The sequence below is a fragment of the Ambystoma mexicanum genome, chromosome 10 (assembly GCF_040938575.1).
Source record: "Ambystoma mexicanum isolate Mex_15411 chromosome 10, UKY_AmexF1_1, whole genome shotgun sequence".
Lineage (NCBI taxonomy): Eukaryota > Metazoa > Chordata > Amphibia > Caudata > Ambystomatidae > Ambystoma > Ambystoma mexicanum.
In genome coordinates, this window is record NC_090932.1 from 1,392,701,766 (window position 1) to 1,392,773,854 (window position 72,089).

Below are 72,089 nucleotides of genomic sequence, written 5' to 3' on the forward strand. Positions count from 1 at the left end.
TTGCCTCCTGTCCGGTCACCACTAGCATGATCTCATCTAATCACTGAAGAGGAAAACTGATTGTTTTTTTTCCTTTCTTCTTAACCTTCTCTCAGTTGCCTACATGCCCTTCCTACTGACTGACCCAAGTACCATGCTATCTGCATCTCCATCCCACATATGAGCAAATCTTTACAATGGCAACCCAAAACCGACCGCCATTCACTCATTTAAAGGCCCCTTTTGAAGAAAGTCCACACTTGCTTCTATCCCCCTCATTGCAATACTTTGATTCATTTGTAAATTTCACCTGTATGTCATGTTGCTGACCTGAGGATAAAGCCCCTGCCATGAAAGATTTAAACCTGTGAAATGTCACTACGTTACACACAGGATCTAAACACCAACAAAAGGGAAAGCAGTAAGCCATAAAAACAATCCCAATGCCAGCTCTTCTTCCTGAAAGCCGTGAACCTTTTCGACAAATTTCAACATAGAAAAGACACATTTAAAATAAGAAAGGCATCTTCAACTACATCTGAACAACAAAATTAAACACACACTTATATACAAAAGAAAAAAAGAAAAGAGAAGAATGAGAATACAAAATTACATAGTAGGTAATTTGGTTAGGACCCCTTCATTACCAGCATTTAAATCACTAATCAAATATAGGTCTTTCAAAATGTTTAGCACTTCCATTGTTAGAATTGTTTCATGTCCTGCTACCATTCTTTCCCAAAACAAAGATGTTTTTAATTACCGGTCACTATCTGCAAATCTAGACATCTCTTAGCTCTGAGCTCCCAGGTCCCCTTACACTCTAATAATATATGTTTCAGAGAGTGTTCTTCTCCACTTCCATACAGTGGGAAGAGGTTGTCCGTGTACAATTCCCCATGTAAGATGACCCTACTAGGTAAATTAAGGCAAAACCTTAGAAATTCCATTCTCCCGCCTGGTAAAGGACTGAGACATTTTCAAATTTCGCATTGCTGAGATTGTATTTATCCAATCCGCCCTCTTCAGTACTTCTTTTACATTAATTGGGTTTTGAATCAAATCCCCTTTGGTCACGATCGCATGCCTTAAAGACTTCCAACACACTTGATCTTAAACCTTTCAAAAACAGATTGCTGTTCCTTTTCAGTATTACCTCTATCTCTTCATAGAGGGAGTTCTTCGGTTGAACCAATATTAATCTGTGTAGTGATAATACTCTCCAATTTATTCTTGATCACAGGGACACTAGACCCAATTTGTATCTCAGGGCTACTAAGGGCAATGATTGTGGTAGATCTAATAGCTATTTCCACAGTTTGGCTTCCAGCTTTCCCAGTTATTGGATTTACATCCATGCCATAAATCAATGATGGAATTCCTTTAGCGTTATAATACTTCAATAATGGCATTATTGAAAATGTGCAGTATTTATGCAAGATGAACTCCAAAGTGGGCACCCAGTTGCATCAATTTCCTCTCCAATATTGAAGTTAATGATCCCAAAGTCAGGAATCACCTCAATTTGAAACCCAAGTAGGTTATTTCCCGAGCCACCTCTAATACTTGGCCATCTAGGTGCCATATACAAGACTGATCTCACTTCAACTGTTAAAACTTTAAAGTCTCAGTTTTTGCTGGATTGATCTGTGGGTCGTTCCGTCCTGAATAAGCTACAAGTGCTCTCAGTAAACATTGGAGCCCTCTGGGTGTATAATCCGACAATAAAATGTTGTCCGCTTAGGCGATCAAATTGAATCTTTCTTTCCCAATCTTAGGACTTGCCAACCCGGACCCCTCCAAACTCTTTGCCAGATCTGCAAGGTATAGATAAAAGAGCCAGGCTGCTAGCATGCAACCCTGCCTCATCCCCTTTCTATCCTTATTGTGCTAGTTAGTGTGCCCTTCTTATCCAGCCTCACCTGCAATTTTGTACTTGTGTGTAATTCAACAAAAATTGCCAACAGTGAGGGAGGTACTCCCCAGGCTTTTAACTTACTCCACAAAGGATCTCTGTTCACAGCATCAAAGGCTTGTGAAAGTTCAATCCATGCTCCATACAGCGTTGGACCACCCTTCACAAACAAACCACTACTAACCTAGCTAAGCACCAGACCATTAAGGGAAGTGGAGAGCCCTCTCTGAAAACCTATTTGCTGTCTTGACAGAACACCCTTTTTCTCAGCCAAGCTCACCAGCTCCCTCAAAATAATCCCTGCAAAGCTTTTACTGTTCACATCAAGAAGGAAAGATCGGGCAATAGGTTATTGGATCCTCCTGATTCCCCTCCTTGTAAATTGGTTTTATCGTAGAGCCTATCCATGAAGCTGGGAGATTTCCAGTCCTCACCACCTCCCTGTAGAGGGTCACAAGAATTCTCGACCACATGGGGATATTTGATTTAAAGATCTGATTTGTTAGGCCATTTGGCCTGAAGCCCTTGAGACACTGATTTATTTATCAAATCTCCTACTAGGTCTGTTGTGATATTTAGAACTCATTGAGTTCCTTCCAATGCTTCCCTTGCTGAGTTTATTGTTTTTTTTAATAAAGCTCTGTCAAGTATTTATTCCACCCCTCTTCTCCTATAACATTTCTCTGCACATTATTCTGACAATTAGTCAACAAATGTATAAAAGGACCAACAATTCCTTGAGTTGGGGTAGTTAACAACCCTCAACATCATTTCCCCATCTTTCTGAATATGTAGAAACTTACATGATTTTCACCACTTCTTATATTCGTTTTTTCAGATTGTTCAATTTACTTCTATACACATCCCCACTTAGATTCTTGGCCTTCAGTGCTCAAACATCTCTCCTCAATTCTCTTTTTCTTTCCCATGTATTAACCTCAAAAGAGTGTTTGTGCAAAATCTTTGTTTGAACTTCTGTGATACCAGGCTTGTCTAAACCCCACAGGAAGTCTACAAAGTTGTGGGGACTACACACCATTCGTATAGCATTGTTACCAAAGCCATCAAGTACATTTTGAAATTTCCCATTAAGAACTGTCCCACCTCTTCCAATGTTTATATTCTGTTTTCCCATTATTTACAATTCACTCTTCATGTTGACTACTCAAAGAACCTTTGATCTCATGCACCACCACCCCTACAAGCCTGTTGTAATCACTACTCCTCACTTCATTAATAGTTAAATATTCACATTTTTAAAACACATCTTTTGAAAGAAACAGGCAATCTATGGTTGAGCGTGAAAGCCTTCTCTTCCAGGTAGACATTGATGGAACATCCCCACTTACATTCCCATTTACCACGGATAGATTCCATTCACCAATAAACTAGAGCCAGCTCTTACCATTTTCTGATGGCTCTCTCAATTGGCTTCCATTTTGATTTAAAGTTTTAACACACTAGGAATTCAGGTCAGCCATTAAAACTATACCAACTGAGCCAAATATTATCTCTATTCTCACTAAGAGGTCGGCCAAACTCTGTAGAAAATCTTCAAGGGGGGCCCCCACAGGGTTCCAGTATACATTAAAAAAATTTATAATTTAAGTTGACAGACTACTTCTTCCCTCCGTTTTTACTGCCAAAATGCCCTGTTGTCCATTACTCAACAATTCTATATTTTTTTAACCGAATTGTGAAAGGCAATCATGCAACCCGACGAAGGGTGCCCCTCACCCCCACACACAGCATACTGCTCAACAATCACAAATCCATCAACCTTAAAGCCTGAAGTGATCCAGGTTTCCTGGAACATAATTATGTCAGGATGGTTAAAAATCTCATCTCTGGCCAACTTGTTTTTAAACAAACTGGAACCTCTATTGTTCCAAGCAAGGAGTCTAATTTCTTGTTTACTAGAGGGACTCCTCAGGAAGCCACAGTGTCTGAAAGACTTGTGTCAGAATTTCTGGCAGCAAAGCCCATGTATTTGCCCTGGTATTTGGTTGTGGGTTCACCTTAACCAGCTTCTCACTATCATTGAGATCACCATTCTTGATTTCAGACCCAACCCTCAAACCCGTTTCTCTTATCTGCTAATCTTCTTTCCGTTCAATCCTTTCATATAACACTTCAGAAGATATATCATTACCTCTCATTTGCAATTCAACCTTTGCTTCGAAAATTGCATTCTCCCAACCAAGATTTGAATCCCATTTCCACTATACCAGTACAGTTAGAATGAGGAAACCTTATATAATCTATGTCAGCAGATGAAAACAGAAACAGATCTGCAACTTCCTTGAAAATTGAAAGAATCACACCCCGATTCAGAGGCTTTGTTTTTTTCTCATATCTATTAACACATTTCCTTCGAGACCTTGGGATCGCAAAAGGCACATTTTATAATGCTATCTCTCCTTGTGACTTGCAGTCTGTCACATCCTAACCCCCATACAGTTACAGGTCTTTGTTTTCTGTCCCCCCAGTTGATCATAATGAGGGATTAATGATGTTGACTTACAGGGTAATTCATAGAATCCAGCGCACAAGTAGCGCACGCGGCTGGCGCACAGCGTGCGCCTGCGATAGTCTGCGCCAGGCACGTGCGCTAAAACTGATTTCCGCGCACAGCGTATTCATGGATTTCATGCTCCCAAACCAGCCGTGGCGCAGAGAATCGCAGCGAGCCTGCAGCAGCGCCAGTAACGCCCCCAAGAACGCCCTCGCGCAAGGAAAAGCCATCAAAATCGCTAAATCATCGCTAAGGGCTGCGCTAACCCTGGACCACTTCACAGGGCAGGCAAACAAGGAAAGCAAAGCGGGCAATCTTCAAATCAGGAGTACGCGGGAAGTTCTACACGCGACTAGGCAGGGTACGTGTATTACAGGGGTACGCGTGAAGTACAACACGCGATTGCCCAGGGAACGTGTATTACAGGGGTACGCGTGAAGTAGAACACGCGATAGGCCAGGGAACGTGAATTACAGGGGTACGCGGGAATTATCACACGCGAACAGCCAGGGAACATGTATTACAGGGGTACGCGTGAAGTAGAACACGCGATAGGCCAGGGAACGTGTATTACAGGGGTACGCGTGAAGTAGAACACGCGATAGGCCAGGGAACGTGTATTACAGGGGTACGCGGGAATTATCACACGCGAACAGCCAGGGTGCGTGTATTACAGGGGTAGCGGGAAGTTCAACACGCGATTGGCCAGGGTACGTGTATTACAGGGGTGCGTGGGAATTATCACATGCGAATAGGCTGGGTGGGCCCTCACAGGTGTACCCTGTACACCCTCCACGGCCCCTGCAGGCAGCCCACAAAACAGGGGACTACCCTGCACACCTGATCATGTCCCCCTGCACCCCCATCCACCAGGGGCACCCTCCACCAGGCCCCCACCCATGTCTCCCACCACCCCCACCCCCCAGCAGTGCAGGGGCACCTGCCAGCAGGCCCCCACCCATGTCTCCCACCACCCCCACCCCCCATCCACCAGGGGCACCCTCCACCAGGCCCCCACCCATGTCTCCCACCACCCCCACCCCCCAGCAGTGCAGGGGCACCTGCCAGCAGGCCCCCACCCATGTCTCCCACCACCCCCACCCCCCATCCACCAGGGGCACCCTCCACCAGGCCCCCACCCATGTCTCCCACCACCCCCAACCCCCAGCAGTGCAGGGGCACCTGCCAGCAGGCCCCCACCCATGTCTCCCACCACCCCCACCCACCAGCACTGTGGGGCACGTGGCCAGCAGGCAGTCAGGCAGCAGCAGATGGCAGGTGGGAGCGTGCTCAGGGCTCTGGGGGACTGTAATTTGGCCTCCTGGCCAGGAGCGTGGTCTTTCGTGTTTGAACGCGTGGACAGCCTGATAGGGAGTGATTTTGCACGTGAAAATCCCACACTCAGCGAATCGCGCGAAAACCCGTCACCAGCATATGTGCGTCTATAGTTACCTGCACGTGCAGTGTCAAAGCGTGTGATTGGTGAAAATGGATCTACACGCAGGAGTGACAAAGCGTGTGATTGGTGAAAATGGATCTACACGCAGGAGTGACAAAGCGTGTGATTGGTGAAAAGTGAGCTACACGCAGGAGTGTCAAAGCGTGTGATTGGTGAAAAAGGATCCACACGCAGAGTGACAAAGCGTGTGATTGGTGAACATGGGCCAAGCACGTACACGCCGTAAGTGACGCTGTACGTGTGGGCCTGTATATAAGGTAGTGTAGAACACCATTTCCTTGTACGTGCTTTTCGTGGAGAGCGAGTGGGTGAATTCTGTACTTCTTGTCGTTTCACACGCGATTTACTTCACGGCGTTTCCAGTTCGTACTCCCTGTTACCTCTGACAGCTTTTTCTCTTTTTCCTCTTGTACTGGTTTACCTGGGCCTGTTCCCTCAAACAGTGTCCCCTTCTACTGTTGTCCTGTCTCCTCAGACAGCGTACACATCTTCTTTTGGCGGGGGTGTTGCCAACCAAACGCGCTCATTTTTCACGCTCTTTTACCTGGCAGACGGTGAGTCACGCACGTATCTAACTTCTGTGCTTGCCCCGTGTGTAGCCTACCCCTTCAGAGGTCATTCTAGGCTGCGTGTGACACGCATACGTTCATTTTTGTGTTACTGGATGCCACAGCGTAGTGCAGGGTTTTCCATCAGCACACGTGGTCTAGGAGGGGTATTGTGCACGTTCCTTAACTTTTTTGGGGTGCCTGTGCGTTGCGTGACCCGTCATCTTTCCCCAGGGGTGTCATATAGCCTTGCCACTGCACTAGGGTACGAATACCATCTGGTACCCAACCCCTTTGACACCCAATTGCCCAGGACAATTGTGCACACCGACTCCCATACGCACAATAACATCAGTGCCATGGTTGGGAGGCGTGCAAGCCGTAAGGGTGGCAAAGGTGGCCGAGCCACACGTGGTGGCCGTGGAGGATCCACTAGGGGACGTGGTTGTGACTTGCAGGGTGCCCCTGACCCCCCAGTCTGGAGGACCAGTCAGGGACACCCATGCCCCCCCCCAGTTGAGGGTCATGTGGCTGATACCAACCCTGATCAGCCCTTGTCGGACCAGCCCATTGTGGCACCAGACCTGTCCGAGGGTGATCCCATCGCTGACATCCAGGTCAGCAGGTCCACTGCACGTGCACCGGTGCACATTGGTGTCATCAGGGCACGCGCATCTATGCCAGATAGGTCATCTGCTGGCCCCCGTAGCCAGGGTGTGGCTCCATCCACCCCACCTCTCATACACCCTGCCAAGACTGTGTCGGTCCTAGTTCATGCACCTCAGATCAGGCCTGACCCCATCCCTCTACCCCCAATGCCTGCACCTACTCCCATGCTGAGTGTGCAATCCCACACACCCAGTACTGAGTCCACCACGGCTCCTGCCCCTAGTGTCCACAGCGGCGTAGGACACTCTGGATCCCCACCCCCTTCCAAGCGCAAGAGGAAGAGTGCACGTCCGGCACAGGCTGATGCCCCAGGCACGGCTGCACAGTCCGGCCCATCAAGGAAGCCAAGCTTCACAGACGCCGAACTGAATGCACTTGTTCAGTATGTGTCAGATCATGATAGGGAAATGGTCATCGTTGCAGGGTCCAAGACCACACATGCCAGACGCCAGGCACACTGGCAGACCATTGCTGACAGAATAAGTGCCCTTGGAGTAGTGAGGCGCACAGCTAGTGATTGCCAGAAGCGCTGGAATGACCTTAAGCGCAGGGCAAAGGATAAGCTGGCCTCAAGTCATGCCGCAACGTTGGTGACTGGAGGTGGGTCCCCAGCACAGGAAATAGAACTCACACCACACGAGTCCGTAGCTGGATCCTACGTCACCGAGGGACAACTCCAAGGTGTGGGAGATCTCCCTGATTACGAGGCATCATCCGGTGAGTGCACATGCATGTGTGTATTATCCATGTGCATGGTGTGTGTGTGAAGCATTCATGTTGGGTGCCTGTCAAGGGGGTGTGTGGCAGAGTTGATAGTGGCACCCATGTGCCTCATCCAGTATGTTCAGTGCAACACCATCTGCCCACAGCACTATCCCTACTGGCAACAGTGCACATATGGCCCTACACCATGGAAGTTGCCCTTGAATTGTCATTTTGTCACTACATTGTTGCTCATACTCCCCTGTCTATTCATCTGATGTATTACATACCATTCCTATACTTTCCCCCAGCCATTCAAGTTTCATCTTCACATGCCTGACATGCAATGATACCACATGCTAATGCGTCCTCTGTATATAAATGCCAACCAACATGCTGTCATACTGTGGATGTTGCCTTGACATCCACCTCCTACCTGTGTGCTTTGGTACCGTCTGGTTTCGAGCCCCATTCCCTCACACTCCATGCTGCTCTTCATGGTCTATCTTCCCTGACTTCTACAGTTCAGACCATCGTGCCCTACTCACGACACCTGCTTGCTAACAGTCAAATGAGGGCACCCTGCCCTCCAATGCGACCCACCCTATTGCTGACAAGTGCATCTGAGCCTACTCAAAGCTAACTCTCACTGACATCTGCTCATACATGCCTTTGCCTGTCCCATAGACCCTTCACATGGTCCCTGTCCTCTCTCCTTGCTCCTCTTCCACCATCAATGGTGGGACCCGTTGGGGTGTACTCCTGGCCTCCTTCCAATCCTCAGAGGCCACAATTGATGTGTATGGTAATGGGAGCATCTCAGTCCAAGGCCCTTAGGCCAACCTCATTCTCCTTGAGAAATGCTACCCACATCTCATCAACTTCCTTTCCTCTCCTGCTGTCCCCCCTCCTCTCTCCTCATCAATCCTGCACTGCCTCCCTGCACCCTCCCATGATCCTTCTCCGCCTCCCACTCCAACTCCTACACATGCTGCACCTCTGATCTCTAGCACTCCCCGTAAGTCCTACAAGGCTGTCAACCTCCTCCACAATTACACTCCTTTCACTGCGGCTGCATCAGGCATTCCTCCGGTATCTGTCACTTACATGAGGTTATGCACCTTGACATCCTTGGTCTCATGGAAACATGTCTGACGGCCAGCTCTGTCTGCATCCTTCACACACTCCTACCTGATGTTCAGGAGATCCTCTCCTTGGCCCGCCACTACTGTGCAGGGGGGGTGTGCCCTTGGCTTCCCTGAGGGTATTCCTGCCACTGTCACTCCTACTTAGACCTACTCCACTCTGGAATGGCTTGTGTGACGTCTCTCTCTACCACACCTTGACATTCACAAACTGTGCGTACTGTGTCTGGGAAAACTGGTCAAATGTACTACTTCCTTTCTGAGTGTCCTCAACTCTCCTCCTCACTCATGTCCCCAGACACAGAAATCCTCTTCCTTGGTGCTGTACGCATCCACCTGCATGCTTGTTGACCCCCCACGTGACCTTTCTGTGACCTCAGCAACTCCCTCTCACCCTCTAGACTCCCGTCTGTCCCTACTCATTCTGCAGGGCACACTCTTGATGCTCTGATCTCATCTGACTTTCCCCTCTCCGTCCATCTCTGCACTCCTCTCTCCTGGAGTGATCACATTCTCCTCTCCTCCCAGCTCACCCTCACCACCCCACAGGCAAAGCCACCCTCACCACTGTCACACACCTTCTTGGTATTCCAACCCATGAAGTGTGTGTCAGTCGAGGCTTATGCTGCCAAAATCTCCCCCCCATCCAGCTCCCCCTTAGGCTCACTCCCATCCTGACAGGGCCCACTCCATGCTCCACTCTATGTCAGGTACACTGGATGTCTTTGCCACGGTCATGACCACCTGTCTGAAGCCCCATGCCAATGCAGACTCCTGGCATGACTCGGATCTTGTGAACCCAAACCACAGGTGCCGGGTGGCAGAGAGGGAATGTCCTGCATCATGCTCATCCTCTGGCAAACTGGCCTGCCACATGCTCCAAAGGCAATAGCGCCTCACCCTTTTCACCAAGATGAGATCCCCAATCCAAGGGCACATATCTGCGGCATGTGACAACTCTGCAGGACACATAGAAATCTGCAAGGACCTTGCCGAGCCAGATGCAGTGTGTACCTCCCCTGTCCCCTCCGAGCCCACAGCACTGCATGATTGTCTCTGTACCCCTATAGGCCACCCCCCCCAGCACTTGTCTGCGCCTAACACCATCTGCCCTTGACGTTAAGTCCTACTTACCTTGTACAGCACTTCCAGCCGCCACTTCCCCTTGCACTTCATTGTGCCACCCACCCCTGCACTTGCGTGACATGAATGACACCAGCACCAGTAGGATTGTTGACTGGCATCCCCTTCTGCCCCACCACCCCTCAGTGCTCCGCTGTACCTTCATACATTTCTGGACCGGTGCTTCACGAATGCTATATGATTCCTTTACAGGTGATGGGGAGGTGGAATCTCATTGTTTACTGCATTTTGTTGATGTAGACAAGGCACTGTGCATCGTGGCCAATTGGGACTAGCAGATCCATGTACAACATGTTAACTTATTGATGTGATGATGCAATGTCAGGACCAGAGTGGTTGAAATCCAAAAAAGTTGCCCTCCTCTCCCTCTTCACTTGGTGGCTATGTCACATGCCATGTGTGTGATGGCATGTGCCTTTGACATGGCAATCACCGGCCAATGTGTGATGGCAGTGCTAGGCAGCATGGTGAGCAGGCGTTGCTCTCCAATCTGTACATTGTATGCCCTGAGCCTCCCCTACAGACCCAGTGATGGTGAATGCATAGGAGGTCTCCCAGTCATGTGGGACATGTGTCGTAGAACTACTGCCTCTGTTGTTCATCAGCCCTTGTTGTATGCCATGGTGCTAATGCCTGTTTCCATTTTTCTCTTTCATGTCTTTGCAGGGGACGAAGCACTTGTTGATGCTGGGGATGTGGTGGTTGAGCCGTCCCAGGAGGGCAACCCGGGCCGACCTTCCACAAGTGAGGGACGTGGTGTGTTTGTGGGTGAAAACCCACAAGTGCTGCAGGTCGTGCTGTCGAGGGGTGTCTCTGGGGGTTCCTCCCCCGAGCAGTATTCAGGTGTAGACTCGGAGGATGACACCTATGTGCAGTCGCAGGTGAGTGTTCTTGGGAGAGAATCTCCTCTGTCCGACCCACCTGCAGCCGGGCCATTGCCCTCAATGGGGATGTCAGTGTCGGCAGCTCAGCCTCCGGTGGTTACGGATGCAGGGCCACACCACACAATCTCTGATCCTGTTCCTGGGGCTGCAGATCAGAGAGGGAATGCAGTCCTGCAGCCTGAGGCCTTGCCGGCACAGCAAGGCGCAGTCCGCCTTGCCCCAGGCAGGTGTGGTGCCCGTCAACGTGGTGGCCGTATGCCACCTGGCAATACCGCTTGGGAGCAATCCATCTACGGTATGGCCACCCAACAGGCAGCATCATCCGAGATGATTGCACAGGCCATGGATAGGGTGGCCACTTCCATTGTCCCCCCAGAAAGGCTGATGGAGCGACTGGAGCAGGCTACAGAGTCCATCTGCCAGGCACACAGGGAGGACATGTTGGCGTCCAACATGGACAGGCGGGCGGCACTGGCGACTCTGCGGGAATCACTTTCCATGGAGTCCCAGCGCCACAGGGAAGGCCTGAGGGAAGAATTCCATCACCTCAGGTCGACCCTGTTAGAGCTTGAGGCTTCATCCCATAGAAGGACAGAGGAGCAGCTGGAGCGTCTGACACGGACGCTCTCGGCCGAGATGCAGGCAACTCGTGCGGAGGTCAGGTCATCCCGGAAGTTACTGCATGGGGACCTCCGCATGATTATAACCCAGAACCAGAACTACCAGACCCGCCTGCTTGCAGCCATGGAGGAGCAAACTCGTGCTTTGCGTGGGCTGCCTCCCATTGTCACACCATCTTCTGAGGCAGCTCCCCCACCTCCTGAGTCAGCTGCAGGGTCTGGCCAGAGCGATAGCGACTCATCTCCCACAACAGAGTAGCCGTGTGGGCCACGAGCCTATGGGGTGTTTTATTTTCCCATGATCCACACAGGTGGATTGTGGCGTGCATCCTGTCCTCGGACCTCATAGGTGCCCCCCCCCCCCCCCGCCGGCCCTTTCATGGCCATTTTTTCTCATTTTTTTTTTCTTTTTCAAGAGTGTTGCCTTGTGTGGGTACCTGGGCATACACTGTATTGTGGCTGGGCACATGCAGGCTTGTCCTGAGTTTGGTTTCGATGCTTGGGTACCAGACATCCACACCCCTCCTGCTTCCGTTTCCATGGGCTTGCAAAGGGTGTGCCCAAGTGACAGCAAATTACACGGTGACATTGGACTCCCATGAGCTGTTGGCCAGTCCATAGTCAATACTGTGTAGACATTCATAGTGTACATTGTTGTTGCACCTAACTATGCATGATGGTTTGATATGTGCCTCTACTTACATATGTTGCTCATGTTTTGCAGGTATTTCACACAGTTCTTCACACGGGCATACTCTCTGGAGTCAGACTACATGTCGGTAGATGTGCACTGACACTTTTGCGTGGCGCCATCACTGTACATCTGGACGGTGAGGACATACCAGCAGAATCAGGTATTGAGACTACCATTGATTACATGCATTGTGTCTTGTTTGGGTGGGCTTCAGGGTGGGTTGGTGTGTAATTTGATTGAAATTACTCTTACACAGGTGTGTAGTAGTGGCTCCAGCGCGGTTAGCTGTTCAAGTGCGGCTATGTTCCATTTGGGGCACTGCTATTTGTGACACCGGTGTCATGTTGTGATGGCCAGTTTGTTTGCTCTCACATACCATGACATGGTGTCCTCAGTGGCGGGACTGTGAAGGGAATGGGTGACATGGCAATGTTGTCATGTAGTGAATCGCCTGTGGCAATGCATATTTGATTGATGGAGTTGTGTCTTTTCGTTGTGATGCATTGCTGGTGTATGTGTAGGTAGGGGTGCACACATAGTGACACTTCCATGTTAACAATCTCAGGCTGATGTGTATCTGACAGTTTATTGTCAAGTAATTTTGTGACATTGTCAGGTAGTGTCATCATTGATTGTCAGATGGTATGTGCCAGAGCAGTGTGCACTAGCCAGCACTGTGATTCCTAGGTGAAGAAGTTGGCCACCAGTTGCGTACGGGCTGCCTCCCCCCGTGCCCTTTCCCCTCCCATGCGCAGCGGGCGTGCATGTGGTTGTGGATGTGGGGGCACCACCATGTCCACGGGCAGGCCCCGGCGTGTTGCAACGTTGTGCAGGACACATGCTGCCACTATGATCCTGCACACTATTCGGGGAGCATATAACAGCTGCCCGCCAGAACGGTCAAGGGAGCGAAAGCGTGACTTCAGCACTCCGAATGTGCGCTCCACTATGCCCCGTGTTGCAATGTGGGCTGTGTTGTACCTTACCTCGGGTGGCGTGGTGGGGTTCCGGATTGGGGTCATCATGTGGGGGCTGATAGGGTAGGCACTGTCCCCTGCGGAGGTGGTGATGGGTATCATTAGTGGTGTTGTGTCATGACCCAGTATCTGACATGCATGCATGTGCAGTGGCATTCATGCTCACCAAGCAGCCATGTATCTCCATGCTGGCCAGCCTCTAGGTCCCGGCATAGGGTAGACATTCTGTAGATGAAGCTGTCGTGGGTGGACCCGGGATAGTTGGCATATACTGATGTGATTATTCCCTTGGCATTGCATACAACTTGCACGTTGATGGAATGCCAGTGCTTGCGGTTTCTATAGATGTGCTCTGTTGCCCTGGGTGGACGTAGAGCCACATGTGTGCAGTCAATTGCACCAAGCACTTTGGGGAATTGAGCCACACCATAGAATTCCTGGATGCACGTCCGCCTTTCTGCATGAGTCCTGGGGAGATATATGTGCCTGCGGACTGATGGCCGTGCAGTGATGATGTTCAAGACCTGGTGTAGGCAGCGTGACTGCGTGGCCTGTGACACACCACCCACTATGGCACTTGTCCGCTGAAAGGATCCAGTGGCCAAGAAGTGCAGTACATTCAGGACCTTCTGCAGGGGGCTGAGTGCTTGGGAGCACAGGGTGGGTGATGTGAGGTCATCCTCCCACTCACTGACCAGGTCCAGTATGATGTGTGCTGGAAACCTGTACCTCCCATACACCTGGTCATCAGGCATCCCGAATAGGCTGGTTCTGGGTGTGAATATTCTGGCCCTGACTCTCCTCCTCCTCCTCCTTTGGTAGCCCACTGCCACTGCTGCTAGGAACGGTATGTTCATCCTGGCATCTGGCTTGTTTATTGAAAAGTGCGCAAATTAATGCTTTGCGCGTGTTCTAGGCGAGCGTGTGACCCTCGCACCCCTGGAATCTAGTTCCCACTCCAATAGCGTGTGGAAATTCCCACGCAGCAGGCATACAGGTGCGCTGACGTACTTGCGTGTGTAAGTGCCCGCGCACCCCTGAAATACACGTACATAGGCTAATGGCGTGTACGCGCACTTTTGACCAATTACACGCGATGAAATACACGTACATAGGCCAATCGCGTGTACGCGCACTTTTGACCAATTACACGCGATGACACTCTGACGTGCAGTATTTCCACGTGTGCTCCGTCATCACGTGCTGAGTGGGGAACGCCCGTGCGGATCACGTCAGACGCGCTTACGCGCTGAGGGACTCTGGTCCAATAGAATCGCGTATGCGTGCTGACGCACTTACGCGCTAAGGGCCTTTCCTCGGATTTCACGCTGACGTGCAGGAATTTCACGTGCCAAATCACTCCATATCAAGCTGGCCACCCGAAAACACACGGAACACCACGCTCCTGCCCAGAAGGCCGAGTTACTGCCCCCCCCAGTGCCCTGAGCAGCCTCCCACGTGCTATCTGCTGCTGCCTGCCTGCCTGCCTGCTGCCACCGTGCCCTGCCATTTGGTGCCTGCACATCAGCCATCTGCAGGGGTCCAGTTGCTGTGTCCACCCCTGCTGGAACTGAAGACTCCCAACTGGGATTACATCGCTCCACAGCCCAGCCCCAGGACCCAGTTGCCCACCCACACCTGCCTCTGGGGTTGCCATGTCGGGCACTTCCACATCTGGCACCAGTGGCAACCCCAGGCCAGAGGGGCAGAGGGGCACCAGCTTCACTGCCACCGAAGTTGGTGTCCTGGTGGAGCATGTCCTGGGGCAGTATGATGCCCTCTTTGGATCGTCCCGCGCCAGCAAGGAAGGACGGGAGAGGATCTGGGCCGACTGTGTGGTTGCCATCAACGCGGAGGGGGTGGCAACCCGCAACGTCCAGAAGATCAAGAAGCGCTGGGAGGACTTGAGGTCCAGGACCCTTGTGAAGGGCCGGCGCCTCGTGGAGGGGGGCCGGGGCAGCATGAGTTCCATCCAGAAGAGGGTCCTGGAACGCGTACGCCCAGCGCTCCACGCCCAGGTCCTTGAGAGGGAGGCCCGTCTGGAGTTGAGCGGTAAGTGTGGAAGCATTACTGTGTGAGACAGGGCATGTTGCGGTGTGCTGGTTCTATGATACTTGCCTGTATGTGTGCCATGGGCCATGTATGCATGTATGTGTGCAGGGACATCATGGTAATGCATGTGCGACCAGTGATGTGTGACCCACATGGTTGTTGCATGTGTTGAAATGCGGCATGGGGAGCCCTATGCAGATTTAGGACATGAGAGCATGCCAGTCTCTGTACCTGGACATGGATGGGGGTGAAGGATGGGTGCTGATGCCAGGTACATATATGGTAGCCATGTCTGTGTGCCTGACCTGCGTGTCTGTGACTTGTGCATGCCATGGATGCATGACACATGTGTGTGACAATGCACAGATTCAGTGACGCAACCAACTTACCCTTGTTTCGCCTGTGTTCGGTGTGTTTGGGGCCAGATGGATGTGACTGAGGTGAAGTGTGTGCATGTGATATGCATGTGCCATGATGCATGTGAGTTACATATCATTGAATGTTTCAAGAGTCAATTGGACATGCATGGAAATGTGCATGGCATGCACCATGCCTGTTACTGTGTGTGTTTTGCCTGGACTGACCCATGTGTTGTGGAGGGACATGATGGAAGTGTACTTTGACAGTGGTGCTCATCTGCTATTGCTTCCTGTCTAGGGGACCATTGTACAGTAGCCTGATGCTTGTGTCCTTTGTCTCCCTCTACGCAGCGGCTAGTGAAGAAGAGGGCAGAGACGGCGCTGTGGAGCAAGGCGGCGGGGATGCCCCCACGGCTGCAGCGGAAGGGGTGGGTGAGCCCCCACAGGGGCCTGCTACGGCGGGAGATGGTGAGGAGCCATCCAGGTTGGTGGTTTGCACAGAGGAGGAGGAGGCCGACACTGGTGCACACATGGGGCCTGGTGGGAGCATCCCTGCTGGTGCAAGTGGTGCAGTCCAGGGCCAGGGGCAGGAGGCAGCACAGGTCACCGTGGAGGTGCCTGTGCATGTCGCTGTCCCTGACCCTGTGAGTGCACCACCATGCACCAGCAGGGATGCCCCGTCCCAGGCCCGTCCGCAGGTAGAGGGGATGTCCATGTCAACTGACTCCCCTCCACCTGCGGACGTGGGAACCCCTGGCCGCGTGGAGCAGGTCCTGATTGGGGTCGCGATGCGCACGGCTGTGATTCGTGATGCCGTGCGTGCTTCCCGGGAGGAGCACGCACGTCATCACGAAGTGCACCGTGCCGACGTAGCCCAATTGGGATCGGCCATGTTCGGGGGGTTCCTGCATGTGTTGGCCAATCTGACGGCCCTCTCCTCCTCTGTGCAGGCTATCCACCGGTCGTTCTCCTTGCCGTCTTCCGGCCCAGATGCCACCATGGCCCCCTGTGGACCTGCCCCGACCAATGAAGCCAGCTCGGTGGGGATCCCATCCCTGCCACAGTTGGGAGTCGGAGGTCCAGCAGGGGTGGACAACACAGCAAGTGGACCCCAGCAGATGGAAGATGTGCCGGCATCATCGGGCAGGGCACGTGCACGACGGCGTCGGTGGTTACCATCAGCCTGGATGCCGTCGTGCTGGCAGAGGCAGTGGCGTCGGAGGCAGCAGCGGGCTCGACGTGGGAGGCATCATGGCTCAGGGCCATCAAGATCAGAGGGGCAGGCATCGGCCGGAGGGCAGGGCAACCCTGGCATGGCGGTGTGTTCCGTGTGGGAGGAGTTTGGCCAGCGGATAGGTGCGGAGCGGCAGCGGGCGGAAGAGGAGCGGCTCGCCATGGCCAGGGCGGAGATCTCCATGCGTCGGGCATTGAGGCGGGCTGAGTGCCTCGAGGAGGCTCGCAGGGATTTTGGTGAGCACATGGGGTTGTCCCTGCGAGACCTCGGGGCCAGGACAGAGTCCCGCCTCCAGGACATTGACATGGAGTTCGAGGATGCCCTGGCCAGCATCACCAAGTGAGCCGCAGGACTTGCCCGCTGCCTTTGTATATAGTTTTTTAGTTACTTAGTGCTAGGTTTCCTTTATTTATTTTTATTATTTTGGACCGCTCGGACAATGGCCACTTTTTTGTACATATTTTTTTTATTAGTTAGTATTAGGTTTCATTTGTGGTGTTGGGCTCATGGACCCTGGAACATTCCTGTATATATTGTTATTTTTTGGGAGATACATTTTTTTATTTTATTATTGTTTACACCATGACGTAATGGTTTTTCTTTGATTTCCTACTACATGGTTTTGCTTTGGACAAATTCTATTTATTTTTTAATCCTTTGTTTTTTGGTTTATCATTTTTGTTCTCGGACATGGACCTTTTATTTACTTTGCCACATAGTTGTATGTTTTATTAGTTTACTTATTTTTTGTTTTTAATACATTTTTATATTTTCTTACACTTGTGTTATTTTCTCTTTGGTTTCTTACATGTCATGATATGGGTTTTGACATTCACTTGCACCCATTGTGTATGTGTGTGTGACGGACATGTGTTCTTTTGCATACTTGCCTTTGGGGTTGTGTCATGTGATTGCATTCACTATGTGGGTGCATGCAATCCTTGCCTGGGTGTTTGTGCTGGGTATGCTGGCCATTACTGCCATGATTGTGTATCGTCAGGACCTGGGGCCAGGGGGACATGGGTGGGGGCCTGCTGGCAGGTTCCCCACAGTGCTGGGGGTGGTGGGAGACATGGGTGGGGGCCTGGTGGAGGGTGTCCCTGGTGGATGGGGGGTGGGGGTGGTGGGAGACATGGGTGGGGGCATGGTGGAGGGTGCCCCTGGTGGATGGGGGGTGGGGGTGGTGGGAGACATGGGTTGGACATGGGTGGGGGCCTGCTGGCAGGTTCCCCACAGTGCTGGGGGTGGTGGGAGACATGGGTGGGGGCCTGGTGGAGGGTGTCCCTGGTGGATGGGGGGTGGGGGTGGTGGGAGACATGGGTGGGGGCCTGGTGGAGGGTGTCCCTGGTGGATGGGGGGTGGGGGTGGTGGGAGACATGAGCAGGTGTGCAGGGTAGTTCCCTGTGGTGTGTGCTGCCTGCAGGGGCCGTGGAGGGTGTACAGGTAATGCCTGGGAGCACACAGCCAATTCGCGTGTGGAACTTCCCGCGCACCCCTGAAATCCACGTACCCGGCCATATCGCGTGTGGAACTTCCCGCGCACCCATGAAATCCACGTACCCTGACTAATCGCGTGTGCAACTTCCCGCGCACCCCTGAACTCCACGTACCCGGCCATATCGCGTGTGGAACTTCCCGCGCACCCCTGAAATCCACGTACCCGGCCATATCGCGTGTGGAACTTCCCGCGCACCCCTGCAATCCACGTACCCTGCCATATCGCGTGTGGAACTTCCCGCGCACCCCTGAAATCCACGTACCCGGCCATATCGCGTGTGGAACTTCCCGCGCACCCCTGCAATCCACGTACCCTGCCATATCGCATGTGGAACTTCCCGCGCACCCCTGAAATCCACGTACCCGGCCATATCGCGTGTGGAACGTCCCGCGCACCCCTGAAATCCACGTACCCGGCCATATCGCGTGTGCAACTTCCCGCGCACCCCTGCAATCCACGTACCCTGACTAATCGCGTGTGGAACTTCCCGCGCACCCCTGGAATCCACGTACCCGGCCATATCGCGTGTGCAACTTCCCGCGCACCCCTGCAATCCACGTACCCTGACTAATCGCGTGTGGAACTTCCCGCGCACCCCTGAAATCCACGTACCCGGCCATATCGCGTGTGGAACTTCCCGCGCACCCCTGCAATCCACGTACCCTGACTAATCGCGTGTGGAACTTCCCGCGCACCCCTGAAATCCACGTACCCGGCCATATCGCGTGTGCAACTTCCCGCGCACCCCTGCAATCCACGTACCCTGACTAATCGCGTGTGGAACTTCCCGCGCACCCCTGAAATCCACGTACCCGGCCATATCGCGTGTGCAACTTCCCGCGCACCCCGGTATACACGCACACGTTTATTTTTTCTCTCAGCGCGTGTCTGTGTTTGTGGGTACCCCTTTGTACGTCATTTGTCCTGGAGGGCCACAGTATTGGACATTGATCATGTCTGTATATAGGTGCTATTTGTTGGCGCACCTTTTAGCGCACATTTCTTGCAGGCGCAGAGACGCTACCGCCTGCTTTCTTGTGGCGGTCGTGTTTGTGCCTGTTTGTGCCTGTGCGCTGCTTTGAGCGTGCGCTTTTTTGCCCTATTCTATTCCATGAATACGTGTTGTATGCGAGCGTGTGGGCGTTCCGCGCACTTGCCTCCTAAACTTTCCCCGTGCCGCCCACATTCTTCCCCATTCCGAGTGTTGTGCCCCATTTTATTCCCCATTCCGAGTGTCCCGCCCTGTGTTCCGCCTACTTTAGAGCTGTGCGCTGCGCTCGGAGTGATAGCGCAGTGGCCGTGGCGCACGACGTTGGTTGACCTGTGCGCCGGCCTGCGCCGCGCGCTTTTTCAGCGCACGTCCTCTACTTTTCTTGCGCACGGACTTCCATGAATCGACGTGCGCTGGTTTTCCTGCGCTTTTCGCTAATTTTCGGCGCAGCGCACGTATTGGCCCCTCTGCGCCAGGATTTTCGGCGCACATTTATTCCATGAATCGGCCTGTAAGTCTCTTCTTCCCTAATCACTGTTATATTTGCTATTTGATCCATCTTCAACTGTGCTTGTGTTTGACCATCATCTATACTGTGTTTGTGTGATATAATGTTAGTTCTCCTTTCATTTTGTAGTGGTTTGACTCAGTTATACTCTGATCTGCCAGTGCCTTCTGGGCCTTTGCTCCCCTTAGAAATATAGGAGCTAACTTGACTGGTGTGTTTCCAATATCTGTTTGAACTCCTACCATTATTGCCACTACTATTGGGTCGTTCAGGTTTATTTCTTCTCCAATTTTATTTTTGTCCCTGCTCTTTTTTAAATGGTCTGTTTCCACTCCATTCGCCCTGACCATCTTGGCAGTCTTCTCTTTCATTTTTCGTGAGTTTACAATTCCTGTCACCAGTGGCAAATTGATTTGTGTACCCGTTTCGGATCCTTTGTTTTTTTTAATGTTTTGTTTTTTGTTCGTTTTCAGTTATGAGTACTATTTCTTTCAACACCTCCTCTGATTTTTTATTCCATCTTTTCTTCATTTTATCATTCAACCTGATACTTGGAGCTAATATCATTTGTCTGCAGTTGAATCATCCCTGAGGATGCTGGGCTCTGTCAACGGGGATTCTCTTCCTCTGCAATTTGGGCTAGACGTATGAATTCCTCCAGCAAAGATTCTGACAGGGGTGTATCATCCAGAATCTGACACCCAATTTATTTGGACATCCTCTCTAATATAAGCTGCTCTTTGTTCTGTTGTTGGACCTCCTTTACCAGCCGTGTTAGATTTGTATTCATCGATACCAATTGCTGGCTGGTCCCCTCCCAGTTATCAACTAAATCTGTCATTAGTAGTGACTGTTGATTTATTTTAATCTTGATGTTTTCATATACGGTCTAGGACTAATGTCTTACAGATTTGAGCCCTTCCATTGAGGTTTGACACTCCCTTACTTCCTAAGTTAGTGTCAAAAGAATTCCTGTGTGTGATTGTACCTACCCTTTTGATATGATACGATATGGCATTTGTAACACGCCTATACACAAGTGTTTCAAGACGTTTTAGAATTTAAAAAACGTTCACCGGGGACTTCAACACAAAATTCAAGGCAGAGAGGGTTGAATCACTTTGTTCTGTTTTGTTCATCCACCCCTCCAGTCCTTCTCTCTCCACGAGGCCCTCTGTTGGATTATTCCCTTTTTGCAGCACTAATTGATCACCAAGATCACCCCCTTGCAGCTCTATTACTGATGATGAAATGGCATTTAGTTTGAACGACATCTCAAGAGAGGTATGGGGTTTATCTGACCCGATGTCTGTCTGACTTTGGGGTAGATAGAAGGCCTCATTTTATCAATAGAGACTGTTCCGGAAGGTAATTTCCTCACCCTTCCTCCTGTTGATCACTATCTCCCAAATTACAACATTTCTGCTTGGGAAGGAAATCCTGTATTGTTCTTTTCATTGTTGTGGCTGTGAATGTAGATTCAAGGTTCTAAGCTTGTGCCACCTTGGAATTTATGTGATTTATATTCACGGCTCGTTCGTCCTTCACCTGATCATTGAACTCAGAGGTTGAGGGAGTCTGGTTATCCAAAATCAAAATCCCTCCTGGGGGACCTCACAATGACAATATAAAAAGACTCCTCACCTGATTCCTCGTTGAATTTACAGAATTAGCTGACTCATAGATTTCTGCACCTTTAAATCATCCCCCAGGGCTCCACTACTTAAATTATATATATGCGACATGCCTAATTAGAAAGATGTTTACCTCAGCCGTGTGTTATACCCTCACACAGGTTCACACGACTGTAAAGAGCTATGCCGACTTGATGTTACTTTTGCACAGAAATGTGTTTAGTAATAACCAGGTGCTTGAAGAAACATACCTGCGATAGTCACAAGCTTCTCTGGGGCTTCTCTGGGCTTGCAGGACTCGTAGAACTTCTCGTCGCTGGGCTCCACCTTCTACTGATGATACAAATAATTACCACTGGCAGCTTCCTGGAGACCTGCATCCCGCACACCCAAACACCAAAACACTTTACGACCCACACTTTGCGCAGGCGCTGTCACGCGGGGGTTACGTTTTTGTAGTCTCCTGATAATTAGAGGCACAGCACCTCACCAGCTCATGCTCCGCCCCTCCAAGACACAGTTTTCTGCTGTCCTTGCACTACCAAAACACTTTGTGACCCACAAATGCCTCATCTAATTCATTTCAGGCAACAGCAATTCATTAAAAAAAAGATGTTCTGCAGGGCTTTGTCCTCTGATAAATAATATTAGATTAGATGGGTGATTTTAACCTGTGGTTGGATCACCCAGATGATTGGCTATAGATATGGAAAAGGCTTATCGGAATTGGGCTTTATACAAAGAGTTAGAGCCCCCATGCATCTTTTGGGCCACACCCTTAATTGGATCTCAACTAATAACATTGAGAGTAGGGTCACCGAGATACTAACATGCCCATGGTCTGATCACTCATGTATCCACTTTACTATCAGAGCAGAGTTTCCATCGAAGAATAAACTCACACGTATGTTAGGTCCTCAGGTTAGAGATACCAAACTTATGACGAAGGAGAAGATTTTGCTGCTGTTAGCTCCAGCGTTACAGTTTTCTAAGGAGGATTCGGCTGCATCCATGTCACAGACTATCACTGCTAACCTAAGTTATATTACTAGCACATTTTCACCCCTAAAACAATGTAAAGCCATAGTTGAAAGAACTAGTAAAGCTTGGTTCACACCAGAACTACAAAAGAGTAAATCTCTGATGATGAAGTCATATTATATTTGGAATAAAAACCCTCTGGCTGAGCATCTGGCTACATATAAAGCAATGGCTAAAGCCTATAAGCTACGGATTGTTATGGCAAAAAATTATTTCATAACACTAGAATAACAAATGCCAAGTCTAATATTAAAGAACTTTTTAAAATCCTAAAGGAAAATGAAACTGGCATTAAATCCAGCGTTCACTCCATTAAGACAGGTGCCTCTTGGTGCCAAGATGTACAGGCCTCTATGCAAAACACACTTTCTACCATCAGGGAAAATATAGCCCAAAGAAAGGCCATATCGCAGACCATCACAGAGAAGGCTTTATCTGTAAGATGTCTATCGATACTTCAATTTCACTTTAAGTGTATATCAGTGAAGGATCTGTGCCGTATTATTGAACAACTTAAAACTACATGCTGTAGGGAAGACCCATGTGCCGCCTTAATCATAAAAACCTGCCCTATGCCTCTTTTGGAGGCCATTTGCAACTTTATTAATGCCTCATTCTCGGAAGGCCAAGTACCTTCTAACATCAAGCAAGCTTGGGTTTTGCCAATCCTGAAACAACCAGGCATGGCTACTGATAATCCCTTGAATTATACACCAATAACGAATATTCCTTTTTTACTCAAAATCATAGATCGTGCGGCTTATAATCAAATCTCCCAACATCTTGATTCTCATCCTATTTTAAATCCTCATCAATCTGGATTTCAAAAGGGTTTCGGTACAGAGACTGCTTTACTAGAATAAAAATCAAGACTCTTGGAAAGAATGGACAAGGGCGCAGCCTCCATGCTCATGCTCCTAGACCTGTTAGCTGCATTCGATTTGGTCACTCATGCGATCTTGGCTGACAGGCTAGGGGAAGTAGCTAACAATTCAGTGGACCATCTTGTTTCTTCACAACCGAATTACCCGTGTCTTTATAGATGAGGCAACAGCAGATCCTGTGACTCTATCATTTGGAGTGCCCCAGGGGGCCTGACTGTCCTCTTGTATCTATAACATCTTTACTGCCCCGTTTTTTAACACCTTAGAACAAGAGGGTGTGCTGTTTACCAATTACGCCGACGACACCCAGTGTGTCGTCCCTTTGGCAGGCTCCCACTCTTGGGACGAGGAGGAACTCAACAGAGTTTATTCCCTAGTGGAAGAGTGGAATATAGAAAACAACCTAGCCCTCAGCAGGGATAAAACTGAATTAATGTTGACTGGCACCCAATCTATGATCAAGAAGTTGGGATCATGTTACTCTGAATTTCATCTTGGTGATGGTATCATTAACCCACAGAAGAAAGTGAAAACTCTAGGTGTAGTATTTGACCAACATCTAGATATGCAAGCTCACGTGAGAAGTCTAGTTTCCTCTGCCATCTATTTTATTAAACTGCTTGCTCATTTGCGCCCTTTTATCACTCAAGGAAATGCCGAGACTCTGACTACAGCTATTATGGGATCAAAGATGGATTATTGTGGCAGCCTTCTCATTGGATCTAGAAAAAATACTATTCATAGACTTCAAGTGGTGCAAAATGGGGCTATCCAAATAGTAGTTGGATTGACCCGCCGCAACCCCACATTTCTCAAGCAAGAAGGTCCTTGCACTGGCTCCCTAGCATCCCGAATCCATTTTCGGTTATTAACAATAACCATGAAATGTAGGCTTGGCTTAATGCCGAATTACCTTCAAGGCTTGATCTCGAAGAAATCGAACAGCCATCCCCTTAGATCCAGCTTCCAGAACTTAATGAACATCCCTAGAAGCAAATCTAAAAAGATGGAAAAGCGAGCTTTTTCTACTGCAGCCTCAGCAGCCTGGAATGCTCTTCCTCCAGATCTGCAGGATCATACATTGCTTACTAGTTTCAAGAAAAAATTGAAGACCTGGCTATTTGCATAGATCCCACTCTGACTTACATTTTCTGGCCCTACATTATGATTCCTCTCTTTGTGTTTTTTGTTGCTGTTTCTATTCTGTTTGTGCCCTAATCCCAAGGGTTCAAAGATGCACGGTATAAATGACGTAAAGTAAAGTAACTAAATAGGTGGAAGTGGTTCAGGTGAATCCCAGTTTCGGGGCCATCCCAGCCGGAAGCTCCATACCACACAAACCCAATCCCATCTTTGAAACATTGGTGCTGGATGCTTGCTATGTTGATAACAAGAGTTATTATTGAAAGTACCGGAGAAACAATAAATATTTAAGTCACCCGCTAAATATTAACCTCTGAAGGGATCAATGACATTTATCTGAAAGTATTTGACTAAAATGTCAGCCTAATTGTGTGTGATGCTACTGTCAATTCCCAGAGTTTGGAAACACTTCATACGCCTAATATCAATGAAATAGCCTGGTGCAGCACTTCCAAAGATGTCAAAAGAAATATATATGGAAATGCTACATCCTGCTTTGCAGTTCTAAGCATACATGGGATCCTCAGATCACCCAGTGTTATGTGTTTTAGGAAGGACAATTCCAACAAACCTCTTAACAAAACATGATAAGGGACATTTTCCAAAATGAGGTGAAGGTTGCACAATCGGCTATACTCCGGACTTAGCTCATCAAGCCACCTATCAACCACCTGCGACTCCCTCTTACTCGATTAGTGGGTCAATCACAAGCACTGAATAGAGTTGTTTTCATTGTGTCAGCAGCCAACACCAAAACTAATTCTGGGAGGATAGCTCAGGGCCTACGCAAGACAACGCAGACCGAAACAGGTTTGAATCCTGGTCCGTGCTTAGAGACTGGTCTCTGGTGTTAAGCGTGTTATGAAAGATAACTTAACTATTGAATTCATTAACTCAAACCCGGGGGTCACGAGATCCAGTTCAGACTCACCAACATGTACTACAAAGCAGTTAATTTCTAAGCATTTGAATGGGACACCACCATAATTGGTCTGTGCTTCTTTTCCACTAGCACACCTGCAACAGCAATAATGGTGAATGCTGACAAAAACAGAAGAGGATTGAGGATTTTGTGCACTAGGCTGCTGATGTGCTGGCTGAGGAAGGTGAAGAGGCAAACGCTAGCTCCAGCATAAATCTCCAGACAGTACTGAAGGAAATGAGGGGTACTGCAGAGGTGGACCAGGAACCTGTGTTCTGGTTCTCTTATTTGTTTGACTTCAGGGGTTGCGCTACTCCCTTTGCAGTGGCTCCCGGTCTACTTTTGCACAGTGCTCTGGTTGGCTGCTCTGTTGCCTACGTCGAGGAGGCCATGCACAGCTTTTGTGTACTGGAAATGGGCCTTGCTTTTATCTACAACAACCAGCATTGCATTGGTGACCGAGGATGTCGTTAATGCGGAAGTGAAGAGTAGGAGTGGGCATATTTGCCATGAAGCTGCATATGATGAAACAGAGGATCCCAGAAAGGCTCTCCTGACGTGGAGGGAAAGCGGGGTCCAAAGAAAAGCACTGTTGGCGTTCATGAAATGATAGACAGGAAGATTAGGTAGGAGGGTGATTTGAGAATGTATGTATACCCTGAGTGCATTGAATGGGAATCACCTGATGGCATGGAAGTATTTGTTGACCCAGAAACCCTGCCAAGAGCTGGAATCTCTACTATGTTCCTGGTGGACAGAGAACACAAGGGCATGGGGCCTAACCCATTCTGGCATGAATACTAAACTATTCTGATTCTATAATCAGAACAGTCTGCTGAAAACGGGTTTTACAGTTGGATGCCATTCCCAAATGCTATTAACCAGATTTCATTTTAGCAGGGCAGAGAGCCTGGAAAGATTTCTGGAAGATGTAACAAGCACTGCACCACCACCAATTCAAATACAGTAACATTTTGTTCAATTGAAAATGGTTGTTGGCAATAAGGCACACTTCCGTACAGACCTAAATGTTGCAATTGAATGCACTTATATATTAATTCAGTAAAAAAAACTTTGTTAAAGGGACGTTATGGTTAAGTTGCGCTACTAAAAACCTATGAAATTCAGTAAAAAGCTTTGCTAAAGGGATGTTGGGGTTCCAAGTAAAACCAAAAACCCCCTGAAATTCGCCAGTAATGGTAAGTTAAACAGCCATAACTCGCGCCACCACTGTGCACTGCTAAGACTAACACCCAGGACATCAAAGATGACGTCACAAATGTCATTGATGACATCACTGATTACATCACATGTGCATTTACTTTTCATAAAAAGTCTGTCTAATGGATTCTTATTATAATGTTCACAAAAAAGTGTCAAGGATCATTGGAATAAATATCATGAGCTACTTAGTACATTAATCAATACATTGATATAAATACATTTTATTATAAATTCTATCAAGTATACTAACGTACTCATGTAGAAACATAGGCATTGTGTGCAGCATGCATGATGGAAGTGCAATATTCATAATTTTGCCATATTCAATGTTGAAATGATAACTACTTTCTTATTACAGTTTTGCATACTGTCATACATATAATAAGTAGATAAAACCAATTTACTATGGACAAAATACAAAGAAATAACAACACATACAAATATGAGTATATACATGGAAAGTGAAGTAAGCAAAAAAGCAATAATAGTAGCAGAAAGGGTTCATAACCTAACTAAGTATCTTTATGCAGAGAAATGATTGTTCTATTTCAAAGGTGAAACTTACCCTATGTATATGTATCATATGATGTGACTACACCCTAAAGAAAGTAGTGTGAGTACAATGTATACAAATATGAATATATACAGGGAAAGTACAGTAATAAAAGAAAAAACCTATCAGAAAGTGGTGATAACCCTACTGATTATCTTCATGCACAAAAACCATTGCTGTCTTTCAAGCCTGTGTCTTCCTTTATTTATATGTTTCATATGATATGAGTGGAACCTAAGAGAATTACTGTAAGAACATACTTGAGGGATAACTCTACAAATATAGTACCTTTTCCTTTTCAATTGTCATTTCCTGACTGTTACTGAAGAAAACCATGTGCCCTAGATATGTCAGTAAAGGAATAAAGGGGGACCAAGACATGTGATGTAATCAGTGATGTCATCAATGACATTTATGATGTCATCTTTGATGTCCTGGGTGTTAGTCTTAGCAGTGCACAGTGGTGGCGCGAGTTATGGTTGTTTAACTTACCATAACTGGTGAATTTCAGGTTTTTTTTCGGTTTTACTTGGAACCCTAACATCCCTTTAGCAAAGTTTTTTTACTGAATTTCATAGGTTTTTATTAGCGCAACTTAGCCATAACGTCCCTTTAACAAAGTTGTTTTACTACATTTCATAGGTTTTTAGTAGCACAGCGTAACAATAATATCCCTGACTTTATATACATGTAACATAGAACATACTAAACCCCTGCTACTGAATTTGATGTCCGAGGACTCTTCGTATGTCCGCGGACAGACGCGGGCAACAGCAACACTACCCAAAAAGTCAGGGTGTACCTTAAATTGTTATATCATACCATATGAACACTGCACAAATTCACAAACCAGCACACATACACATTATATGTAGTAATAAATAAGAAGTGTAACCTATATATGTAACACATCAACCATTCATTTAAATACAATATGTACTAAAAATGGAATATACCAAAAGAAGAAAGATAGGCTTCCAACATAATTACCTCACAAAAACTGCACAACTAGGAGCAACAGCAGAGCTACAAACCAGTAAGAACACAACTTACCAGAAGCTAGTAAGTGTACTTCAGTTTTATTATATATTTATAAAATGTCTGTATTAGATACAAAAAAAGTTATATAATATTCTTTTCTCACAGAAATGTCCAGTACTTTGGAGTGGCTTGAGGAGAATTTCCCACCTGAGGAAATGTTTGAAGATAGTGAACCTAATGGTAGACACTTCTCTATATAAACCAATTAATAAGTATTACTTTGTATACACTTAACATATAAATCTTTTTTTTTGTACAGACCATACAAACATTGAAAATAGTACACCAAAAAAAAAATTGGATAAGACCCTCCAGCGCATGGAAGAAAAAATGGACATGCTCATGGCAAATTTCAACAATTTGAAAAACTTTGTGGAGGATCACTTGAAAGAAAAAACTAGATACCATTGTCCCACATGTACCGGTCCCCCCTCACCATATCCCAGTCAATTATCCCTAAACCCTCTCCATGAACAAAAACGTTTTGATGAGACTTCCATCCCTTCTTCACCTCCTATGAATCCTCTTGAAACCCCCAATTCTCCTGTGTTTGTCTCAGTTTCTGCTTCCCCTTCTCTTTCATAAGTTTTACGTCTATATATAATAAATTAAAATTATTATATGTGTCCTAATTCATTTCTATTTTTATTTTTATTTTAAAAGCAGTTGACGTGTCCGCGGACAGTGCGGTGTCCGGAATGTCTGTAATCAAACAAAAATGGGGGCGTCCTAAGGACACTATACCTGTTCGTACTGTTCGCAGGCAAGTTGAAACTGTTCTAAGAACAAATGAGGTGTCCGGGATGTCCGCAATTAACCAAAATGGAGATGTTCTAAGAACATTATGCCTGTCCGTAATGTTCGCAAGCAAGTCCAAAATGTTCTAAGAACACATTCGGTGTCTGGGATGTCCGCAATAAAACGAAAGTGGGGGCGTCCTAAGGACACTATACCTGTCTGTACTGTTCGCAGGCAAGTTGAAACTGTTCTAAGAACACACGAGGTGTCCGGGATGTCCGCAATTAACCAAAATGGAGTTATCCTAAGGACACTATACCTGTCCGTAATGTTCGCAAGAAAGTCGAAACTGTTCTAAGAACACTCTTGGTGTCCGGGATATCCGCAATTAACCAAAATGGAGGTGTCCTAAGAACACTGTACCTGTCCGTAATGTTCGCTGGCAAGTTGGAACTGTTCTAAGAACACACTTGTTGTCAGCGATGTCCGTAATTAATCAAACTGGAGGTGTCCTTAGGACACTATACCTGTCCGTACTGTTTGCTGGCAAGTTGAAACTGTTCTAAGAACACACTCGGTGTCTGGGATGTCCGCAATTAATCAAAATGGAGGTCTCCTAAGGACAATATACCTGTCCGTACTGTACGCTGGCAAATTGAAACTGTTCTAAGAACACACTCGGTGTCCGGGATGTCCACAATTAATCAAAATGGAGGTATTCTAAGGACACTACACCTGTCCGTACTGTTCACAGGCAAGTTGGAACTGTGCTAAGAACACACTCGGTGTCTGGGATGTCCGCAATTAATCATAATGGAGGTGTCCTAAGGACAATATACCTGTCCGTACTGTACGCTGGCAAATTGAAACTGTTCTAAGAACACACTCGGTGTCCGGGATGTCTACAATTATTCGAAATGGAGGTATCCTAAGGACACTACACCTGTCCGTATTGTTCACAGGCAAGTTGGAACTGTTCTAAGAACACACTCGGTGTCCGGGATGTCCAATTAACCAAAATGTAGGTGTTCTAAGGACACTATACCTGTCCGTACTGCCTAAAGAACATCTACGCACATGCGCACCACACCCGTACGTTCTCCGAACATTGCGCCTGTCAATGAGTGCGCGTCACTTGTGTCGCACTTTTAATTAATTTCAGGACCTGAACACTGTCCGTAGAACACATGTGCGCATGCGCACAACTGTTCCCGTGCATTTGATGTCCTGCGAACACCTCTTCCGTTCGTGGACATGTTCGCAGTGCCATCATGTGACCGCACCCATGCTGAGCATGTGTCCTGAATTGCGGACACTGTCCAGGTCCCTGAACATTTTCAAAGTACCTTTTCGGGCAATCCACAGTATTTTATACTAAAAATGCACCATAGCACATGTCCCAGACAATAACCCTGACTTTCTACATATTTTTTAGAACTTTTTGAGCACTTTTTGAATGTTTGTCCTGTCCACGGACAGCGTGAGTGTCTGCGAACCGCGCACCAGCACTCCTATAAAAGGCCACACCCCAGAGCTCATCCTCATTGTGTTTCTGGCTACCTTACAGAACACGTTGCATTTTGCTGCCAATTTTTGAATATTTTCTTCTGAATCCTGATGGCATCCATGGCTCCTTTGCTGCCACTTGGTGCTACATCTGCTTCAGCACCACCCCCACCCACTCCACCACAACAACCTCCCCAAGGGCCTGAAGAGGGGAACAGGCCTGAAGATGCAGAGGAGGATGAAGAGGATGATGAGGATGAGGTAGTGGAAGTCCCTACTACCAGCACTCGCCGTGAGTGTGGCGGTTATTTACCATTCATGGTAACGTATCCAAGGCACATGCGAACAAAGTCACCTGCAAAAAGTGCAAAATGGTACTGAGTCGCGGTAGTCCTGGTTCCTACAGCTTTGGTACGACTACTATGAAGCGTCACCTAAAGTTGTTCCACGGTAGGGCAGTTCATAAGGTTGTACCTTGCAACGAGCGTAGTAGGTTGAGTTCCTCTACTTCATCCTGTATTTCTGCTCCTCTCACCACAAGAGACACCCTGTGGGAGAGCGCATCCCTCCAGCTGCCTCACAGGCCATTCATAATGCTGATCACCCTTACCTTTCGAGGGTCACAGTTTTGTGTATGTACTGCGACGCAGTACTCTGCCGGCGGGAGAGACTTCAAAGTGCTTTTGAGACTCTCGTCTCAGAGCACGAGAAGACCTGCTCACTACCTAAGTAAGGCCCACCCTACATCTTCCTCTCTCCACCAGCCCTTTCTTATCCCTGTGGTTGGTGTCCCCCCCTTACCCGTCTTTCCCCTCCTCTCCTAGTGTGTCGTGTGTAAAAAAACAAAAAAAATACAAAACAACAAAAGATTTTCAAAAAGGCTCTTTTCAGAGCCGCCTTTCACAGTCAAAAAATAGAAGTGGGAAATAAATTGAGCAGGCTACTGATTTTTTTTTTTTAGAAGTCCGCGGACAGTTCGCAAACATCAAAAACTTTGGGGTGTTGCCCTATCAAAATTATTGCACTTTTATCTGGGAGGAAGTAGTGGCTCTGAAAACAGCCTATTGTGGTATTTATTTGTATTTGAAACACTTAAAATAATCAACACCTACTGTAAAAAAGATGTCTGTAATTTCACAAAAGGACGCAATGCATCTTGTACATTTCTCAGAAAAATCTGATTACCAGCATAAGTAAAATGGACACCACCTCAACCAAAAATGTTTGTGCTACGAAACATAATATTTTCATTGTGAAAATAGGACATGCCAACATCTCTTAGAAAGGCAAAAACAGCCTTATTGACATTACGCATCGCTTTCTCCATTTGTGGACCAAATGAAGAAGAACGCAGCCACACTTGTTTTTGCGCAATACGAGAAAAAATTACTTGGGAATTTGGAAACATATCCATGACCTTCCCAAGTCCTTCTTTCATCGCAAATTGCAAACAAATTCCTGACACATGTCCCAAACTGTTCCCTCCACAATGAATTATAATTATGTCTGGATGATGCTCTGTCTGCAAACTAGCACAGAGAGGTAACAAGTCTAGCCACTTCATTGCGCGTACTCCATGCCAGTGCACTTCCACATGAGGGAATCCAAGATCTTGCACCTCCAACCAATGTATCCATGAGTCTCCCAAAATCCAGAGAATCTGTTTTCTGAAACACACAGCCATAGCTAACTGTTCTTCTCTCAGGAAAAAGACCTTCTGACAAACTGTCTTCTTACACAACACACCCACCAAACTTTACTGACCAATCAAATCCTCTGCTCATTCTCATTTATATGCCACTCCACCACAAAATCCCTGTATGTAATTTGCGGTGTCCGCGGACTTCCGTTATGTCCGTGGACTTATCATAACCTAGACAGCCCTTATACCATTTCCACTTCACTCTCGGTGCCATTCCCTCATTGGATACAGCTAAACAGTCACACAACCATCCACCAATCACATTCAAGACCTCTACATCTAACTGCTTCATCAGAGTTCAGCACTTCAAATGTACTGTAGATTACTCTGAGTACAAGTCTCATATCATTGGAAAGCACCTACTTCAAAAACTACTGTACAGTTCTCCAGGGTTTCTATTTGCAGCTGCATGCATATCCACGTGCATGAAAACAAACTACAGGTATGCATATTTTCTGCACAGTACAAATACAAATCTTATGAATGCATATAAACAGAGTAACTGTCACTTAATCTGTATAACCTATAAAAATGAACTTACTGTCATTTTTCCCATCTACTATAATCAACTGTCACTTCCAAACCTGTCTGCTATCTAAACACATTTTTACACACACAGCTATCTAAAAAATTACACACAGCCAGGATAAGGTCAAGCACCTTCAAACACTCACACAGATAAACACTAACATTGAAAAACTCCCAACTGCAATAACACCACTACCTGTACATCACATCCTTCTGATTTATTACCCACACCTTCACAAATGCATACATTCCATGCTAGAGTATCTGCCATTTACCTTATAAAAATTGCAAAATAAGTATATTATTATTTCTTCTGTCTCCTAACAGCAATAACACAGCCTTAAGAAACCAAGCGTGTTTCATACACTTTCTATTCTACTTATTTGCATAGCATGTTGAACTAACATAATGTAAATAAAATATGAAGGCTGCACATAGTCAAAGGAAACTACATACTATATACACACAAAATTACTAACTTCTTTCCTTTACAATTACAGTGAAGAGCACTGTCCTGAAAAGCAGCAGAATCCGAAGTACAAACAACAACTCAGAAGAAACCTAATCTTTCCACACAAAAAAAGTAAGTACAATGCTACCATAATATTCTTACTGTTACTCAAACACACTGTGTGGTTGATTCATGGTATTTGTGCACCAAAAAAAGATTAGTGCACCATTCTGCCCACAAATACCCATTTGTTAAACAAGGATTTGCAGGCAGAATGCTGCACAAATCCCTGTTTTCGGCACACAAATGGCATAACTCAGACTCTAGAATGTTATTATTGCAGAACAAAGAACTGTTTTAATTCTATACCATTAGATTTAGTATTTGTGCTTCTCCTCACGACTAGCTTACTTTCTAATTGTCATCTGAACCCCAGTATAGTAACACACAAATAGAAGAATAGCCTTCACACACCATCACATACATCTCTACCATCATACTCAGACACTCATGCACACAGCACACATGCATCGCAGAACAACCCAGCCCATACCTTCTTTATTTTTTTCAACAGACCCCAAAGAATTCCTACCAAAAAGCAAGTCTGTAGAAAACAACGTAGACGTAGAGCAAATGAAAAAAGAAGTATCCAAAATAAGCATCCTTCTCTAGCAGAATTTGGACAAAAAGTTCAAACAAAACAGCTAATACTGTCATTTAGCAAAACAAAACATGTTTCAAGTACAGAAACTTTGCCTCCTCCATCGAAATGTAAAACGAAACAGAAAACGATTATCAAGAATTCAGCTACCACTACTGCTAAAACTGCTCCTATAAATCTTGATATAATGGCAAGTAAACATACCAAAAAAAATATTTTAGCAAAAATATTCAGCCACAGAGTCCTTCAAAATCTTATAAAAACAGGAGAGAAATCATACACAACCCTTAAAACCTACCGTAGAAAATTAATATTAGAAGCTTTGATAGACAGTGCAATCCTGCTCAAAAGAAAATTATTTATTTTAGTGTTAAAAAGAATGAAACCACTAACAAAACTAATTAGTAAATTACAAAAAAGACTTCTCAATAAACGGAATGTCAACAAAAATAACTTCTAAATATCTGTGGTGGTGAATGGAGTCACACCACAAACACAGAACCATATTTCAATGAAGAAGCATACAAACAAAAGCAAACAAATACGATTGCTATGCATAGCAGTGGAGGAGGTTATGAAAAAATGTATAATACCATAATTGAACAAGAAATACTGCTTACAAAATTATCCCCTGAAAACTCAGAATTACCTCTCCATTCGACTGGACGAAAACATCCAGTATACAAATGGTCATGCACGTCAATGTGTAACATTCCCAAAAGATCTATCAAATCTTTACGCCAATTTCTCAATCAATATGTGAAATGCAAAGACAAAATCAAAATTAAACTGCTACAAAATATGGATACCTGTCCAGTGCGTAAATGACCAGGCTGCAAGGACATTCATTAGCCTGCATTTCAGGACCAATTTGCAAAAGCACTTTCCATCATTTCAAAATGATATCAACACATCATCCAACTATAAGAAATCTGGTCTATAAACTGTACTATGCTAAAAGTCCTGCATTAGCACTAGCCAATTTAAATAACAATATTCTACATGGTACAGCCAAAGAACTACTTGAAGAAATTGACCATATCCAGAAAAAATATTTTGGAAGTAAAAGCCACTTACAAAATGCAATACCTTTACAACAAACTAGCAACAATTGTACACATGGCAACCTTCTACTACACACATACAAAAAAGAAATACTAAAATTTAAAAGTACATCCGCTGAAATACCAAATCATGTGTGTGTGTGTGTTGCCGCAGAACTTTTTATAAAACTAATACAAAAACTATAGACATAACATACAAAATAGACGGCAATGAAGATTCTAAATGGTTTGAATTAGCTCTCTACCTTATAGCAGAAAACAAATATGAAATAACTGACCCTTTAATACTTTGCAGTTACTGCACTACAAAACTTGACAACAACCAAACTCCTTCACATGCTATCACAAATAATTTTGAATTATTTCCCCTACCAAAACCCCTGCAACAACTCAATTTATATGAGAGCATCATAATTCAAACAGTACACCCATTTCAAGCAATAATACGTCTTCAACCAAAAACAGCAAAATTACCTCCCTCTGAATTGGTGAAAGGTATTTGTGGCAAAGTAGTTTATTTACCATTAGATCTGACAGAAAATGTACACACTCTAGGAGTGCAAAGTCCAATAGAACAATCTTTAATCATCTTAGTAAATGGTGTACCAACAAAAGACAAAAATATTTGGCAACAACTCGTCGACTTACATAAAGTTAGACAAGCCTTGCAATATCTAAAAGACAACAATGAGTACTACAAATAAATAAATATTGAAGAAAACTTAAGGGGAACAACTGAAATAATTCAAGAGTCACGAGAAACAGGTCAATATGAACCTCTGGATCCAGCTGCAGTATCCAATATTTTAGACCATTATTCAATTCATCCATTGCACTCTAAAGACAGCATAGATGATGCACTAGAAACATACCAAATGCGACAAACCAATGGATCACCAATGAGCATATGGGAAAAAAGTATAGAAGCATGTGCTTTTCCTCTACTATTTCCTACTGGCAAAGGAGGAAGATACGATGACAGACCCACTCAAATAACAGCATCAGAATACCGTTCATTACGAATGTATTCTGAAGATCCCAGATTTAGACAAAATGTGGAATAGATATTCCACCTACTCTTTGAAAGTGAACTAGCAATGCTATGTTACGGAGTTGCACACATATTGAAATCGGGAACACAGTTTCAAAATATATCAGCTACGCAATTAATACAAAAACGGCAAGAAAAAGATGAGGTTTTGCAATCAAGTATTACAAATCTATTTGCAAACATGCGTGGTACAAAAGAATACTGGTTCCGAGGTCAGGGAGATGTACGTTGTATGATTAGAAACCTTGGACCACCCACTTTATTTGTTACATTAAGTTGTGCAGAATATGCATGGGAAGACTTACATGATTTCTTACGCATATCAAACAAAAACAAAACAAACATAGATATACCAACACCTGGAGAACTTTGCTCTCTAGATCCTGTTAATGTTTCAAGATATTTCCATCATGGTTTCATTGCTATGCTACACTTTATTTGTAATAAAACTGTTCCTCCACTCGGAGAAGTGGAACACTTCTTTTGGAGAAAAGAATATCAAGCCAGAGGAGCACCACATATCCACATGCTTTTATGGATTAAAGATGCTCCTAAATTTGGTCAGGATAGTGATGCCACTGTTTTGCAGTTCATCCAAAAATATTTCACTTGCGAAATCCCTTCACAAATGACAAATAGTGACCTTCATGCACAAAATGTACAATTTCAAAGACACAAATGTGGCCAATATTGTCGTCGCAAATACAAAAAGAAAGGGAAATACTACACCAAATGCCGGTTTGGTTTCCCTAGACCAGTTACAGAAACAGGTGAAGTAAACAACTTCATGTCTTCAGTTAGACATAGTGTTAAAAGTAAATCACCTAAGAACACGTATTACATAAAAAGAACAGAAGAATCAAAATATATCAATGATTACAATGCAATCATTGCCCACTTATGGAATGCAAACATAGATGTAGATGTGCAGTACATTGCAGACAATTCCACTGCAGTTGCACGATATGATACAGCATACTTAACAAAAGCAGAAAAAACAGAGCTTCAAGACCTCTGGAATGACCAATCATCAGACAAAACACTATCTCAGAAATTGTACAGCTTAGGCATAAAAATGCTCTCTCATAGAGAATGTGGCGCCTACAAAGCTGCAGATCGTTTAACCGGTACTGCTTTGTATGGAAAATCTGAAAATATAGTATGGCTATGTCTTGGTACTGCAAAATCTAGAAAAAGAGTTCTCAAATCATATGACGACATAGAAACAATAGCCAAAAATGATCCAAACAGCCAAGACATTTTGAAAAACTATTTACTAGACACATACTACCTGAACAGGAGTACCACTTTGGAAAACATGTGTCTATACCACATAGCCCAAAACTTTGCATACAAAAATAATATAAAACCTGATGAAAGCAAAGGTAGATATACAGTGACAGATTGTGAAGGCAGCTTAGTAAAACTTACCAAACCAAGTGTAATTAATCATATCAAATTGTCATTAAAACTCATCAACAGAAAGAACTATATTATATGTCCCTCCTACAACTTTTTAAACCATGGAGAAAAGAAGAAGAGTTACTAGATAACTATGACTGCTACGAAGATGCTTTCAAAGCAAATGAAAGCACTATCACCGATGTGAACTTTATGCAGTACAAAACAATGTTGCAAAATGAACAGCAACATGAAGAGGAACTCCAGGCCCAACTAGATAAGGACACTCCCGACAGTAGTCAACCTTCTGTAACAGGAAGCCAAGAACCACTGGGACAGCCACTAATAGCAAATGAGGCAAAATTGGTTATGACAGAAGTAGAAAACACCATGTGTCACAATGAAGAAGATACATAAGACTTAACTGCACTACAATCGAAACTAAACAAAGAGCATCGCACCATTTTGAAGAAGTAACAAAAGAAATTGCACATGATGTACAACATGAAAATAAAGAATGTACCTGCCAAAATTACAAACTTATACTACTATACGTCAGTGGTGAAGCTGGTTCAGGCAAAACATTCTTAATCAAAATCATCAGCAAGTTCCTTCAACAATTGACAAACAACAAACTGTCAGCTGTTGTAACTGCCCCCACAGGTTTAGCTGCCTACAACATAGGTGGTGTCACTTTACACCGATTACTACTCCTTCCAGTAGAACACCAAAACAAATTAGATTATTACAAACTTTCTACAGAAGCTGCAATGGAACTACGTGTTAAAACAAATGGAAATGCTACTAATAGATGAAGTGAGCATGGTCTCCAACCTAATGTTGGCTTTGATTCATCTCAGATTGCAAGAAGTACTTAAAACAAACTATGAAGAACTCTTTTGGAGGATAAACACATTATTGTTTTCGGATATGTTCTTCAATTGACACCAGTGAAAGGTGAACCTATTTTTAAAACCTTAGGACACAAACTCTGCCGTAAAACTATTGGCAGCATAGGAAATGTCAACCTTTGGCAACATTTCCAATACAAAGAATTAGCAGAAAACATGTGCCAATCTACAGATCTCACCTACGCCAACATTTTTAAAAGTATTAAAGTTGGTGTACTATCTCAAGAAGCACAAACAATATTAAAAACCCGGCACATCCATGTACTTTATGGCGATAACTCATGTGCTACTGATGTTATGGAACCATTAGTGCAAAAAAATTTCAATTCTATGGCCTTAATGCCAACTCTTGCAAGCTGTTCCAAATTCAATGAAACAATGTTAAAAAAGAAATGGAATCAATAATTGAAATTTGCTCCACAGACAAACTGGACGTACATGGTATTACACTACCAATGTGTCAACAAGCCACAATAAGACTAAATACCTTCGAAAATTCAATCTCCAACACAGCTGGCTTGGAAAAAATATTAAAATTATCCATAAACTGTAGAGTAATGCTTAAACATAACCTAGACGTGGAGCAAGGACTAGTTAATGGGGCACTGAGTACAGTTGTTGGCTTTCAAACATACCCACGTGACAACAACATTCAGTTTGTCAATATACTCTTTGACAAACTTTCAGAAGTAAAAAGGATAGGGCGCTCAACAGCTCGATTCCTTCTCTTCAAAGACATATATGTACGTAGAGAACCATTTTCTCTAACTCTTGCATATGCAGTCACCATTCATAAATCCCAAGGTCTTACCCTAGAGAAAACATTGATAGATATTGGTAACACAGTCTTTAAAGAAGGCATGAGCTACGTAGCACTAGCACGCTTACGTACACTTGAAGGTCTATTTCTAATCAACTTTGATGAAAGTAAAGTCAACGCTGATATTCCTTGCATTCTAGAATACAATAGACTACTTCCACTATACACCCCCAATCTAAAAGCATATCCTGTTCCACAAAAAATAAAACGTTGTAAAAGAAAACTAATTCAAACAGAAATGCAACAGAATCTGACTGCAAATCCTCCAAAGAGAGTAAAGGAAGCTAATACTTCATCATTCACATAAGTAAAGAAGAACCTATTAGTCAAAGTAACTTAGATACTTCTTCAGAGAGGCAACATACACTCCGAAAAAATGATTTGGACACAGAACTACGTGGTCCATTCAAATTTTCAAATGTAACTGGTGTAAGATGTTACGCAAATGTAGCAATGAATATTCTATTTCAATTGCCACCAATTGTTGACAACATTTACTTACACAGTACAGACCAATTGTGTTTGCAAATGTTAGTCCTTCATAGAAACGCAAAAAACAATCCTGACAACATGTATAGTGTTCAAGGAATAAGACAAAAATTAGACTATTGTGCTGGAATGGTAAAATTCACTACAAACTCACAAGAAGATCCACAAGAATTTCTAATGTACTTACTATAAGTATTGGAAAACAAGAACATACCTATAAATTAAATCTTCCAGATTTCATACATGTGGAAACATTCCTGCACTCTCTGCAATAATGTTACAAAAGAAGAAATCCCTAACGAGCGCTTCCTGTATGTATCGATACCAAATTGTGAATCCATTCCATTTCAGCAACTTGTACAACATGCAAACCATGGCAGATTATGTACTAACTGCAATTCAGATAATCGCTCCACCTTACTAATACAACCACATAGTAAATATTTAATACTAATGCTTCTACGTTACAATGCAGATGGTACCAAAAACAACTGCAAGCTGACTGGATTCACACATCGTCAAGTATCACTTGGTAGAAAAACCTTCACAACAATATGTATAATCTACCACGCAGGAGCCACAACCAATGCAGGTCACTACACTGCATATATAAAAAAGAAATGAGGATGGTTCGAATGTAATGATAGTACCATTACTCTAAAGCAGGGATTACCAGCACATTTTACAAACGCTTATTTAATCTTCTTAAAACCAAAATTTAATAACTAATGTGTACTTAAACATTAACAAAACTTCAATTAGAAAACTATAAACTGTTAGAATACGCCAATAGGTATCCTAATATCCAAAGATTCTATAACAACCAAACAGATAAATGAATACCACTAAATCATAACAAGAAAAAAACTGTTAGAATACGCCAACAGGTATCTAACTGCCCCAAGATTTTGCAACAACCAAACAGATAAATCAATACCACTAAATTAAAAAAAAATAATAATTAATGTTAGAATACACCAATAGGTATCTAACTACTTCAGAAATCTGCAACAAAAATGTGGATGGTTACTCTAAAGCAGAGATTACCAGCAAATCTTACAAACGCCTTTTTAATCTTCTTAAAATCAAAATTTAATAACTAATTTGTACTTCAACATTAAAAAAAATTCAATGAAAAAGCTATAAACTGTTAGAATACGCCAACAGGTATTTAACTAGCCCAGGATTGTATAACAACCAAAGAGATAAACGAATACCAATAAATTGTAACAAAAAATAGACAGTTACAATATGCCAACAGGTATGTAACTGCTTCAGAAATCTGCAACAATCCAACAGATAGAACATTAACCAGAAACAAGAAGTAAACACTGAAAGGAAACAAACAAATAGACTGTAGCATGATAAAAAAGGGTTTTTAATCCGACAAGGATTTTTTTTTTCCCACCGACCCAATGATTTCAAAAACAAACACAGAAACTGAGCAAAATGCACAGTGCACTGGTTTGTAAACCAAATATGAGGGTAAAAAAAAAAAGCTGAAATATCTATTATGAAATGTAATAAGTCTTTATAGAATACATACACTAACATGCTCTTTTCTTTTATCACAGAACTTGAAAAAGAATACTTCCTCCAGGTACCAAACTCATGTACAAAACATATTGACAGGCCGATTCATGGAATAATTAGCGCGGCGCAAGTGGGCAAAAACGTGCGAATCGCAGTGGAATTGCGAAAATCGCAGTGCAAGTGCGAAAATCGCACAAAAAGCAGCGCACATCGATTCATGGAAGGGCGTGCGCGAAAAAACCATCTGATGTGCGCTAAAAAAGTGCGCGGCGCACGTTGGCGCACAGGCCATCTAACGGCGTGCGCCAGGTCACGGCGAAAATCGCACAGGCCACAGCGAAAATCGCACATAGCGCGGCGCACGCAACAAAAGTAGGCGGAACACGGGGCGTAACACTCGGAATGGGGAACAACTTGCCAAAATGTGGGCGTCACGGGGGAAGTACAGGGTGCAAGTACGCGGAACGCCCACACGCTCACCTACAACACGTATTCATGGAATCGAATAGGGCAAAACAGCGCATGGTCAAACCAGCGCACAGGCACAAACACGACCGCCACAAGAAAGCAGGTGGTAGCGTCCCTGCGCCTGTAAAAAATGTGCGCCAAAAGGTGCGCCAACAAATAGCACCTATATACAGCTATGATGAATGTCCTATACTGTGGCCCTCCAGGACAAATGACGTGCAAAGGGGTACCCACACACACGGACACCCGCTGACTGAAAAATAACGTGTGCGTGTATTTCGGGGTGCGCGGGAAGTTTCACACGCAAATTGGCTGGGTACGTGGATTCCAGGGGTGCGCGGGAAGTTCCACACGCGATTTGGCTGGGAACGTGGATTTCAGGGGAGCGCGGGAAGTTCCACACGCGATTTGGCCGGGTACGTGGATTTCAGGGGTGCGCGGGAAGTTCCACTCGCGATTTGGCCGGGTACGTGGATTTCAGGGGTGCGCGTGAAGTTCAACACGCGATTTGGCTGGATACGTGGATTTCAGGGGTGCGCGCGAAGTTTCACGCGCGATTTGGCCGGGTACGTGGATTTCAGGGGTGCGCGTGAAGTTCAACACGCGATTTGGCTGGGTACGTGGATTTCAGGGGTGCGCGCGAAGTTTCACACGCGATTTGGCTGGTTACGTGGATTCCAGGGGTGCGTGGGAAGTTTCACACGTGATTTGGCTGGGTACGTGTATTTCGGTGTTGCGGGGGAATGCTACACGTGATATGGCCATGTGGGTCCCCCCAGGTGTTCCCTCTACACCCTCCACGGCCCCTGCAGGCAGCCCACACCACAGGGTACTACCCTGCACCCCTGCTCATGTCCCACAGGCAACCCATCCACCCTGGCCATGCCCACCAGCCAACCCACATGTCACCTTGCACCACTGATCACAAACACATGTCTCCCACCACCCCCACACCCCAGCCACCAGGGGCACCCTCCACCAGGCACCCACCCATGTCTCCCACCACCCCCACCCCCCAGCAGTCAGGGGCAGCCTCCACCAGGCCCCCACTCATGTCTCCAACCACCCCCCATCCCCAGCCACCAGGGGCACCCTCCACCAGGCCCCCACCCATGTCTCCCACCACCCCCTACCCCCCAGTAGTCAGGGGCAGCCTCCACCAGGCCCCCACTCATGTCTCCCACCACCCCCACCTCCCAGCCACCAGGGGCAGCCCCCACCAGGCCCCCACTCATGTCCCCTATTACCCCCACCCCCCCGCAGTGCAGGGGCACCCTCCACCAGGCCCCCACTCATGTCTCCCACCACCCCCACCCCCCAGCAGTCAGGGGCACCCTCCACCAGGCCCCCACTCATGTCTCCCACCACCCCCACCCCCCAGCCACCAGGGGCAGCCTCCACCAGGCCCCCACTCATGTCCCCTATTACCCCCACCCCCCTGCAGTGCAGGGGCACCCTCCACCAGGCCCCCACTCATGTCTCCCACCACCCCCACCCCCCAGCAGTCAGGGGCAGCCTCCACCAGGCCCCCACTCATGTCTCCCACCACCCCCCACCCCCCAGCCACCAGGGGCACCCTCCACCAGGCCCCCACCCATGTCTCCCACCACCCCCTACCCCCCAGCAGTCAGGGGCAGCCTCCACCAGGCCCCCACTCATGTCTCCCACCACCCCCACCCCCCAGCCACCAGGGGCAGCCTCCACCAGGCCCCCACTCATGTCCCCTATTACCCCCACCCCCCGCAGTGCAGGGGCACCCTCCACCAGGCCCCCACTCATGTCTCCCACAACCCCCACCCCCCAGCAGTCAGGGGCAGCCTCCACCAGGCCCCCACTCATGTCTCCCACCAACCCCCAGCCACCAGGGGCACCCTCCACCAGGCACCCACCCATGTCTCCCACCACCCCCATCCCCCAGCAGTCAGGGGCAGCCTCCACCAGGCCCCCACTCATGTCTCCCACCACCCCCCACCCCCCAGCCACCAGGGGCACCCTCCACCAGGCCCCCAGCCATGTCTCCCACCACCCCCTACCCCCCAGCAGTCAGGGGCAGCCTCCACCAGGCCCCCACTCATGTCTCCCACCACCCCCATCCCCCAGCCACCAGGGGCAGCCTCCACCAGGCCCCCACTCATGTCCCCTATTACCCCCACCCCCCCGCAGTGCAGGGGCAGCCTCCACCAGGCCCCCACCCATGTCTCCAACCACCCCCTACCCCCCAGCAGTCAGGGGCAGCCTCCACCAGTCCCCCACCCATGTCTCCCACCACCCCCTACCCCCCCAGCAGTCAGGGGCAGCCTCCACCAGGCCCCCACCCATGTCTCCCACCATCCCCTACCCCCCAGCAGTCAGGGGCAGCCTCCACCTTGCCCCCACTCATGTCTACCACCACCCCCACCCCCCAGCCACCAGGGGCAGCCTCCACATGGCCCCCACTTATGTCTCCCACCACCCCCAACCCCCAGCCACCAGGGGCAGCCTCCACCAGGCCCCCACTCATGTCCCCTATTACCCCCACCCCCGCAGTGCAGGGGCACCCTCCACCAGGCCCCCACTCATGTCTCCCACCACCCCCACCCCCCAGCAGTCAGGGGCAGCCTCCGCAAGGCCCCCACTCATGTCTCCCACCACCCCCACCCCCCAGCCACCAGGGGCAGCCTCCACCAGGCCCCCACTCATGTCCCCTATTACCCCCACCCCCTGCAGTGCAGGGGCACCCTCCACCAGGCCCCCACTCATGTCTCCCACCACACCCACCCCCCAGCAGTCAGGGGCAGCCTCCACCAGGCCCCCACTCATGTCTCCCACCACCCCCCACCACCCAGCCACCAGGGGCACCCTCCACCAGGCCCCCACCCATGTCTCCCACCACCCCCTACCCACCAGCAGTCAGGGGCAGCCTCCACCAGGACCCCACTCATGTCTCCCACCACCCCCACCCCCCAGCCACCAGGGGCAGCCTCCACCAGGCCCCCACTCATGTCCCCTATTACCACCACCCCCCCGCAGTGCAGGGGCACCCTCCACCAGGCCCCCACTCATGTATCCCACCACCCCCACCCCCAGCAGTCAGGGGCAGCCTCATCCAGGCCCCCACTCATGTCTCCCACCACCCCCCACCCCCCAGCCACCAGAGGCACCCTCCACCAGGCCCCCACCCATGTCTCCCACCACCCCCACCCCCCAGCAGTCAGGGGCAGCCTCCACCAGGCCCCCACTCATGTCTCTCACCACCCCCCACCCCCCAGACACCAGGCTACCCTCCACCAGGCCCCCAACCATGTCTCCCACCACCCCCTACCCCCCAGCAGTCAGGGGCAGCCTCCACCAGGCCCCCACTCATGTCTCCCACCACCCCCACTCCCAAGCCACCAGGGGCAGCCTCCACCAGGCCCCCACTCATGTCCCCTATTACCCCTACCCCCCCGCAGTGCAGGGGCAGCCTCCACCAGGCCCCCACCCATGTCTCCCACCACCCCTGCCCCCCAGCAGTCAAGGGCAGCCTCCACCAGGCCCCCACCCATGTCTCCCACCACCCCCTATCCCCCAGCAGTCAGGGGCAGCCTCCACCAGGCCCCCACCCATGTCTCCCACCACCCCTACCCCCAGCAGTCAGGGGCAGCCTCCACCAGGCCCCCACTCATGTCTCCCACCACCACCACCACCCAGCCACCAGGGGCAGCCTCCACCAGGCCCCCACTCATGTCTCCCACCACCCCCACCCCCCAGCCACCAGGGGCAGCCTCAACCAGGCCCCCACTCATGCCCCCTATTACCCCCACCCCCCGCAGTGCAGGGGCACCCTCCACCAGGCCCCCACTCATGTCTCCCACCACCCCCACCCCCCAGCAGTCAGGGGCAGCCTCCACCAGGCCCCCACTCATGTCTCCCACCACCCCCACCCCCCAGCCACCAGGGGCAGCCTCCACCAGGCCCCCACTCATGTCCCCTATTACCCCCACCCCCTGCAGTGCAGGGGCACCCTCCACCAGGCCCCCACTCATGTCTCCCACCACCCCCACCCCCCAGCAGTCAGGGGCAGCCTCCACCAGGCCCCCACTCATGTCTCCCATCACCCCCCACCCCCCAGCCACCAGGGGCACCCTCCACCAGGCCCCCACCCATGTCTCCCACCACCCCCTACCCCCCAGCAGTCAGGGGCAGCCTCCACCAGGCCCCCACTCATGTCTCCCACCACCCCACCCCCAGCCACCAGGGGCAGCCTCCACCAGGCCCCCACTCATGTCCCCTATTACCCCCAACCCCCTGCAGTGCAGGGGCACCCTCCACCAGGCCCCCACTCATGTCTCCCACCACCCCCACCCCCCAGCAGTCAGGGGCAGCCTCCACCAGGTTCCCACTCATGTCTCCCACCACCCCCCACCCCCCAGCCGCCAGGGGCACCCTCCACCAGGCCCCCACCCATGTCTCCCACCACCCCCTACCCCCAGCCGCCAGGGGCACCCTCCACCAGGTCCCCACTCATGTCTCCCACCACCCCCCACCCCCCAGCCGCCAGGGGCACCCTCCACCAGGCCCCCACCCATGTCTCCCACCACCCCCACCCCCCAGCAGTCACGGGCAGCCTCCACCAGGCCCCCACTCATGTCTCCCAACACCCCCACCCCCCAGCCACCAGGGGCATCCTCCACCAGGCCCCCACCCATGTCTCCCACCACCCCCACCCCCCAGCAGTCACGGGCAGCCTCCACCAGGCCCCCACTCATGTCTCCCACCACCCCCACCCCCCAGCCACCAGGGGCACCCTCCACCAGGCCCCCACCCATGTCTCCCACCACCCCCTACCCCCAGCAGTTAGGGGCAGCCTCCACCAGGCCCCCACTCATGTCTCCCATCACCCCCACCCCCCAGCCACCAGGGGCACCCTCCACCAGGCCCCCACCCATGTCTCCCACCACCCCCTACCCCCCAGCAGTCAGGGGCAGCCTCCACCAGGCCCCCACTCATGTCTCCCACCACCCCCACCACCCAGCCACCAGGGGCAGCCTCCACCAGGCCCCCACTCATGTCCCCTATTACCCCCAACCCCCCGCAGTGCAGGGGCACCCTCCACCAGGCCCCCACTCATGTCTCCCACCACCCCCACCCCCAGCAGTCAGGGGCAGCCTCCACCAGGTCCCCACTCATGTCTCCCACCACCCCCCAGCCGCCAGGGGCACCCTCCACCAGGCCCCCACCCATGTCTCCCACCACCCACACCCCCCAGCAGTCACGGGCAGCCTCCACCAGGCCCCCACTCATGTCTCCCACCACCCCCAACGCCCAGCCACCAGGGGCACTCTCCACCAGGCCCCCACCCATGTCTCCCACCACCCCCTACCCCCAGCAGTCAGGGGCAGCCTCCACCAGGCCCCCACTCATGTCTCCCACCACCCCCACCCCCCAGCCACCAGGGGCAGCCTCCACCAGGCCCCCACTCATGTCTAGCACCACCGCCCACCCCCCAGCCACCAGGGGCACCCTCCACCAGGCCCCCACCCATGTCTCCCACCACCCCCTACCCCCCAGCAGTCAGGGGCAGCCTCCACCAGGCCCCCACTCATGTCTCCCACCACCCCCACCCCCCAGCCACCAGGGGCAGCCTCCACCAGGCCCCCACTCATGTCCCCTATTACCCCCACCCCCCGCAGTGCAGGGGCACCCTCCACCAGGCCCCCACTCATGTCTCCCACGACCCCCACCCCCCAACAGTCAGGGGCAGCCTCCACCAGGCCCCCACTCATGTCTCCCACCACCCCCCACCCCCCAGCCACCAGGGGCACCCTCCACCAGGCCCGCACCCATGTCTACCACCACCCCCACCCCCCAGCAGTCAGGGGCAGCCTCCACCAGGCCCCCACTCATGTCTCCCACCACCCCCCATCCCCCAGCCACCAGGGGCACCCTCCACCAGGCCCCCACCCATGTCTCCCACCACCCCCTACCCCCCAGCAGTCAGGGGCAGCCTCCACCAGGCCCCACTCATGTCTCCCACCACCCCCACCCCACAGCCACCAGGGGCAGCCTCCACCAGGCCCCCACTCATGTCCCCTATTACCCCCACCCCCCGCAGTGCAGGGGCAGCCTCCACCAGGCCCCAACCCATGTCTCCCACCACCCCCTACCCCCCAGCAGTCAGGGGCAGCCTCCACCAGGCCCCCACCCATGTCTCCCACCACCCCCTACCCCCAAGCAGTCAGGGGCAGCCTCCACCAGGCCCCCACCCATGTCTCCCACCACCCCCTACCCCCCAACAGTTTGGGGCCGCCTTCACCAGGCCCCCACCCATGTCTCCCACCACCCCCTACCCCCCAGCAGTCAGGGGCAGCCTCCACCAGGCCCCCACTCATGTCTCCCACCACCCCCAGCCACCAGGGGCAGCCTCCACCAGGCCCCCACTCATGTCTCCCACCACCCCCACCCCCCAGCCACCAGGGGCAGCCTCCACCAGACCCCCACTCATGTCCCCTATTACCCCCACCCCCCTGCAGTGCAGGGGCACCCTCCACCAGGCCCCCACTCATGTCTCCCACCGCCCCCACCCCCCAGCAATCACGGGCAGCCTCCAACAGGCCCCCACTCATGTCTCCCAACACCCCCACCCCCCAGCCACCAGGGGCAGCCTCCACCAGGCCCCCACTCATGTCCCCTATTACCCCCACCCCCCCGCAGTGCAGGGGCACCCTCCACCAGGCCACCACTCATGTCTCCCACCACCCCCACCCCCCAGCAGTCAGGGGCAGCCTCCACCAGGCCCCCACTCATGTCTACCACCACCCCCCAGCCCCCGGCCACCAGGGGCACCCTCCACCAGGCCCCCACCCATGTCTCCCACCACCCCCTACCCCCCAGCAGTCAGGGGCACCCTCCACCAGGCCCCCACTCATGTCTCACACCACCCCCACCCCCCAGCAGTCAGGGGCAGCCTCCACCAGGCCCCCACTCATGTCTCCCACCACCCCCACACCCCAGCAGTCAGGGGCAGCCTCCACCAGGCCCCCACCCATGTCCCCTATTACCCCCACCCCCCAGCAGTGCAGGGGGAGCCTCCAACAGACCCCCACTCATGTCCCCCATTACCCCCACCCACCAGCAGTGCAGGGGCAGCCTCCAACAGGCCCCCACTCATGTCCCCTATTACCCCCACCCCCCAGCAGTGCAGGGGCAGCCTCCAACAAGTCCCCACTCATGTCCCCCATTACCCCCACCCCCCAGCAGTGCAGGGGCAGCCTCCAACAGGCCCCCACTCATGTCTCCCACCACCCCCACCCCCCAGCAGTGAAGGGGCAGCCACCACCAGGCCCCACCCATGTCTATCACCACCCCCACCCCCCAGCCACCAGGGGCAGCCTCCGCCAGGCCCCCACTCATGTCTCCCACCACCCCCATCCCCCAGCCGTGCAATTTGCCTGGGTACGTGTACTTTGTGGTGCGTGTGAAGTTCCACACGCGATTGTACGTGTACTTCGGGGTGCACGTGAACTTCCACACACAATTTGCCTGGGTACGTGTATTACTGGGGGTGCGCGTGAACTTCCACACGCGATTTGCCTGGGTACGTGTATTACTGGGTGTGCGCATGAACTTCCACACACGATTTGCCTGGGTACATGTACTTCGGGTTGCGCGTGAACTTCCACACGCGATTGGGCCAGTGAGAGTGGGTCACATGTATTCCAGGGGTGGGCGGGAATATTTACCCGCGACTGTGCCTGTGAGAGCGTGCTACGTGTATTCCTGGTGTGGGCGGGAAGATTCACACGTTCGCCTACAACGTGCCGAAAAAGGGTCCAATCCTGACACACGTACGCCAGCATGAAGCAGGCGTAAGTCGACCCGCGCAGCATAAAAGTGCGCGAAAACTACAAACAAGCTCATACGCTAGGATGAATATACCATTCCTAGCAGCAGTGGCCGTGGGTTACCAAAGGAGGAGGAGGAGGATAGTGAGGGCCCGAATTTTCACTCCCAGAACAAGCCTTTTTGGGATGCCTGATGACCAGGTGTATGGGAGGTACAGGTTTCCCCCACACATAATACTGGACCTGGTCAGTGAGTGGGAGGATGACCTCACATCACCCACCCTGTGCTCCCAAGCACTCAGCCCCCTGGAGAAGGTCCTCAATGTACTGCACTTCTTGGCCACAGGATCATTTCAGCGGACAAGTGCCATAGTGGGTGCGGTGTCACAGGCCACGCAGTCACGCTGCCTACACCAGGTCTTGAACATCATCACTGCACGCCCATCAGTCCGTAGGCACATATACCTGCCCAGGACACCTGCAGAAAGGCAGGCTGCCACCTTCGATTTCTACGGTGTGGCACAATTTCCAAAAGTGCTAGGTGCCATTGACTGCACCCATGTGGCACTACGTCCCCCCAGGGCATCTGAGCACATCTATAGGAACCGCAAGCACTGGCATTCCATCAACGTGCAGGTAGTATGTAATGCTAAGGGAATCATCACCTCAGTATATGCAAACTATCCAGGGTCCACCCACGACAGCTTCATTTACCGAATGTCTACCCTAAGCCGGGACCTGGAAGCTGGGCGGCATGGTGATACATGGCTGCTTGGTGAGTATGAATGCCACTGCACATGCATGCATGTCAGATGCAGAGTTATGTCACTACCCCACTAATGATACCCATCACCTCCTCACCAGGGGACAGTGCCTACCCTCTGAGCACCCACATGATGACGCCAATTTGGAACCCCATCACGCCTCCAGAGGTAAGATACAACACAGCCCATATTGCAACCCGGGGCATAGTGGAGCGCACATTCGGAGTGCTCAAGTCACGCTTTCGCTCCCTTGACCGGTCTGGCGGGCAGCTGTTATATGCGCCCCCAGTAGTGTGCAGGATCATTGTGGCAGCATGTGTCCTGCACAATGTTGCAACACGCCGGGGCCTGGCCGTGGACATGGTGGTGCCCCCACATCCCCAACCACATGCACGCCCGCTGCGTATGGGAGGGGAGAGGGCACAGGGTGAGGCAGCCCGTACGCAGCTGGTGGCTAATTACTTCACATAGAAATCACACCCCAGTGGAGTGCACACAGGCCTGGCACATACCATCTGATTAGCAATGATGACTCGGCCTGACAATTAAGACGAACAAAGGGACTGTCAAATGTCAGAACCATAGCAGCCTGAGATTGTTCATGTGGAAGTGTCACAATGTGTGCATCCCTACCTACACAAACACCACCAATGCAGTGTCATGAAAATACACTTCCATGCTGCATAAATGAATACCCACTTGCAAAATACTACATGAAAACAGTGCCATGTCACCCACCCCCTCCACGGCACGGCCACACAACACACCATGGCATGTCATGCAATGTGAGAGGAAAGAAATGAATCCCCACAACATGCCCCAAGTGTCAGCAGCTACAGTGTCCCTAATGGAAACCTGTCCACACATGAAATGCTCACAGTAATGCAGGATCTACAGCCCACATACTTACCAATAATACCAATCACCTACACAACCTCCAACCCACCTTAAACATGACATTACAGACTTAAAAATTAGCTAGCCTCACCACCTGATGATGACAGCCCTCCGAACACTTGCAAGTATACAGTGTTAGCGCCACGCAAGAGTGTAGGTGCACTGCTTACAACATGGACTCCAGTTCCAAGGTGGACCGCATTGTGAAGACATGAGGAATGGACCTGCAAATATGGAGGATGAGATGGATGCAGAGGCACATATAAATACACCATGCAGTGTACAATACAACAACAATATGCACTATGAATGTATACACAGTATTGACTACAGACTGCCCACACAGCTCATGGGAGTCCAATGTCACCATGTACGTCAATGTCACTTGGGCACACCCTTTGCAAGCCCATGGAAACGGGAAGCAGGAGGGGTGTGTGTGACAAAAACCCAAGCATCTGAACCAAATCCATGACAAGCCTGCATGTGCCCAGCCACAATGCAGCGTATGCCCACGGGAGCCACACAAGGCAACACACTGTCCCATAAAAATTAAAAAAATAAAAATAAAAACATTTAAAAAAAAAATAAAATCAAAAATGGCCATTAATGGGGCTGGGGGGGTTGGGGAGGCCACCCAGGAGGTCCGAGGACAGGGTGCACACCAAAACCCACCTGTGTGGATCTTGCGAAAAAAAAACACCTCCATGGGCTCATGGCCCACATGGCTACCCTATTGTGGGAGTATCACTGCTGTCGCTATTCTCACCCTGTGCAGCTGCATCCGGAGGTGGTGGCACTATGGGAGGCAGCCCACGCAAGGCCCTAGTCTGTTCCTCCATGGCTGCAAGCATGCGGGTGTGGTAGGTCTCGTTCTGGAGGATGAGTGTGCGGAGGTCCCCATGCAACAACTCACGGGATGCCCGGACCTCCGCCCTAGTTGCCTGCATCTCAGCTGAGAGCGTACGGGTGAGACGCTCCAGCTGCTGTTCTGTCCTTCCGTTTGTTGAAGCCTCAAGCTCAACAAGAGTTGTCCTGAGGTGAAGGAGTTTCAGCCTCAGGGCTTCCCTGTGGCCCTGGGACTCTATGGAGATGGCTTCCTGCAGAGTCGCCAGTGCCGCCCGCCTGTCCCTGTTGGACGCCAACATGTCCTCCCTGTGTGACTGGCAGATGGAGTCGGTTGCCTGCTGTAGTCGCTCCATCAGCCTTTCGGGGGGGACAATGGAAGTGGCCACCCTATCCATGGCCTGAGCCATCATCTCTGATGATGCTGCCTGTTGGGTTGCCATACCGTAAATGGATTGCTCCCATGCGGTATTGCCAGGTGGCGTACGGTCACCACGTCGGCGGGCACCACACATGTCTGGGGCAAGGCGAACTGCGCCTTGCTGTGCCGGCACTGCCTGAGGCTGCAGGACTGCATTCCCCCTCTGATCTGCTGGCCCAGGAACAGGATCAGATGTCGCGGAGTGTGACCCTGCATCCGTAACCACCAAAGGCGTACCTGCCAACACTGACATCCCCATTGAGGGTTGTAACCCTGGTGCAGGTGGGTCAGACAGAACAGAATCCCTCCCAGGAACACTCACCTGCGACGGCACGTAGGTCTCATCATCCAAATCAACACCTGAGTACAGCTCGGGGGGAGGTGCAGCCAGAGACACCCCTTGAGAGCACAACCTGCAGCAGTTGTGGATTCTCACCCACCACCACACCACGTCCCTCACTGGTGGTCGGTCGGCCCTCAGACCCCTCCTGGGTCTGTACCATCTCCACAACCCCAGCAGTATCAGGTGCGTCTTCCCCTGCAAAGACATAAAAGAAAACAAATGGAAACAGGCATTAGCACCATGACACACAATGAGGGCTGAGAGGCTACAGAAACAGTACTTGATTGACACATGTCCCACATGACTAAAACACTCCCATGCATGCACCGTCACTGCCTGTGATGGGGAGGCAGATGCCACACATTGATGACACCAAGATGGAAGATGAACACATTTGCTGCATGCTGCCTAGCAGTGCCATCACACATTGGCCAGTGATTGGCAGGTCAAATACACATGCCATCACACAGATGGCATGTACCCTAGCCATGAAGTAAAGAGGGAGAGGAGGTCACCAATTGTTCATTCAGTCCAGTTTGCTCATATGATTGATTATTTTCATTGTAATGGTTCTAATGTTTAACATGCAGCTGCCAGTCAAAAATGGTCCTATAGCACAGGGACATGTCCAAACTAATCATGTCCACGAAACTGAGCCAGTCCACTGTACCATAGCCATGTCAGACATGTGACAATAGGACTGAGAAATCCTGAGTAAAAGTGGTGGTATGCAAACAATCTGCCTGAATAAGCAGAGGTAAATAAGCAACAGTGTAGTGGCAAGATGACACTCCAAGGGCAACTGGCGTGGTGTTGGGCTGGATGTCTAATGTTGGCCGAAGGGATGCTGCTATACCCAAATGCTGGTGCCAAGAATGTTTAGGAAGAGGCACATGGGTGAGCCGAACCACTCAGGCACACACACCCTCCCCTGGCACACAAACAGAAGCCCTCCCACACACAACATGCACATGGATGACACACACATGCATGTGCACTCACCGGACAATGCCTCGTAATCTGCCAATACTCCCACGCCTTGGATCTGTTCCTCCGTGACGTAGGTCCCAGCAACCTGCTCATGTGGAGTGAGTTCTATGTCGTCTGCTGGAGACCCACCTCCAGTCACTAGAGTTGCGGCATGACTTGAGGCCAGCTTATTCTTTGCACTGCGCTTCAGGTCATTCCAGCGCTTGTAGCAATCATTAGCTGTGCGCCTCACGATTCCAAGGGCACTTATGATGTCCGCAATGGTCTGCCAGTGTGCCTGACGTTGTGCAGGTGTGGTCTTGGATCCTGCAACAATCACCATGTCGCGGTCATGTGCGGACACATACTCTACAAGTGCATTCAGTTCAGCCTCATTGAAGCTGGGCTTCCTTGACGGGCCGGACTGTGTAGCCGTGTCTGGGGCATCAGCCTCTACTGGACAAGCACTCTTCCTCTTCTGCTTGGAAGGTGGTGGGGATCCGGAGTGTCCTGCGCCGCTCTGGACACTAGGGGCAGGAGCGTGGGATTGCACACTCAGCATGGGAGTTGGTGCAGGCATTATCTCAAGTGTGATGGTGTCAGGGGGAATGTCAGCATGATGGACTTGGACCGACACTGTCCTGGCTGGGTGTGTGAGAGGTGGGGTGGATGGAGCCGCAGCTGCCCCTGCAGCCTCCCCAGCCTGCCTACGCGGGGCAGCAGATGACCTAGCTGCCCCTGATCCACGTGGCCTGATGACACCAACGTTCACCAGTGGGCTGGTCCAACAAGGGCTGAGCATGGATGGTGTCAGCCACGGTAACCTCAACCAGGGGGGGGTGGGCATGGGTGTCCCTGACTGCTCCTCCACACATGGGGGGCTAGGGGCACCCTGCAAGTCACGGCTACGTCCCCTACCGGATCCATCACGGCCACCACTTGGGGCTCGGCCACCTTTGCCACCCTTACGGCTTGTTCGCCTCCCAGCCAGGCACTGATGTTATTATGCGTATGGGAGTTGATGTGAACTATTGTCCTGGACAATTGGGGGTCAAAGGGCTTGGGTACCAGATGGTAATCGTACCCTAGTGCTCTAGCAAGGCTGTATGTCACCCCTGGGGAAAGATGACGGGTCACGCAACGCACAGGCAGCCCAAAAAAGGGAAGTAAGGTGCACGCAACCCCTCCTAGACCACGTGCGTGGAAAAAAAAACCTGCACTACGCTGTGGCACCCAGGAACACAAGAATGAACGTATGCGTGTCACAGGCAGCCTAGAATGACCTTTGAAGGGGTAGCGACACACGGGGCAAGCACAGATGTTAGATACGTGCGACTCACCGTCTGCCAGGAACAAAAGCGTGAAAAATATGCGCGTGTGCGCGTTGGCAACACCCCCGCCAAAAGAAGAATTGTACGCTGTCTGAGGAGACAGGACAACAGTAGTAGGGAAGCTGTTTGAGGAAACAGGCCCAGGAAAAAGAGGAAAAGAGAAAAAACTGTCAGAGGTAACAGGGAGTACAAACTGGAAACGCCGTGAAGTAAATCGCGTGTGAACCGACAAGAAGTACAGATTTCACCCACTCGCTCTCCACGAAAAGCACGTACAAGGAAATGGCGTCCTACACGTACCTTTTATACACACGTCACAGACGCGCATACGCAATGATGCCATTTCCCCCAATTACGCGCTTTGACACTCGGACGTGTATCTCTTCATTTTTACACGCGCCATTCTCTACGGCCATGCGCGTGACGTCACAGCTGTGCATGGTGGCCTTTGGGCCAATGAAATGAAACTGCACGTCCGAGTGTCATCGCGTGTAATCGGAGGGAAGTGAGCGTACACGCGATTGGCCTGGGTACGTGTATTTCTGGGGTGCGCAGGAAGTTCCACATGCGATTGGTGGAAATCCACGTGTGCTCTGTCATCACGTGTAATGAGGGAAACACCCACACGCCTCACGTCACAGACGCGCTCAGGCGCTAAGGGCCTTTGGTCCAATGAAATCGCATATGCGTGCTGACGTGCATACGCGCTAAGGGCCTTTCCTCGATTTACATGCAGACGTGCAGGATTTTCACGTGCCAAATCACTCCGTATCAAGCTGGCCACGCGTAAGCACACGGAAGACCACGCTCCTGCCCAAAAGACCAAATTACTGCCCCCCAGAGCCCCGAGCAGCCTCCCACAAGCCATCTGCTGCTGCCTGCCTGCTGCCACCGTGCCCTGCCATTTGGTGCCTGCACATCAGCCATCTGCAGGGGTCCATTTGCTGTGTCCACACCTGCTGGAACAGAAGACTCCCGACTGGGAAATCATCGCTCCACAGCCCAACCCCAGGACCCAGTTGCCCACCCACTCCTGCCTCTGGGGTTGCCATGTCGGGCACTGCTACATCTGGCACCACTGGCAACCCCCGGCCAGAGAGGCAGAGGGGCACCAGCTTCAGTGCCACCGAAGTTGGTGTCCTGGTGGAGCAAGTCCTGGGGCAGTATGATGCCCTCTTGGGAAGTAAGCGCGCCAACAAGGAAGGATGGACTCGGATCTGGGCGGACATCGTGACTGCCATCAACGCGGAGGGGGTGGCAGTCCGCGACTACCAACATGTCAAGAAGCGCTGGGATGACTGCAGGTCCAGGACCCTCTTGAAGGCCCGGCGCCTCGTGGAGGGGGGCCGGGGCCGCATGAGTACCATCCAGATGAGGGTCCTGGAACGCCTAGGCCCAGCGCTCCACGGCCAGATCCTTGAGATGCAGACCCGTCTGGAGTTGAGCGGTAAGTGGCCAAGCATTGCTGTGTGAGACAGGGCATGTCGCAGTGTGCTGGTTATCTGATACTTGCCTGTATGTGTGACATAGCCCATGTATGCATGTGTGTGTGCAGGGACGTCATGCATGTGAGACCAGTAATGTGTGAACCACACGGTTGGTGCATGTGTTCAAATGCAACATGGGTGTCCCTATGCGGAATGGCCACATGAAAGCATGCCAGTCTCTGTTCCTGGACATGGGTGAGGGATGGGTGCTGATGCCATGTACATATATGCTGTCCATGTCTGTGTGTCTGACCAGCGTGTCTGTGACTTGTGAATGCCTGGGATGCATGACACATGTCTGTCGCAATGTTCCGGTTCACTGATGCAGCCTAGTCATCCTTGCATCCACTGTGTCTGTGGTGTAAGAGGCCAGATGGATGAAACTAGGGTGAAGTGTGGGCATGTGATAGGCATGGCACATGATGCATGTGAGTTCCAAAACAACAGTGTATGTTTAAAGAATAACTTGGACATGTATGCTAATGTCCATAGCATGCGCCATGCCTGTTACCGCATGTGTTTTACCTGCACTCAGCCATGTGTTGTGGAGGGACATGATGGAAGTGATCTTTGACAGTGCCACTCATCTGCTATTGCTTCCTGTCTAGGGGACCATTGTACAGTACCCTGATGCTTGTGTTCTATGTCTCCCTCTACACAGCGCCACGTGAAGAAGAGGGCGGAGACGGCTCTGTGGAGCAAAGCGGCAGGGATGCCCCCACGGCTGCAGTGGAAGGGGTGGGTGAGCCCCCACAGGGGCTTGCAATGGCGGAAGACGGGGTGGAGCCATCCAGGTTGGTAGTTTCCACAGAGGAGGAGGAGGCCGCTACTGAGGCGCACATGGGGCCTGGTGGGGGCATCCCTGCTGGTGCAAGTGTTGCAGTCCAGGGGCAGGAGGCAGCACAGGTCACCGTGGAGGGGCCTGTGCATGTAACTGTCCCTGACACTGGCCCTCATTACGACCCTGGCGGAGGACCATGGTGCAATTTGCACCATGGTCCATGGCGCAGAGCTGCCAACTCCGCCATGGGGGTTGGCGGACTTACCGCCCCATTCCGACCTTGGCGGGGCGGTAAGTCCCCAATCCCCATTTACCCTTCCCCATTCCCATTTTTGCCCCATAGGGTATAATGGGAGTGGGGAAGGCGTTAATTACGCCACCGTAAATTACGGTGGCGTAATTAACAACAGGTCCCGTAGCGCCATGGATTTTTCCGCCCGGAAAAACCAGGCGAAAAAACCACCATGGCGCTACGGGAACTCGTAGTAAGGCGGAAAGGTACGCCATGCATTACGCTGGCGTAAAACCCTTTCCGCCAGGGTCGTAATGAGGGCCACTGTGACTGCACCACCATGCACCAGCAGGGATGCCCCATCCCAGGCCCGTCCGCAGGTAGGGGGGATGTCCATGTCATCTGACTCCCCTCCACCTGCGTACGAGGGGACCCCTGGCCGTATGGAGAAGGTCCTGATTGGTGTCGCGTTGCGCACAGGTGCAATTCGTGATGAGGTGCGTGCTTCCTGGGAGGAGCATGCACGTCATCACGGAGAGCACCGTGCCGACGTGGCCCAGTTGGGAACGGCCATGGTCGGGGGTTTCCTACATGTGTCGGCCAATCTGGCGACCCTCTCCTCCTCTGTGGAGACTATGCACCAGTCGTTCTCCATGCCGTCTTCCGGCCCAGATGCCACCAGGGCCCCCTGTGGACCTGCCCCGACCAATGCAGCCGGCTCGGTGGGGATCCCATCCCTACCACAGTCGGGAGTCGGAGGTCCAGCAGGGGTGGACACACCAGCAACTGGACCCCAGCAGATGGAGGATGTGACGGTATCATCGGGCAGGGCACGTGCATGACGGCGTCGGTGGATACCATCAGCCTGGATGCCGTCGTGCTGGCACAGGCAGTTGCGTCGGAGGCAGCGGCAGGCTCGACGTGGGAGGCATCATGGCTCGGGGCTATCAACATCAGGGGTGCAGGCATTGGCCGGAGGGCAGGAGAACCCTGGAATGGGAGTGGCTTCCGTGTGGGAGCGGTTGGGCCAGCGGATAGGTGCGGAGCGGCAGCGGGCAGAGGAGGAACGGCTCACAATGGTCAGGGCGGAGAATTCCATGCGGAGGGCGCTGAGACGGGCTGAGTGCCTCGAGGGTCTTCGCAGGGAGTTGGAGCTGGACACTGCTTTATCCCTGCGAGACCTCGGGGCCAGGGAACATGCCTGCCTCCAAGCCATTGAACAGGAGTTCGATGATGCCCTGGCCCATGACAACATCCAGTGAGCCGTTGGACTAGCCAGCTGCCCATGTAAATAGTTATGTAGTTAGTGTTAGGTTTCCTTTGTTTTTGCTTTTTCTTTGGACCTTTTGGACAATGGGCCACATTTTTGTATATAGTTATTTTTTATTAGGTAGTGTTGTTAGATAGGTTTCATTTCTTTTCTTGGGATCATGGACCCTGGCTTGTTCACCTGTACATAGTTCACTGTTGGATTTTCTTTTCTTTTTACTATTTACCCATGGAGCAATGGCTTTCTATTATAATTTCACATTGGATTTTATTTTCTGGACTGTGACTTTGGACACCATTCCTTTGGATTCTGATTTTTGGTTTTGCATTTTTTCATGGACATGCTTCTTTTTACTTTTTTTACATTCCCATTTCTGTTAGTTTATTTTTGATTCAATTCTTGTTTTCTTTAATACATATTTTTAGATCAAACTTCAATGTGTAGTATCATCTCATTGGTTTCATGCATATCATGATACGGGTTTGGAGATTCATTGACACCCATTGGGTGTATGTGAGGGACATGTGTTCGTTTCCAAACTTGCAATTGCAGTTCTATCATGTTATTTCCATTTCTGAGTGGGTGGATGCAATACTCGGGTGGGTGTTTTGCATTTGGAGGCTGACCATGGGGACCGGGGATCTAGATTGTGATGACATGTTGGCTGGGGAACATGAGTTGGACATGAGTAGGGGCCTGCTGGCAGGTGCCCCACGGTGCTGGGGGGAGGGGGTGCAGGGGAACATGAGTTGGACATGAGTGGGGGCCTGCTGGCAGGTGCCCCACAGTGCTGGGGGGTGGGGGTGCAGGGGAACATGAGTTGGACATGAGTGGGGGCCTGGTGGAGGCTGCCCCTGGTGCCTGGGGGTGGGGGTGGTGGGAGTCGGGTGGGAGACATGAGTGGGGGCCTGGTGGAGGCTGCCCCTGGTGGCTGGGGGGTGGGGGTGGTGGGAGAATTGAGTGGGGGCCTGGTGGAGGCTGCCCCTGACTGCTGGGGGTTAGGGGGTGGTGGGAGACATGGGTGGGGGCCTGGTGGAGGCTGCCCCTGACTGCTGGGGGGTAAGGGGTGGTGGGAGACATGGGTGGGGGCCTGGTGGAGGCTGCCCCTGACTGCTGGAGGTTAGGGGGTGGTGGGAGACATGGGTGGGGGCCTGGTGGAGGCTGCCCCTGCACTGCGGGGGGTGGGGGTAATAGGGGACATGAGTGGGGGCCTGGTGGAGGCTGCCTCTGGTGGCTGGGGGGTGGGGGTGGTGGGAGACATGAGTGGGGGCCTGGTGGAGGCTGCCCCTGACTGCTGGGGGGTAGGGGGTGGTGGGAGACATGGGTGGGGGCCTGGTGGAGGCTGCCCCTGACTGCTGGGGGGTAGGGGGTGGTGGGAGACATGGGTGGGGGCCTGGTGGATGCTGCCCCTGACTGATGGGGTGTAGGGGGTGGTGGGAGACATGGGTGGGGGCCTGGTGGAGGCTGCCCCTGCACTGCGGGGGTGGGGGTAATAGGGGATATGAGTGGGGGCCTGGTGGAGGCTGCCCCTGATTGCTGTGGGGTAGGGGGTGGTGGGAGACATGGGTGGGGGCCTGGTGGAGGGTGCCCCTGGTGGCTGGGGGGTGGGGGGTGGTGGGAGACATGAGTGGGGGCCTGGTGGAGGCTGCCCCTGACTGCTGGGGGGGTAGGGGGTGGTGGGAGACATGGGTGGGGGCCTGGTGGAGACTGCCCCTGACTGCTGGGGGGTAGGGGGTGGTGGGAGACATGGGTGGGGGCCTGGTGGAGGCTGCCCCTGCACTGCGGGGGGTGGGGGTAATAGGGGATATGAGTGGGGGCCTGGTGGAGGCTGCCCCTGGTGGCTGGGGGGTGGGGGTGGTGGGAGGCATGAGTGGGGGCCTGGTGGAGGCTGCCCCTGGTGGATGGGGGGTGGGGGTGGTGGGAGACATGAGTGGGGGCCTGGTGGAGGGTGCCCCTGCACTGCGGGGGGTGGGGGTAATAGGGGACATGAGTGGGGGCCTGGTGGAGGCTGCCCCTGGTGGCTGGGGGGTGGGGGTGGTCGGACACATGAGTGGGGGCCTGGTGGAGGGTGCCCCTGGTGGCTGGGGGGTGGGTGGTGGTGGGAGACATGAGTGGGGGCCTGGTGGAGGCTGCCCCTGACTGCTGGGGGGTAGGGGGTGGTGGGAGACATGGGTGGGGGCCTGGTGGAGGGTGCCCCTGGTGGCTGGGGGGTGGGGGGTGGTGGGAGACATGAGTGGGGGCCTGGTGGAGGCTGCCCCTGACTGCTGGGGGGTGGGGGTGGTGGGAGACATGGGTGGGGGCCTGGTGGGGGGTGCCCCTGGTGGCTGGGGGGTGGGGGGTGGTGGGAGACATGAGTGGGGGCCTGGTGGAGGCTGCCCCTGACTGCTGGGGGGTGGGGTGGTGGGAGACATGAGTGGGGGCCTGGTGGAGGGTGCCCCTGCACTGCGGGGGGGTGGGGGTAATAGGGGACATGAGTGGGGGCCTGGTGGAGGCTGCCCCTGGTGGCTGGGGGGTGGGGTGGTGGGAGACATGAGTGGGGGCCTGGTGGAGGCTGCCCCTGACTGCTGTGGGGTGGGGGTGGTGGGAGACATGAGTGGGGGCCTGGTGGAGGCTGCCCCTGGTGGCTGGGGGGTGGGGTGGTGGGAGACATGAGTGGGGGCCTGGTGGAGGCTGCCCCTGACTGCTGTGGGGTGGGGTGGTGGGAGACATGAGTGGGGGCCTGGTGGAGGGTGCCCCTGCACTGCGGGGGGTGGGGGTAATAGGGGACATGAGTGGGGGCCTGGTGGAGGCTGCCTCTGGTTGCTGGGGGGTGGGGGTGGTGGGAGACATAAGTGGGGGCCTGGTGGAGGCTGCCCCTGACTGCTGGGGATGGGGGTGGTGGGAGACATGGGTGGGGGCCTGGTGGAGGGTGCCCCTGGTGGCTGGGGGGTGGGGGTGGTGGGAGACATGAGTGGGGGCCTGGTGGAGGCTGCCCCTGACTGCTGGGGGGTGGGGGTGGTGGGAGACATGAGTGGGGGCCTGGTGGAGGGTGCCCCTGGTGGCTGGGGGGTGGGGGGTGGTGGGAGACATGAGTGGGGGCCTGGTGGAGGCTGCCCCTGGCTGCTGGGGGGTGGGGGTGGTGGGAGACATGAGTGGGGGCCTTGTGGAGGGTGCCCCTGCACTGCGGGGGGTGGGGGTAATAGGGGACATGAGTGGGGGCCTTGTGGAGGCTGCCCCTGGTGGCTGGGGGGTGGGGGTGGTGGGAGACATGAGTGGGGGCCTGGTGGAGGCTGCCCCTGACTGCTGGGGGATGGGGGTGGTGGGAGACATGGGTGGGGGCCTGGTGGAGGGTGCCCCTGGTGGCTGGGGGCTGGGGGGTGGTGGGAGACATGAGTGGGGGCCTGGTGGAGACTGCCCCTGACTGCTTGGGGGTGGGGGTGGTGGGAGACATGAGTGGGGGCCTGGTGGAGGGTGCCCCTGCACTGCGGGGGGGTGGGGGTAATAGGGGACATGAGTGGGGGCCTGGTGGAGGCTGCCCCTGCACTGCTGGCGGGTGGGGGTGGTGGGAGACATGAGTGGGGGCCTGGAGGTATCTGCCCCTGGTGGCTGGGGGGTGGGGGTGGTGGGGACATGAGTGGGGGCCTGGTGGAGGCTGCCCCTGCACTGCTGGGGGGTGGGGTTGCAAGGGGACATGAGTGGGGGCCTGGTGGAATCTGCCCCTGGTGGCTGGGGGGTGGGGGTGGTGGTATACATGGGTGGGGGCCTGGTGGAGGCTGCCCCTGGTGGCTGGGGGGTGGGGGTGGTGGGAGACATGAGTGGGGGCCTGGTGGAGGCTGCCCCTGACTGCTGGGGGGTGGGGGTGGTGGGAGACATGAGTGGGGGCCTGGTGGAGTGTGCCCCTGCACTGCGGGGGGGTGGGGGTAATAGGGGACATGAGTGGGGGCCTGGTGGAGGCTGCCTCTGGTAGCTGGGGGGTGGGGGTGGTGGGAGACATGAGTGGGGGCCTGGTGGAAGCTGCCCCTGACTGCTGGGGGGTGGGGGTGGTGGGAGACATGGGTGGGGGCCTGGTGGAGGGTGCCCCTGGTGGCTGGGGGGTGGGGGGTGGTGGGAGACATGAGTGGGGGCCTGGTGAAGGCTGCCCCTGACTGCTGGGGGGTGGGGGTGGTGGGAGACATCAGTGGGGGCCTGGTGGAGGGTGCCCCTGCACTGCGGGGGGTGGGGGTAATAGGGGAAATGATTGGGGGCCTGGTAGAGGCTGCCCCTGCACTGCTGGGGGGTGGGGGTGGTGGGAGACATGAGTGAGGGCCTGTTGGTATCTGCCCCTGGTGGCTGGGGGGTAGGGGTGGTGGGGGACATGAGTGGGGGCCTGGCAGAGGCTGCCCCTGCACTGCTGGGGGGTGGGGTTGCAGGGGGACATGAGTGGGGGCCTGGTGGAATCTGCCCCTGGTGGCTGGGGGGTGGGGGTGGTGGTAGACATGGGTGGGGGCCTGGTGGAGGCTGCCCCTGGTGGCTGGGGGGTGGGGGTGGTGGGAGACATGAGTGCGGGCCTGGTGGAGGCTGCCCCTGACTGCTGTAGGCTGGGGGTGGTGGTAGACATGGGTGGGGGCCTGGTGGTGGCTGCCCCTGCACTGCTGGGGGGTGTGGGTGGTGGGAGACATGAGTGGGGGCCTGTTGGAGGCTGCCCCTGCACTGCTGGGGGGTGGTGGGAGACATGAGTGGGGGACTGTTGGAGGATGCCCCTGACTGCTGGGGGGTGGGGGTGGTGGGAGACATGAGTGGGGGCCTGGTGGAGGCTGCCCCTGCACTGCTGGGGGGTGGGGGTAATAGGGACATGAGTGGGGGCCTGTTGGAGGCTGCCCCTGCACTGCTGGGGGGTGGGGGTGGTGGGAAACATGAGTGGGGGCCTGGTGGAGGCTGCCCCTGGTGGCTGGGGGGCAGGAGTGGTGGTAGACATGGGTGGGGGCCTGGTGGAGGCTGCCCCTGCACTGCTGGGGGGGTGCGGGGGGTGGGAGACATGCATTGTTGATCAGTAGTGCAAGGTGACATATGGGTTGGCTGGGGGGCATGCCCACGGTGGATGGCTGCATGCGGGACATGAGCAGGGGTGCAGGGTAGTCCCCCGTGGTGTGGGCTGCCTGCAGGGGCCGTGGAGGTTGTAGAGCGAACACCTGGGAGGACCCACACGGCCAATTCACGTGTAGTACTCCCCAGAACCCCTGAAATACACGTACCCTGCTGAAATCGCGTGTGGAACTTCCCGCGCACCCCTGAAATACATGTACCCTGCTCGCACGGGGCCAATCGCGTGTGGAACTTCCCGCGCACCCCTGAAATACACGTACCCTGCTCACACGGGGCCAATCGCGTGTGGAACTTCCCTCGCACCCCTGAAATACACGTACCCTGCTGAAATTGCTTGTGGAACTTCCCGCGCACCCCTGGAATACACGTACCCTGCTCGCACGGGGCCAATCGCGTGTGGAACTTCCCGCGCACCCCTGAAATACACATACCCTGCTGAAATCGCGTGTGGAACTTCCCGCGCACCCCTGAAATACACATACCCTGCTGGAATCGCGTGTGATACTTCCCACGAACCCCTGTAATACACGTTCCCTGCTTGGCGTTTGCTGTTTGCCAGCCCTGTGAACTTGTCCAGGGTTAGCGCAGCCCTTTGCGATTATTTGGGGATTTTGAAGGCTTTTCCTTGCGCCAGGGCGTTCTTGGGGGCGTAACTGGCGCTGCTGCAGGGTCGCTGCGCCACGCTGCGCCACGGCTGGTTTTGAATGTGAAAATCCATGAATACGCTGTGCGCGGAAATCGATTTTAGCGCACGCGGCTGGCGCAGACATTCGCACGGGCATGCTGTGCACCAGTCGCGTGCGCCACTTTTGTGCGATTTTCTATGAATTACCCTGTGAATGTCAACAAATCATGCAGTAAGTATAATTGAAACCATTTAAAAGATAATCAAATCTATAGGTGTGATCTATGGCTGTGATATGGTGCAGTGGTTGTGGTCAGGACCTAGAGTATTGAGTATACAGCCTACAGCCTACAGCCTTCACCCATGCACCCTGCCACAACCACCACAACATATCCCACCCATAGTAGCTTATAACTTCAGTACTTATAACTTTGGTCTTGGGTACACTCTGGCCACAACTCCAAAACATATCACACCCATGTTTGATTCAATGGGTGTGATTGATGGGTGTGATATGCAGCGGTGGTTGCCGCCAGGGCCTAGAGTCTTGGGTGCATGGCCTTCGACCATGCACCCAAGACTCTAGGCCCTGGCAGCAACCACTGCAGAATATCACACCAAAAGATCACCCCCATAGAATCAAACATTTTTAACTATGATCACACCCATAGAATCAAACATTTTTAGCTATGATCACACCCATAGAATCAAACATTTTTAACTAGGCCTTATAGCATTTTTAATGTCCGCGGACACCTTGGGTGTCCTTAAAACAGTTTCTACTTGCCTGCGAACAATATGGACAGGTATAGTGTACTCAGGACACCTCCATTTTCATTTATTTGCAGACATCCCGGACACCGCGTGTGTTCTTAGAACAGTTTCAACTTGCCTGCAAACAGTACGCACAGGTATAGTGTCCTTATGACACCCCCATATGGGAAGATTACGGACATCAAGGACAGCGCTACTGTCTGCGGACACAATGAACACAACAGCAGTGCCTACCACCTAAATAGATACAATATTCGAACCATGTCTTGCCCCCCCACCATCCCCAAACAGTCTTACAGACCAACACAATTGCCAAAATTGTATTTCATCCGTGGATACAAGATGGCGGGAATTTCCAAAAATCTGACGCACTTCACGCTCTTCACCATCCAACAGCGGACACGTCGTATGTCCGCGGACATGACGCAAGCCGTTTAACCAATCAGTACACTGTCCGTGGAGCGAACAAGGAAAAGTGTCCGCGGACCGAACATAGATATCACTAATTTTTCTTACATACTTTTTGGTCATTTTTTAAAAAACTACTGGATGGATTTTCACCAAATTTACAAAAGCACACTTTCGGGACCAAGCCGCTGCCCCTGCCGCAAATTTGGTGAAAATCCAGTGGTTTGGGCTGTAGGCATGAGCAAAGTTTTTCCCGCATTCAGTCTATGGGAAAAAAAGATGTTTTGGGACCCCCCTATAACTTTGCCCCCCCCTGAACCAAACCTCACCAAACTTTGCAGAAATTCAAAGTGGCCCATATACTTTTTTTGCCAAGTTTGGTGAGAATTCGTCCAGGGGAAGCAGAGTTATAGGCCGCCCAAAAAGTGCTCTTTCTGTGGAAACAGCAACTTAACCATAACTACACGGCCACTACCGTGGTCGTGTAATAATAAGCTCTCAATGCACCATGGAGGCCAGTTGCTAAACCGGCATTGGTCCATTACAGGAGTACGGGGTGCATTCATCTACTATAATTGATGGTATTTGTGTGAAAACTATCCAATGTAAAGGCAAACAGGACTTTTTATTAACTTCTTTTACACAGCTCGTTGCATCCTTTAGTGGCATTATGCTATATGTGCGAGCTTGTGGACTTTTTCATGATCTCCGAGTGGTGACTGACTTGCCAGAGAGAATTTATTGTTCCTGCACAACTCTGGGAGTGCAGCTAAGTATGTGCTAGTACTGATATTTCCTAAGTGGTATGGTGTGGTATCAGGTGGCTCATCTGCATGACTATGAAAAGAAATGGCCCTTCAAGGTTTGAACCAGGAACCGGTGGCATCATTCCACATGTGTGGTTTCTGATATTCTGGATTTGAGAGATGGACACCCCTCTGTGGAGCGCCTCCATGCCGTCCTACATTTCTTTGGTGGGCTACTCTGTTCCCTATGTGGAGAGACCCTAGCCCAGCTCTCTTCTACTGGCAAAGATTCTTGCATCTCCTCTGGCAAAGGCATACAATCGGCAATGCAGTGATATCCCACTAGAGCGGCGATGGGCAAGTGAAAACGATGACACTGAGCGTGGAGCTTGGAAGGTCTCTGGATTCTGCAAGGTAAACTCTGTGCTTGTGTTGAGTGCATGTGCAGGAGTCATGGTCCGTGTAGGAACTTGAACACTTAGCAGAATGTATTTCTGAGAGGCTACAATGTTTGGCAACTTTACTTCCTCCCTGTGTCCTAGACAACAGCTTTAGCTCTATATACTTTTCTGTCTTTCAATCAGTCTATTTATGTCCTCTCATTAATATTTGTTCATCTATTTTATCGAGGGTAGCAGAGACCTTAAAGTACCATCTGAATTTCATTGGATATGAGTTACAGGTGTCCCATGATTTGTTTGTCTTTGTGAGGGAAGTTGTGGGGGACTGGTGCTGCTACTCTCCCTGACTGGAATCTGGTGCCAACAGACCCTGCGACTGAGCATTAATCACAAGTATGTATGTATGTATGTATGAATGCATTATATGAAGTGGAAACCGAGCTGAATAGCAGCACATTGCTGTCCATCGGGGATGGACCCAGGAATGTACAGGTACAGGGTGGGGGTAGCAGAGGTAGGTGGGATAGTTGCATGGAGCAGGAACTGAGGATCCAGAAATGGGAAAGTAGTTGGAGGTTGAGGTCCAAAAACAAGTGGGTAGGTATATGGTGCATCTCACCTAAGGGATTGCGTGGGCCCCCATGAATAAAGCTTGGTCCTGCATTATTTGTATATGTAGGTATTATGGTTCTAAGTAGTTATCTGGTCCTGTAGCCTGAAAAAGCTGACTTGCACACTGGAGTGCAAACTCTAAATATGTGGTCTGTGTTGGTGTGTCCCAAACATCTGGAAGTACTTGTGTGAAAATATCACTTAAAGTTTACATTAATACATATATTTATTGTCGACATACCTTTTACATATATAGTCCATGGTTCATTTCTTCATACTTGTAAATTGAATTTTTTACAGAAACAAGGTTGTGTGTAAAAGAAAATAAGTATGTATTTATCAAAGACATAGGCATTCCTAGGATGTGAAATGCATTTTGGTCCTAATGACCATCTTCAGGGACCAAGTTCAGCCTATATGGTCTTCACTTATAACTTCTGTGGGAGATTGGTAGCTTCCTTTCATGTGGAAGATATTTACTTCATGGCAGTCTATTTCCATGATCTGGGATCCTACTGTAGGATCTTTCCTTGGTTGAGGTCATTGACCTTTAGTTATATTCTTTTCCTGGGGGCGTAGTTTTCTTGCAGAACACTTGTTTGGGACATGAGGACTGCTGTCAAGTCACATATTTTATGGTGAATGATGAAAGAATCAGCTGCCTTTCAATTTCAGATTGCCACCTCTATGAATAAAATGCTGCACAGGGAAACAAAGTAATCATTGGAAATGCTATTTTGTTTTCAGTTGCAACATGGAAATCTCGCATGAACCCAAAGACAGACAGTCCTTGGTTGCCGGGCAGTTTTCTCTAGTATTTTCCCCATTGCCAGATCTGCTTGGCTCTGTTGTCCCTTGGCAAGCCCAGTGCTTTGAAACCTAGCAGAAGGGTATGGCTCTTGCATGACAGGAAAATGACCATATAGTCAGAGGGAGATGCAATCTCTATCTATGCAGTACTTGAGCTCTTGACTTCACTACAGTGATTGATCCTTTTATTGGAGGCTGAACACACATTCAGCCCAGAGAGCATCAGACCTCTGCACAATGGCCTTGTGAAATTATTTATCTAATTAGGTAGTTTCATATTCCCGACTATCTTTGTTTTGAAGAAATGGCAAATAAAACATAGTGTGCCTGCGCTATAGGGTGCCAAAATAAAATGTACCTCTACTGATCCGTCATGAGGAAGGGAATATTCATATCATTATATCATGGTATTTATTGGTAAATTACAAAAATCTTCCTTGAAGGCACTGTTTGGGTAAAGAGCTGACAGCTAACAAAATGTGTAAATGACAAAGGAGTGTACCTTTTCACTTCACTTCAATCACAGAGCTCCCCTAGGCTAGCCACAAGGAGGAGTTGGCTTTTGGGAGGAGAAGGAGAGGATAATTACCCAATGAAAAGTTAGCAGCAATCAACTGGCACCTTCTAATTGTGATAATCAGAGGTGTGGCTTAGACATTAAAAAGTACCTGCTCTATGCAGAAGGGGAATCAGACGAGGCGAAAAGCTGCCTTAAAAAATAATCAGAAGCCAGGAGGTCAAATCTTCCAGGGACACGTCCCTAAAATCACCTGGGGAAAAGCTAAATGGAGATATAACCCTTGCCCATGAGGACAGCTATCAGGGCAGCCTAAAGTTCAGGGGAGCCAAAGAGAAGGGAAGCTGGTGGCTAGCTGTGACCAAAGTATCAAGGCCAGATCCCTGAGTTCCCACCAAAGAGGGTATTGGAACATAGATGCCTTTCTGGTGCACCAAACTGGGAGAATTCCCATGTAAGTAACTTGCTCAAAATGAAATTAAGTGTGGGGGGGATCTTCTTGCCTTAATATTCTTCCCTTAAAAGTGGGTCGGGGGGGGCAAATTGTGTAGACCCTTAGAACCTGTGACTGAATATTAATTTAATGAACTCCCAAATAAATTGACACAGGAGGGGGATGAAAGAATTCAAACCTTTCACACTCTCTCTTAGGAGGAATAATGCTATAGTCACATAAGGTAATTGGGGGTGTCCTGGACACACAAATAAAATTTGTAATGGTCACCATTCCCATAACTTGCTTTGAGACAAAAATGTCCTTGTTCCTAAAACACAATTCCCAACTGATACCCCTTCCCAAACCTTGCTTTTAAACAGAAGGTATACTTATCCCAAAACGAAAATCCCAATTGACCCCACTCTTTAAACCTTGTATTTAAACAAAGGGGAGCCCTTGGTCACAAAGGAAATTCCTAAACTGGAGCACTCTTAGACCTAGCAGTTAAACAGAGAGGTGCTGCATATCACTGATGCTAGGGTTTTTGGTGCTGGGAGAGATGTGTTTTGCAAAAGTGAGTCCTCATGTATCCAACACAGAACTTGTTTTCAAATCAAACCTGTGTTTACTTTCAATCAAAATTTTGGTCAAGTAATATTTTCCTGTGCATTATGAAAAAGAAAGTGATTGTGTGTTGAAGCTGAATCCTAAATAAATGGTCTATTGTGGTCTGAATTAATTGGGGTTGGGGTGATTCCCTATGTTGAGCTTGTCTCCCAATATACATTGTTACAATGTGGGGGCTGGTGCCCTGATTTTTCTTACTGTCTTTTGACTCATGACAAGTGCACTGTGACAGTCTATTCATTCTGGTATGATCGACTTGAGTTGGATAGAAAGTTGTTTTTGCTCTGTTAAAGTACCACAAGCACTTGACTCCTGAGTTCCAAGGAGGTGTATAGGTGTAGGAAAATAATAGTGTGAAGAGTACCAATGCAAAAAGGAGATTGATTAGAATTGTTTTTTGATTTGGCATTGAGTGTGGAAATCAACCAGGAATAGGATGATTTTGGCCCCGCTCAAAGAAACTTTTATGAAGTTGCAAAAAGCCTTTTAAAATTACTACTGTAGAAGTGTGTTTTGCCAGGAAATATCTCCTGGCTAAGCTCTTGATTCGAGGAGAATAGAGTGAGAGCAAAGCTGGGAGCTGGCAAACTAGAATTGTGCAGGAGGTTACCTCGTTGAGCACTGACATTTGGCTGGAAGCTGGGATATTACCCAAAGCATTAAAAGGCATTTTACAAGACCCAAAAGAACTGAGTCAAATGTTCCAGCTCACAGCTTATTTGCATTTCCACTTGCAGTTAGTGGAAAAGCGACTGCAAAATAGGGAGACCTATGTGCTGAATCAGACTGAGATTTGCAGGTTCAGAAAGTCAAACAGTTGGAAAATAAAGCACAACAGAGTCACATTTTTTAATTAAAACAACAAAACCTCATTGAACAATTACAAAATGAGGTAAAAACCCACACATGAAGGCCAGTGAAGAACGGGAAATAGAATTTGGTGCACAGAAAGACACATTTGAAAAGAGTGCAGAAACTGTGACACCTCCATTGCAAATTGAATGACCAGACTGGTCATAATAGAAGGTTGTTAGACAACATTATGGTCCTCAAACAACAAATTAGGGAACTAGAAAGGTAAAACAGTCAGTTCATCATCAAAGAGATAGACTCACAACAGGAGTTTGACAAAATGCTTCATGATTAAATATTCTGAAGCAACAGAATTGACAACTAAGTAAAGATTAAGATGCATCAAAATTAGAAAAGGATGCAGAGAAGGGTCAGTCAGATTCTTAGGACATGACCACAATGAAGCAACAGAACATGGAACAGGTGGGGAAGTTAGACAGGCAGGATGGGAATGTCAATCAATCAAATCACTTTATTTCAGCAACTTGCCATAAAAGAATAAAACACATATAGATAAAAATGTAAACATTATAAATAACACAGATCTCAAGAGCAGTGCAGAGTTCCAGCAAATGCAAGTGCTGCAGTACAAAATGCAAACTCTGTTCATACATTCCAGATACAAGGTTAAAAATGCATCTATTATCGATAAAAAAATAAGTGTGAAGAAACGGCCTTATACATTTTAGTGAAGCCTTTTACAATTTACTCATATTAACATGTGTCCCTCCTGTTTGTTATTATTATTATGGGCTATGCCACTTTTGTGAACTCATCAACTAGCACAAAGGGAGAATAACAAAAATGCTCGCCTGGCCATGAATTGTCTCACTAAGGATAGACACCACCAGCTCATAAACAGATTTTCTGCGCAGAGGAGGTATAACAAGGCTGGTCGGCATTGTGTAAATTGTCTGCAAAGACTTGAGTCAATGTTCTTGCTCTAATGTCCTTGAGGAGTGGACAAAACAACACAAAGTGCAAAGTATCGCCAAGGCATCACAACCAAATGGGCACGCCTTGCTCTCCCTGTCCCCTGACCATCGGGATAATGTAGGTCTTATTGAGAGATAATGCAATCTTGCTTGGGTTCTAAGGTTTCTTTTGCCAGTATTATTTGACCATAGCAAATAGTTTTTGATTGCATCTGATGAAATCATTAGCAAGTTTCTATTAGTGCCCTTTTCCAAGTCCAGATATTCTCTCTCAGCCCTAGATATGGAAAGTGCCTGAAGCTTAAACTTTGTTGCAACTGCTTTGGTAATTAAAGTGGGGTTTGTCAGATGGTGTTCAGCATTCAATTAGGGAATATCGTAGGCTGTTGAAGAGGTGGTGGCATGAGGACTCCTGCAAAGCATTACTGTAAGCAATAGGCAGAAGTGATTCCAATGGTTGTTGGGCCCTGATGGGGGCAGGCCGTAAA